Source organism: Balaenoptera musculus, chromosome 15 (assembly GCF_009873245.2).
Source record: "Balaenoptera musculus isolate JJ_BM4_2016_0621 chromosome 15, mBalMus1.pri.v3, whole genome shotgun sequence".
Lineage (NCBI taxonomy): Eukaryota > Metazoa > Chordata > Mammalia > Artiodactyla > Balaenopteridae > Balaenoptera > Balaenoptera musculus.
This window is the reverse complement of record NC_045799.1, coordinates 33804721-33876809: the sequence shown is the minus strand read 5'-3', so window position 1 is coordinate 33876809 and position 72089 is coordinate 33804721. Positions and strand designations below refer to the sequence as shown.

Here is a 72089-nt window from a genome sequence, read left to right as displayed (position 1 = left end):
AATTTTCTGTAAATCTAAAACTACTTTAAAAAATTAAGTTTATGAAAAAACAAACAAACAAACAAAAAACACAAAAAAGATTTGGGAGCCAGAAACACTCCAGGAACACTCATGAACATGGAGGATGTGGTGTTTGGACGAGAAGGCCCCTCAAGATTTTACGGGCTCAAAAAGCAAGGAATCATGATGGAGTGTGAAGCTAAGCTAAATCCCTCACATTTTCTTCAGCCCTCATCTCTGAATCTCCAGTTTACCCATTCTTTTGAGATGCTAAGAAGAACACATGTGAAGAATTTGCTAAGTAGTAAAAATATCTATAAACCTTCAAAATTATTATCTCCTTTCTGGGAAATGGCTTTCTTTGGTATGCAAATTAATATTATGGTCTCTCTTCCCAGAAAAATGCACATAGATGAAGAATTTTATGTATGATTTTGGAGTTTTGGGATGTCTCTAAGATTCATGAATCCCAGACACTGCAGCCAAAGAGAACCAGGTTAAGAAAACTATCTGAGGAGATCTGCAGCTGGGCTCCAGGGGTACCATGAATTCCCCACGTTAAAAGAAAAATTTTCATAGAATATTTAGTGATCTAGTAAGCTTTTTTCCAACAATTCATGAGTCGGGCAGCATCCAATCTAGAGATAGTAAGGCGCTCCAAAGAGCTGTACAAGGTAAGAGATTTTTATAGGAAGTGAGCAGGATAAAGGAAGTTATACTGGGCATTTGCTAGCTGGCCAAAGCAGGGCTACTTTTCTCATACGGAGTAAAGGGAAGTGTTGGAACCAGGTCAGGAGACTTGTGCTAAGCAGGCAAGTGCTGGCTGGTTGACCTGGGACTTTCTTTTCTGGGGAGTAGTGTATAGAAACGTAGGGAAGTTTTGGTTTGCTGACCCAAGCTTTAGCATGAGCAACTCCATCTCCATCCTAATCTGGTTACTTTAACATCCAAAATTGTGGACATTTTCCTGAGGAATTTTTCTTAACTTCCATCATGCTATCAATGGGGACGGTGACCCACTTGAAGTTAAGAACATCTGAGTTAGGGCTACTTGAAACACTAATTTTGCTCCCCTAGTCAGAGTCTGAATTTCTCAAGGAGAAGGACATGTCTTCATTATCTTTTTATTATGTTCGGTACACAGAGTGTTTAATATAGATTTATGCAATGAATAAGTCAATTAACCAATCAAAAGCCAAGCTGATTCAGTAGAATAGTTGTTGGCATAAAATAGAAGAAAAAGAAACATCAAGCAGAGAATAGAAATATACGCAGATAATCTTATTCATTTTATTTCCTGGATATTTCCAAATATTTCCCAGAGTAGGCACTTAAGTCATGTGAGGTATATTTTAAGCTTTATCAGCTTCATAATAAACATTTCCATCTGAAGAAGTATTATAAGCTTCTCAAATGTTAATGTGCGTACACTGCACCCAAGTATCTTTTTTAAATGTTGGTTCTGTTTGGGGTGAGGGCTCGAAATTTACATTTCAAACAAGCTCCCAGATGATGCTGATGTGAGCGGCTTGCAGATCACGCTTGGAGGAGCAAACACATGGTGAACCGAAGAAGTAGCTGTTAAGGGTTCTGTTCTCCCCCACCCATTCACTATCTTTGGGACCAGGATATAATGGCCACTTATGGATGGATTTAAGGTAGAGAAAAGGCCCATAACTGGGTAACTGAATAGAGTCACATGCAGAAATGCCAAGAATCTCCTCTACAATCCAGCTGAAAGCAAGATTGGATTGAATGTAAAGTGAGACACTGATTTTCCACTCTCCACCTATTTATACTGATATAGAATAAGCAAAGATATTTCACTTGTATTTGTATTTAGGTTTTCATTGACCAGAAACACAAAAATCAGTCATTTAAACATTTTATCGAACTGTTCAATCTGATCAGATTGTCAGAGAAGGTAAAAATTCTTACCCAAAAGGAGAATTTCAGGGCAGAATTTTTTCTACATAATTTAACAATGAGTTGCCCTTCTTTCTCTCTTTCCTTTTAGTCCTGGGCCATTTAGCCCCATCTTCTCACCCTAGAAAATTACTAGGTGAGGTCCTATTACCCTCAACTTTCTCTTTATGGTTTCTCAGCGCTCCTGAAATCCACTTACCGAGGAAAGGTGTTCATTTTCATCTTATGTACTTGTAACTCCCTACATAACTGTTCAAAGTTCTTGAAAGGGCAGATTTTAAGAGCTTTCATACTCTTGCTTCAAGTTCACGTGTTAATGGGTGTCAATAAAACCAGAGTTTCAGGGGTTTTCTTCTACTTGCAGGATCTTTTATTAAAAATAAATTCCAAAGGTTCTCCTTCCTCCTCGCCTATGGTGAATTACTTTTCTACTGTACTTTAAACTGACAACAGTTTATTTCAAGCAGAAGACAAATTTTAATTTCCCTGTTGACAATGTTAGCCCAGTGGCATTCTTACGTGTTGACCTGTTTTCTTCCAAAGGAGATTTGGAATAGGTCAAGTCTTCATGTTAGAGAAGGGAGATAGAGTGACAGAGCAGTAGACAAGAAAGAGACTAGAAAAGAGTCAGAAATTCTAAGATCTTGTCTCAGCCCTACCTCAGAGTAGTCACACACATATGGGTAGGAAGCTGCTACCCTTGTAAGTCTCTGTAAATGGTGGCAGCAGTTTGGAGTTAACATGAATTATGGATAAGACCTTGGTTCTAGCTCCTACTTCGGCCCATGAAACTTTGAGAGGATTTGTTTCTCTGTAACTTCAGCTTCTTCTTCTGTGCAAAGAGGGAATTGTATTAGTCATTGTCTACTGGTGATTACAGCTCAAAATGTTGCTTCTATTAGAATCTACCTGGGGGCAACTAGAGAAACTAGATCAGCAAGACCAACTTAATGCTCAATGGGTGCCACCATTGGGGCATGGGGAGCTTTAATTTTGCCAACTTCTTTTATCAATTATTTGATGACAGTGCGGCTAGTAAAATTTGCACTATGTGTTCCAATGTTTTTCCAACAGTTAAAGAAAATTAAAAACAAACAAACAAAACACTCTTGCATCTAGCTTAAACTGAGTTTTCATAAAGGTAGAGGTCAAAGATTGTTCAGAATTTATGCTGATGCTTTATCTCTGGCAGACCATGCCAGAGGTCTGTTGTTTTTCTCTGCAGCCAAGTGTAAATGCCTGGTAGCAGCACATCAAGAATGAAAAGTTACCATCTTGATGTAATTGTCTGACTTGGGTCCATTTTGTCTCAAAAAAAAGTATCTTTATTTATAAGATAAACTATAAGGTAAATTATAAGATAAACAGTAATAAAATGATGTTCATAGTTTTTCATGGTTTGGTTCAGTGCAAAAAAAAAAAATTTACTCAATTCCTGTAAGTCCATCAGAGGGACTCTGATCTATACTCTCTTTAATAAAGATTAGTTTGATATCCACACAAACTAAATAAGTATTTTATTTCCACAAAACCCTCTCAAATTCCAAATGATCAAATTTGCTTGTAAATTATAACCCAAGTTCATAGTTTGGTAAGTTGAAGGTGATTTAACAGATATTAAAAAAAAATAATAAGACTGGGCATAAATTTAAACTAAATGTAATTAAAACATATTATTTTGACAAGAAAACCTCTTATCAAAATAAAATAAGTCTGAAGATTGCGACTTTTTGTTCCAATGTCATGAACATATATATTTTTTCTTTTTGATTTTCTAATAGCCAAAACCACATATTGCTACACTGTAACTGTATTGAAGGAAGCTTTTCAACTAGTCTCTTTCTACAGTGTTTAATTTTATTTTCCTGTTACAGTATATTGGGCACAAGGGGGCACTGAAGGAGTGAACAATCCCATCTACCATAGCAACTGAGACACCTAAGTGTTTGTTCACCTTTCACTCTGCCACATTGTAGTAGTTACTTTCTTTCTTCTTTTCCTTTCTTTTTTAAAATAGCTGTAAGGAGTTTGTCCAGCTTCTCTGGTCATGTGAGGGAAAACCTAGACATGGACATTTTCCAGCCCATGGATAACACCATCTTGAATGGCCTTTTCTGAGAATATACATCTCGTGTCATCATGAAATAGCATCATGTTTCACCAAAATGCCAAACATTGTGGCAAGAGTCTACCAGTTACATCCTTCCTTCTTACTACTTTTTACTATTCTTGGAGGCAGCTACAAACTGCATTTCCCAGCTTCCCTAAAAGATCAGTGTGGATAATGAGATGGAAGAGGAAGTTGCTGTTGCTGCCGTTGTGTAGGACATCTGGGAGAGTTACCCAAAGGCGGCTGAACTGGTAGGAGTCTTTTTCCTCTTCCTTCTTCCTGCCTAGAGAGTCAATTCCATTGCTGGTGATGCAGCAGCCATGTTTCAATTCTAAAAAATGACAAAACAGAAAGAAAGAATACGCTTACGACCTTGGTAGGGCTATGGAATTTCCACTTCACCCCTGCACTGCTTCCTTCCAAATTGCATGTTATATGAAAGATAAAAAAAAAAAAAAAACTCTTATCTAGTTTAATTCCCTATGATTTGAGTCCCTACAGATTTTAAAATAAAAGTATATGAAAACTACAATTTCCAAATGATGCATCTTAAAAATATCATGGTTGGCAATGGAGATTCTTTAAGTATATATAGCAAAGGAATTGAACCAAAGGAAATATTTCACTGAGCTTCCATATAGTCCCATGAGAGGTAATACATGATTATGAAAAAGCATGAAAAAAGGCATCTTTTTAATTTAGCTGGACAAATATAAAATATCAACTCATAGTCCCTACAGAAAAGTTATACATTGATTACAATAAATTCCAATTCTCCTCTAAATTACTGCTGCTTCATCTATAAAAGCAACTGCCCCTGTTACTGGGGTCAGTGCAAAGCTTTGTTCATCTCCATTGTTCAGTAGAATGGGCAGGCAGTTGCACTTTAAAAAAATTTACCCTCTCAGCACCCTGGTCAGCGGTCTCACCCTGAACTGTCACCACTCCCAACACCCTTAGTTCTCACCCCACCCTCACCAACGACCTCGTCTCCAATCCTTCTGGTAAGAGAAGACTAGAGGAGCCAAATATTCAAAAGCATCTCCTTCTAGAGAAACATCCTGAGTTTCTGAGTCTATTTTGTCCATGAAAGATAGAACTGTTTATTTTTATGACTTTGGTTAATTGAAATTTTAAACTTCCCTACCATTTGTACTATTCTATGTTATCTCAGTAGGTGGAAAATTTAATCTAGAATTTTAAAAAATGAGTGTAAATATTTTAAAATGTAAATCTTTGAATTATCAAAGTTTGATGCTGTGCTTTTGGACAGTCCAGTCAAAGGACATTGTTATTACAAAGTATTAGTCATTGTTTTACCGAATAAAGGAGGAGGATGAAGCTCTAATTATTAGATGAGGTCCAAGAAAATGCCCGATTCTATAGGAAAATGACAGTGCTTAGGATTATAGGCCATAATATTTTTGATACAGAGTTTGCATCATTAAAAAAAATCCATGTTTAATCCAAAAATGCCTTGATATATTGAAAGGAAATGACATGGCTTATGGGAAATAAATCATATTCTACTGTGACTTCTTTCAATGGATAGTGGATTTATATATTATCAAACTCAGTTGAATCAAGGGAAAAAATCTTTTAAATTGCAGAGTAGACAAAAAGAATTGTTTTTTTTTAAAAATATTTTGGTTGGCTTTTTAAAAAAATTTTTATTCATTTATTTATTTATGTTTTGGCTGCATTGGGTCTTCATTGCTGTGTGTGGGCTTTCTCTAGTTGCGGCGAGCAGGGGCTACTCTTCGTTGTGGTACGTGGGCTTCTCATTGCAGTGGCCTCTCTTTTTGCAGAGCATGGGCTCTAGGCATGTGGGCTCAGTAGTTGTGGCTCTCAGGCTCTAGAGCGCAGGGTCAGTAGTTGTGGCGCATGGGCTTAGCTGCTCCACGGCATGTGGGATCTTCCCAGACCAGGGATCAAACCTGTGTCCCCTGCATTGGCAGGCGGATTCCCAACCACTGCGCCAGCAGGGAAGTCCCAAAGAATTGGTTTTTAATCAAAAGAGCAATTAAATACTGAACAGGCTATGATAAATAAAGTTATATAATTTCAGGTTGGGGGACCTCTTTTAAAGTCAAGGCACCAGCCATCAGTCATAAAAAATGCCCAAGCAGGAGGTGATTTCCTCACTAGAGATGCTTTCACCTGTGTTTGTTTAGTATTCTAGATCTGCAACTCAGATCTCAAACCTTGATATGAATAGTTTCAGCACTGTGGGGTTTTTTTAATGTCAAACCAGAAAATATACATGTATACATTATAAAGAGCAACATAAGTATTTTCACCATAAAAGTATTTTGTGCATCTGTTCCAACTAGCTTAAACCTATTTATTGAAGAAACTTATTAACATGAAGTTTCCCACCACCCCCTGACACTTTATTTTCGTGAAGAAACTGGAATAAAGGTATTTTCAGCTATTAGCACAAAAAGGCAGAGGGGAAATTCCATGTCATGAGCACTCCTTTTTTGGTTCCCAATACTGATTGCATTACACTCTGGCTTCTCAATGTATATCTGCAGACCAACGGCAGCAGCATGACTTGGACTTGGAAATACAGAATCTCAGGCCCCCACCTCAAACCTACTAAATCTACAGGATCCCCCAGGGGATTCATAGACTCAGTGAAGTTTGAGAAGTACTCCTTCAGGATGCACCAACACCTAATTGAATCACCACATTCTCCTAGAAGCTGGGTGATAATGCAGTGAGAATCTATCACCTCTCCAAGTATGGATGTTACAAAAATGCAAGTTAGTGCCAGAAGTATAAGTTTATACCTTATGCAAATTTAACTCAGGTGCTGACTTTAAAACCTCACTCTCTGTAAGATGAGACTCCCATTTATTTCTCTGAATCCTCATGAGCAAGCAATCAATTAACATAGAAGATGCTTAATATTAAAATAGAAAGAAGTAAACCAGCAGACAAGAAGAGCACATTAGCCTCATCCACCATTCCACTTTCACCGCTAGTGATGTGTTAAAACACAGATGGTTTGGCTGCAAGATTGTCTGTGTGAAGATTCTTCTTTAACCTCTTCTTTTGGTCTTAGTTGTCCTTTAAGTTTAGCTGTAGTAAAGATTATTGTGTATTAAACACACACATACACATATTCTTGAGGAATGATGTAAGAGATTTTCAATGGCCATTTTTACCATTCTCTATTTTTACTTTAAATACAAACTTGAGAACCTAATTCTATGTAAGCTGTTACCTACTTACATTTTTGGAGAATTATACAAATACCTATAGGTTTACCAGTGCTTTCTTATTACATGTCTTGTCCTAGGTTGAGTGTGTCACTGATAATTGTTTGCAAACATGGAAGCAATAATTAAGCTCCATGAGAGATGGCACTAATGCATTATAAACTAAACAGACGACTCAAGTATGGAAGGAAAATGAGTATGAATGTTTAAATAGGTCTTAACTGGGTTGGAGAGGAGGTGAGGATGTTGAGGAAGAAAGAATAAAAAAGAATGGGTGTGAGAAAGGAAATATCAATGGAATGTTGAGATTGCAAATGAAGCCCACAGAAGTCAGGAAATTCAAGAGTTAAGGTTCCCACTGCTCCCTTAATTCTGCCCCTGGTGTTGGGCAAATGCACTGTGTATGTATCTTTCATTACCAGATCCCATAACACTTAGCAACAGAGCCCGTTTAGGGTGGTGATGAAGAAGCATATGGCTCCTTATGAAATGAGCTTTAAATACATCGAAAAGTTAACAACTAGTATAACAAGGTACTTTTTCCTATAAAAGTTTAATGTTAATTATAAAATCAGATAACATTGTTATGGCGTGAAATATGAAATACACAAGGTAGCACTCCCCTGGGGCACAGTTGATGTGCACTGTGTTCACAATGGAATTTTCCCACCTTCAGAGGATAAGAGTGTAAATAATTCTTTCTCCCTGGAAAACTAATATGAAAATTAGCTAATGTAGCAAAATTTCAGAATCTCTGCTTTACATAGGAAGGATACACGTCTGAGGCTACAAACTATAGTTAAGATAACCATGTATTAATAAACTAATGCGGGGCAGGAGATGGGGACAATAACAAATAATTCCTACCCCCCACCAAAAAAAAAAAAAAAGAAAAAAATTTTGGCCAATTTTGGAAAGCTGTGTAAGGCATTATTTTCCTTTAGCTTTATCTTCCTAATGATGTTTATTCTTGATAAATGAATGCCTCTCCAAATGTACTCAAGGTTAAGAAGTATCCCAGGAGTGTGTCCACTTGGAGATTAAAAACAAAGCAGCATAGGTTAAAAAGGTGCATAAATCATTTATAAAATGCCCCTGAAGTTTCAGTAAACTGTGAGTGAACAGTGAAGAGTGAACTGTGTAGACACAGCAGTTTAGTGGTTATTAAGGAATTGCAGAAGCTTTTGAAGAGTAAATTAACCTTTCCAGGAGTGGCTGTATCATTTGTGGGACCCAGTGCAAAATAAAAATATGAGGTCCATGTTAAAAATATTATTAAGAACTTCAAACAGATAAACAACAAAGACCTATGGCACAGGGAACTATATTCAATATCTTGTAATAACCTATAATGGAAAAGAATCTGGAAAACTATATATATATATGTATAAATGAATCACTTTGCTGTAATCTGAAACTAATACATTGTAAGTCAACTATACTTCAATAAAAAATAAATAAAACATTTAAAAATTAAAGAAAAAAAATATTAAGAACTTCAAGATGGTGTCAGTAGAGCATTAAACCAAGTGCAAGCCCTTCTGAGCACAGGGCCCTGCGTGACTGCATAAGTTGCACACCCAGACCCTTTCTTTGATTAAATGAACACCTCTCCTCTGCCTTTCTTATAGCACCTATCACTTTCTATTATTCTTAGTCCTTTGAGTCTCATCCTTAATTCTCCCTCTGGTCTGGACATTCCTTGTGGGCAGGGACTCTGAAAAGAACACAGACTCTGGAATCAGACAAATCTGCCTTTACATTTCCAGCCTCCACCACTTTTTAGTTGCATGAACTTAACCACATTACTTAATTTCCCTGAAACTCAGTTTTCTCATCTGCAAAATGAAAGAGGAAAGGATTGCTGTGAGGATAAATTAATTTTACAGTGTTTGGCCCATAGTGAGTACTTAAGAATAGTGGTTGTTCATATTATTGCATTAGAAGGTTGCTGTGAGGATTACTGTGAGATAATAGAAAGAACTTCACAATATTCAACGCTATGGGGTTGGTTGAAAATCATATGGGAAGTTCATACAGTGGTGTGTCCAGAGCACTCTATCGATGGTACACCAATTAGCAACATCAGCAGTACCTGAGAGCTAGTTAGAAATGCAAATTCATGGACCCCAGCCCAGACCTCCTAAATCAGGAACTCTGGGGGGTGATGCATTGGGTGTGCCAAGCCTCCAGATGATTCCAATACGCTCTCAAGTTTGAGAACCACTGATCTGCTACATGAGTTGGGTCTGTGAGCTGACGAAGAAAGTCTTCTATGCTATATTTTTATTAAATTACAAAGCAAGGTGCAGAAGTGTTCCCAAACTGATTTCAAGCCCAGAGATTTTCCAAAATTGAAGCCCATTTCTCCACTCTGGAGACATTAATGATGGTATTGCTCTGGCCAGGGATGGAGGAACTAGTCTCACTCCTCAGACTTGTACCCATTTCGCCCCTGGGGAGAGGAGCTCTTAAAGATTTTCCTTTTTCCATTTTGACTTTCTATACTGTTAGAATTTTTTTAACCATTCATATACATACATGTGTGCATATATATGTATATATATGCATATATATAAATCTTGTCATGTGGTTTTTAAAAACTATTCCTCTTTATTTTTTAACAATTATTTTAAGTAAATAAGCACATGCATCCTAAATGTGAAAAAAGCATGGTTCTGATTAACTAGAATGAGACCAGAATAAAAGGTGTTTGAAAATCAGGCCAAGTAGTAAGGGCCGTTCCTCTAGAAGCAGAGAAATAGCCATAATCTGTGGACCTCTAACCAATGGAGCTGAGCAAACCCTTCTTGCCTGGGGAAATCCTGACAGCAGGGCCTCTAATTTCATGAAATAAGCCAAGTTGACCTCAAAAACCGTTGGCAAGGAAATTACACAGGAGCCAGGGTACTTCACACAATCTCTCTTTGGGTTTTCATTCTTTTAGGGTTGGTTTCCATGGAAATCTGCACCTGCCAGTTCCCTGGGGTCTCTAAGCCTGAGGACTGTGAGGAAACAGGGAGGAGAAAAGTGGAGACAGTGCAGATTTGATAGGCTTCTTTTACTTAGCATTTTCACTTACAGTGTTCTCAGGAGCCTAATTGTGAGGCTGTAGAGAAATTCCATTTGTAATATCCCCTTTATTTACCACTTTCGTGCTTTCTGGAACCTTGAAAACATAAGATAGCAAGGCTTCAGTGCATAGTTATTTTGTGTACAGATATGAAATTGGGTCAAAAGCCAGGAACAGTATTGTTTTCAGAATGTTTTGGTAATGATAAGAATCCTTTATATTTACAGAGAGAAATCCTTACCCAAAGACCCCAGAGCCCTTTAAATCTTTGAAATCTGCCTTGAGCCAGAGAATTAAGAGCACATATTTCTACAACTTTGAATCCAGAGTGTTAAAGTCACTAAGACAGGTGGTCACCAGCTGGGAAGCAGTGAGCACAGCCAGGTGACCTCTGAAAACCCCTTCTGAAGTAAGAATGTGTGACAAGTGTAGTTACAGACCAGAATTGTCTCTGCCGACCCATATGTGAAGCTCAGTCCTGATCGGCTACGTGGCTCTGTGCCCTCCCTCTCCCCCCATAAAAATTTAGGTTGAGAAAAGATTATGTGAAGTTCTGCTCCAACTGAGAGGGCACCAGTCAACTTTGACTGAGTTCTGTTAGTGGATTACTGAGGGGGCCATAGGAAGGTGATAGCAAATAAATAGAAGAAAGTACCTAAAGAAGTTTACAACTGTTTAGGAATACACAGTATATGATGCACCTAATATATTCAAAGGGCACTTGTGTTACTTTTAAGCAGCAAAATTAGCCTTGTTTCTGGGACACTATTTCAAAATTGACCAAGAGGCTCAAGGCCAAGTTGGTATTAAAAAATTGGAGGTATAATATCTATTTTTTGTATCTGGTTTGCTTGCTTGATGGTTGGTTGGTTTTACGTAGAATATCTTTTTTAACAGTTTTATTGAAGTATAACTTACATACCATAAACTGCTCATTTTAAGTAATTCAATGAATTTCAGTAAATTTATAGAGTTGTGCTACCATCACCACAATCCAGTGTCAGCATAATTCCATCACCCCGAAAAGATCCTTCAGGTCCATTTGCAGTCAGTGTGTACCCCAGACAACCAATGAACTGCTTTCTGTCACTATCGATTTTCCTTTACTGGGCATTTCATATAAAGGGAATCATACTATAAATATTGTCTTTTGGCTCTGGCTTCTTTCATTTAGCACAATATTTTTTTAATTGATCCATGCTGTAGCATGTATCAGTAGTTTTATTGCTGAAAAGTATTCCATTGTATGAATATACTGCATTTTGTTATCCATTCAATAGTTGATGGCACTTGGGTGGTTTCCACTTGGGGCTATTATGCATAAAGCTACTATAAACATTCACATAAAAGTCTTTGGGAGAACACAAGTTTTAATTTCTATTGAGTAAATACTTAGGAATAGAATTACTGGGTTGTATGACAAACTTATGTTTAACTTTTTAAGAAACTGTCAAAATGTTTTCCAAAGTGGCTGTACCAATTTACACTTTCATCAGCAATGTATGAGGGTTCCAGTTTTTCTACATCCTTAACAATATTTGCTATAGTCTGATTTTTTTTTTATTATAGACTTTCCAGGACTGTCTTATTGTGGCTTTGATTTGAATTTGCTAAATGACTAATGATGGTGAACATCTTTTCATGTGTTATCAGCTATTTGTATATCTTCTTGGTAAAATACCTAATCCAATAATTTGTTCAATTTTAAATTTGCTTGTTGTTCCTAGTATTGAACTGTAAGAATGCTTTCAATGTTATGGATGCAAATCCTTTATCAGATATATAGTTTGCAAATATTTTTATCCAGTTGTGATTTGTCTTTTCATTTTCTTAACTGTGTCTTTGAAGTGTAAAAGCTTTTCATTGAGATTTATGAAATTTTTTCTTTATGAATCTTGATTTTGGTGACATATCTAAGAACCCTTTGCCTATCCTAACATCAAAAAGATTTTCTTGAATGTTTTCTTCTGGAATTTTTATAGCTTTTTACATTTAGATGGTGTGGTACATTAATCTATTTCCAGGTATTAAACCAACTTTGCTTTCTTAGAAAAAATGCCAGTTGGTCATGGTGTATAATCCTTTATATATATTGCTGGATTTGGTTTTCTAATATTTTAGAACTTTTCATCTGTATTCTCAAGGGATATTGGTCTATAGATTTCTTGTAATGCCTTGTCTGGCTTTATTATCAGGGTAATAATGGCCTCATAGAATGAGGTGAAAAGCGTTCCTTCCCCTATTTTCTTGAAGAGTTTGTGAAGGGTTGGTAATGTTGGCTCTTTAAACATTTGATAGCATTCACCATAGAAGACATGTGAGCCTGGACTTTTCTACGTAGGAGAGTTTTAATAACCAATTCAATTTCTCTACTTGTCAGAGTGCTAGTCTGATTTTCTATTGCTTCTTGAGTCAGTTTTGGTAATTTCTGTCTTTCTAGGATTTTTCATTTCATCTAAGTTGTCCAATGTGTTATGTAAAATTCTTCCTAATATTTCCCCTTATAAGCCTTTTTTATTTCTTCAGGGTTAGTACTAATATCTTCTCTTTCATTCCTGATTTCGATAAGTAGTGCATCTTGTCTCTTTTTCTCTCAGTCAGCCTAGCTAAATAATTGTTAATTTTGTTGATTTTTCAACCTTTGGCTTCGTTAATATTCTCTATTGCTCTTCTGTTTTATGTTTTACTGATTTCTACTTCAGTCTTTATTGCTTCCATTATTCTGCTTGCCTTGTGTTTAGTTTGCTCTTCTTTTCATAGTTTCTTAAGGTAGAAGCCTCAGTTATTGATCTGAGATCTTTCTTCACTTCTAATATAGTTTTAAATTTCCCTCTAAGCACTTCTGTGGTCGCATCCCACAAAGTTTTGGTTTTCATTCTATTTAAAGTATTTTCTAATTTCCATGTGATTTCTTTCTTGACCCATATATTATTTGGAAGTGTGTTAATTTCCAGATTGGGGGTTTTCTAAATTTGTTTCTGTTGTTGATTTCTAATTTAATTATGTTATGGTCATAGAAAATAATTTGTATGATTTCAATTCTTATAAATTTAGTGAGTCTTATTTTATGGCATAACATATGGTCTTTCTTGGAAAATATTCCATGTGCTCTGTTGTTGGGTGGAGTATTCTACAGATTGTTAGTTGAAGTTGGTTGATATGCATTACATCTTCCTAATTAATTGGCCCTTTTACATTATAAAGAGTGAAATTTTGTCTCTAGCAACATTTTTAAAGTCTATTTTTTTCTGATATTAATAGAGCCATTCAAACTCTCTTAAGGTTATTGTCTGCATAAAATATCATTGTCATGCTTTTAATTTTAACCTATTTGGATCAAAAGTGTTTCTTTTATAGACAGTTGGAGCTTGAAGTTTTATCCAGTCTAATAATCTTTGTATTTGATTAGTTTTTAATCCATTCACATTTAATGTAGTTATTTTTATTTTTATTTTTTATTTATTTGTTTATTTATTTATTTTTGGCTGTGTTGGGTCTTTGTTTCTGTGCGAGGGCTTTTCTCTAGTTGAGGCAAGCAGGGGCCACTCTTCATCGCGTTGTGCGGGCCTCTCACTGTCGCGGCCTCTCTTGTTGCGGAGCACAGGCTCCAGATGCGCAGGCTCAGTAGTTGTGGCTCACAGGCCTAGTTGCTCCGTGGCATGTGGGATCTTCCCAGACCAGGGCTCGAACCCGTGTCCCCAGCATTGTCAGGCAGATTCTCAACCACTGCACCACCAGGGAAGCCCCTAATGTAGTTATTGATATGGTTTGATATATATCTTCCATTTTACTTTTTATTTTCTGTTTCATGTCTCTTTTGTTCCTCTGTTCCTGCATTACTACTTTCTTTTGTGGTAAATAGATATTTCTAGTGCATTATTTTAATTCCTTTGTTATTTTTTTTCTTAAATAGTTTGGGGTTTTTTAAGTGGTTGGTTTAAGACTTGCACTACAGATCTTAGCTTATTTCAACCTATTTCAAATTAATACTAACTTACGTTTTATAAAATATATACACTTAGTCCACTATAGCTCCATTTCTTCCTCCCTCCTTTTTGCTATTATTTTCATATATATTATATCTTTATGTTATAAGATTAGTAATGCAGTTTTATGAGTATTGTTTTATGCAATATTATATATTTTCAACCAGTTAAGAGGAGAAAAGAGAAGAAATTATATTTATACAATTTCATGTGTTTTCCTGTATATTTAATTTTGCAGTGTTTGTTATTTATTTCTTCACATGGGTTCTAGCTACCATCTAGTATAATATATCTAGTATAATTTCCTTTCAGCCTGAAGTAATTCCTTTAGTATTTGTTGTAAGATAAGTCTGATAGCAACAAATTCATTCATTCTTTATTTATCTGGTAATGTCTTTAATTTTGGAATGTCAGTTTTGAAGTATAATTGTAATGGATTTAGAATTCTTAGTTAACAGTCATACTCTTTCAGCATTTTGAAAACATCATCCCATTGTCTTCTTGTTTCCTTTGTTTTCAATGAGAAGTCTGCTGTTAATCATAGTGTTGTTCCCCTGTATGTGATGAGTCATTTTTCTCTTATTCTTTTCAAGATTTTCTTTGTCATTGGTTTATAACCACCATTTGACTATGACGCCTCCAGGTGTGACTCTCTTTGTGTTTATCTTCCTTGGAACTCATTGAGTTTGTTGGATCTGTGGACTAGTTTTTAATAAAATTTGGAAAATGGTAATTATTTCTTCAAAAAAATTTTTCTGACCTTTTCTCTCTCCTCTTTTTCTGAGACTCCCAATATACATATACTAGTATGATTGATAGCATCCCATAGGTCTCTGAGGTTATCCTCATTTTTCTTGATTTTTTTTCTTTCTTCTCCAGCTTAAATAATTTCTACTCATTCATCTTCAAATTTGCTGACTCTTTCTCCTACAATCTCAAATCTGTTATAGAGCCCCTATGGTGATTCTTCACTTCAGTTATTTTACTTTTCAAATGAAGACTCTCCACTTAATTATTTTGTATTTATTGAGATTTTATTAATCAAGACTTTATTGAGTCTCAATTTGATTAATCATTGTTATCATAGTGTTCTTTAATTCCTTGAAAGTTACTTTTAGTTGCTTGAATGTATATATAATAGCTGTTTTTAAGTCTTTGTTTAGCCCAACAACTGGACTCCTCAGAGATAATAGGTATTCACTTTTTTTCCTGAGCATGGGTCATAGTTTCCTATTTCTTTGTATGCCTTACAATTTTTTTTTTTTTTTTTGTCAAAAACTGAACACTTTGTTGAAAACTGGACATTTTATGTAACAGGATACAACAACTCAAGGTTTCTTATTTTTCTTTCCTGGGAGCTATTATTGTTGCTGCTGTTTTGTTTGTTTCTTTATTTGTTTAGTAATTTGCTTGAACTAATTCTGTGGAGTCTGCCTCCCCCATAGCATTTGACCACTAATGTCTTTGCTCAGATTTTTCTTCATTCTTGCTTTAATTGTTGAGTTTGGCTTCCTTTGATTTGCTCTTGTGTAAGCGTGGCTTAATGGTCAGCCAATGATTGGTCAGAGGTTGTACTCAAACACCTTGAGCCATTCTACCACTTGACAATAGAGCTATGTGTAGACTGGGAAATGTATTTAAAGTTCAGGTGGTTTACAAAACTGCCCTGACTTACTGTCTGTGTGTTCAAAACCTCACAATCAGCCAAAATATATAGCTAGGGACCTTTCCAACCTCTCCTGAGTACGTGTATAGCCAAACCATGCAGACAGCTTTCCAGATGACCAGAAATATCTTGGAGCTTATCAAGGTCCATCAAGCCTATATTATTCCCTGGCTCTCCCTGTAAAAAATTTCCCCCAAGCAAGATCACAGCTTCAGGCTAGTTGAATTATTGGCCTTCTTTGTTTGCCACCGAGATCACACTATTTTCAATAACACTTAGGGATGTGATTTTTTTTGCACTCTGTTCCAAATCAAGTCATTCCTTCCAGCAGTGAAGCTGCTGGTCTTCTTATCTTACCATGCCACAACAGAACTTCTGTACTAACTGAAATGGAAGCATCCCCAGGCTGAAATGCCATCAATTTTCACTGTTCTACCCCAAAGTTCTAAATTTGTTTTTATATCTTTGGTAGATTTATTTCAAGGGTTCTAAATAGTTGTTTTCACAATTTTGCCCTATTTTATCATTGCTTTCTGGGAAGGGGATTTGCCTTGCTTCTTACTTCTTCTGTCTGGAATCCCTGAACTCTAGAATAAAATTGTGTGTCTTTGGAATCCCAGCAAAGAGATTACTGATGGGAAGAAATCTAGAAAATATCACTTTATTACAAAATAAAATAAAAATCAACAACCTGGAGTTTGGACATTTTGATTGAATAGCATCAAAAAGGAATAGTCAAAAAATATTTTCATCTGGGAATTAAGATAACTGGGCTCTGGTTCTGATGCTGCTGTTCATGAGCTGCCAATCCTAGTGTACTGCTTCATCTAGCTGAGCCTCATATTTCTCAGCTGTCAAACAAAAGTCCCCATAAGAGTCTTTCTAGGTCTAATATTTGCACTTCAGATGAAAACAGCAAAAAATGGCTGAAAGATGCTTAAAAGACCACAGTAACAATGAAAGTAAACAATGAAAATCTGCTGCACTAAATAAAATACCCAGAGCCACTTCCTTGGTAAAGCCCACTGGTGACCATGGACTTGGCTCAGCACACACTCAGAGAATGTGAATGTGTCACTACAACTTTGACATGCTCATATAATCAAAACATACAATATCCTGCTCGATAATATAAGTAATAATTAGATAACCAAGGCCTAAGCACCCCAGATGACAAGTATAACATGCTGTTTGTTCATCTAAAGAAAAAACTTCAAATCTCTGCTCCCTGCTTAGTAACTGTGGGTGAGAATCCTTAACCATTCTAGGCCTCAAGTTTTTCATCTGAAAAATGAGTAGAAAATCATGTATCACTTTGACAGCTAAGAGGATTAAAACAGATATGGCATTTCAAGTTCACAGCACAGAGTGTGGCACATAAATTCTCCATAAACGGTAGTAGGTATAATTATTTCATATCTCCAGGAGTAGTACTGAACTGGCAGTGGAAGTGGCTGTGTGCATAAAGGTGGGAATCCACACCAGATCTCTCTCCCCTTTCCTAGATTGCTGTTGGGATAGGTCATGCTAGGAAAGCCCTCTGTAAAATAAATATCAGTACCTGCTATAAGCCTCACAAACCTATAATGTGGAATTGAGAAGGTGCAATGGGATGAGGTGGGAAATAGGAAAGATGACAAAGAAGGGACCATTGAACAGAAGGTCACAGAAGGCCGCTGATTTGCTTCTAGTGGTAGAAAAAACAAGGTGAGAACCCGTGAGGGTGACAAGAAGCAGGCAGGGAGCACAGAAGACTGATTCTGCCTAAGGCCACATCATGGATCTCATTTCAGGAACCCAAGGGCTTCTCCCTTCTCTCTTTCACAATAACCCCAAGCATCTATATATCTCTATGACTCACTGTTCTCTCTTCTTTATCAGCAAAACATGCAGTTTCACTCCTCCACCTTGCCTCCCAAGTTGGTCCTAAGCCCAGAGATTTCCCAAAACTGTGTCTCATTTATCCACTTTGGCAGGTGGCACTAAGGGTGCTCCCCAGGCTGACGTGTTGCTGGCCAAGTTTACCCACTCTGGTGTATACTGTTTGTTGATATGTGTGCCTTTCTACCAAGGCTCTAGGAAATAGCCTCTCCAAGTGAATCATGATGTTAAGGGATATATTGGCTCTTATAACTGACAAAGTCAGGGTGAGGATCAGGTGTGGTTCAATCAGGCCTCCTATGAGGTTCTTGCCTCTGCCCATCCTTACCTTCATCATCAGGCTGCAGCAGTTTCAAGAATCATACCTGCACAGCATCTCAGAGAGAGGGAGAAAAGGACTATTACTTCCTCTGGCTCTCTCACTAATGAAAAAACTCCCATTACCACATTTCCTTGAAAACATACCCATTTCTGAGCCAATTCCTTTGGTCAGAGGAATGCCATATGCTGATTGGCTATAACCTGGGTTTTTAAACTGACCCTTGGCAAACTTCTCAAAGTTACATGTCCACATGAACCCTGTGCGGATCTTGGTAAAATGCAGATTCTGAATCAAGAGATTTGGAGTGGAATCTGAGATTCTGCATTTCTAGCATCCCAGGAAACACTGAAGGCCTACATTCTGAGTACAGAGGAATAGTGGCTATGTGGACTAGATATAGAAGGGCTGTAAGCTTCCTGAAGATGGCAACTTTGTTTTTATTCACCATTGAATTCCCAGGGCCTATAACACTACCAAGTACATAATAGGTATCCTATAAATATTTGTTGAGTTTTGAAGAATTATCTTCCAAAAAACTGGGAAATTGATGGCTAGGCAGGTAACAGATCTTCCTAATCCATTAACCCTCTCCAAGCACAACTGTCAACCTTTGAGCTTTTCCAATATTATTTAAAACACCCAATATATTCTGAAAGCCCAGAATGAATAAGTGATACAACACTTGCACTTTGAAATTGGAAAGTTACAAAAGTCTCCTTTCCTTGAGAACTTTGGTAAGAACAGCTCAATAACCCCATTGAGACATCAATATTTAGACAGAGGGATCTATTTTCCAGGTGCACAAAATTTTACAATTAGAAGTATTATATACAAAGATTATTGAATGTTTGAGCCTCCAAGAAAATTGCTTTATTTTTTGCAAACTTTTTAAAAATTGAAGTATAGTTATTGTACAATATTATATGAGTTACAGGTATACACTATAGTGATCCACAGGTTTTAAAGGTTATACTCCATTTATAGTTATTATAAAATATTGGCTATATTGTACAATATATCCTTATGGCTTACTTTATACCTAATAGTTTGCACCTCTTAATCCCCTACCCCTATATTGCCCCTCCCCCTTTCCTTCTCCCCACTGGTAACCACTAGTTTGTTCTCCATATCTGTGAGTCTGCTTCTTTTGTGTTATATTCACTAGTTTGTTGTATTTTTTAGATTCCACATACAACTGATATCACACAATATTTGTCTTTCTCTGTTGGACTTATTTTACTTAGCATAATGCCCTCCAAGTCCATTCAGGTTGTTGCAAATGGTAAAATTTCATTCCTTTTTATGGCTGAGTAGTATTCCATTGTATATACATACCAAATCTTCTTTATTCATTCATCTGTTGGTAGACACTTAGGTTTCTTCCATATCCTGGCAGTCATAGATAACGCTATTATGAACATTGGAGTGCATGTATCTTTTCAAATTAGTGTTTTTGGGTTTTTTTGGCTATATATCCAGGAATGGAATTGCTGGGTCATATGGTAGTTCTATTTTTAGTTTTTGGAAAACCTCCATACTGTTCCACAGTGACTGCACCAATTTACCTTCCCACCAACAGTGTGCAAGGGTTCCCTTTTTTCCACATCCTTGCCAATATTTGTTATTTGTGTTCTTTTTGATGAAAGCCATTCTGACAGGTATGAGGGGATATCTCATTGTGGTTTTGATTTGCATTTCCCTAATGATTAGTGATGTTGAGCATCTTTTCATGTGCCTGTTGGCCATCTACATTTCTTCTTTGGAAAAATGTCTATTCAGTTATTTTGCCCATTTTTAAATCAGGTTGTTTGTCTTTTTGATGTTGAGTTGAATGAATTGTTTATATATGTTAGATATTAACCCCTTATTGATCACGTCATTTGCAAATATTTTCTCCCATTCAGTAGGTTGATGGTTTCCTTTGCTGTGCAAAAGCTTTTAAGTTTAATTAGGTCCCATTTGTTTATTTTTGTTTTTATTTCCTCTAGGAGGTGGGTCAAAAGGGATCTTGCTGTGATTTATGTCATGGAGTGTTCTGCCTATGTTTTCCTCTAAGAGTTTTATAGTATCCAGTCTTATCTTTTGGTCTTTAATCCATTTTGAGTTTATTTTTGTGCATGGTGTTAAAGAGTGTTCTAATTTCATTCTTTTACATGTAGCTGTCCAGTTTTCCCAGCACCACTTATTGAAGAGGCTGTCTTTTCTCCACTTTATATTCTTGCCTCCTTTGTCATAGATTAATTGATCATAAGTGTGTCAGTTTATTTCTGGGCTTTCTATTCTGTTCCATTGATCTATGTGTCTGTTTTCATGCCAGTACCATATTTTCTTGATTACTGTAGCTTTGTAGCATAGTCTGAAGTCAGGGAGCATGATTCGTCCAGCTCTGTTCTTCTTTCTCAAGATTGTTTTGGCTATTTGTTGTCTTTTGTGTTTCCATACAAATTTTAAAATTATTTGTTCTAGTTCTGTGAAAAATGCCATTGGTATTTTGATAGGGATTGCTTTGGGTAGTATGGTGAGTTTAACAATATTAATTCTTCCATTCTAAGAACATGGTATATCTTTCCGTCTGTTTGTGTCATCTTCAATTTCTTTCATCAGGATCTTGTAGTTTTCTGAGTACAGGTCTTTTATCTCCTTAGGTAGGTTTATTCCTAGGTATTGTATTCTTTTTGATGTGATGACAAATGGGGTTGTTTCCTCAATTTCTCCTTCTAATAGTTTGTTGTTAGTGTATAGAAATGCAACACATTTCTGTATATTAATGTTATATCCTGTAACTTTACAGAATTCATTGATGAGCTCTAGTAGTTTTCTGCCGGTGTCTTTAGGATTGTCTATGTATAGTATCATGTCATCTGCAAACAGTGACAGTTTTACTTCTTTCTAATTTGGATTCCTTTTATTTCTTTTTCTTCTCTAATTGCTATGGCTAGGACTTCCAAAACTATGTTGAATAAAAGTGGCGAGAGTGGGTATTCTTGTCTTGTTCCTGATCTTAGAGGACATGATTTCAGCTTTTCACCATTGAGTATGATGTTAGCTGTGGGTTTGTCATGCATTGCCTTTATTATGTTGAGGTATTTTCCTTCTATGCCCACTTTTCTGGAGAGTTTTTATCGTAAATGGATGTTGAATTTTGTCAAAATCTTCTGCATCTATTGAGATGATCATATGGTTTTTATTCTTCAATTTGTTAACGTGGTGTATCGTGTTGATTGATTTGCGGATATTGAAAAATCCTTATATCCCTGGGATAAATCCCACTTGATCATGGTGTATGATCCTTTCACTGTATTGTTGGATTTGGTTTGATAATATTTTGTTGAGAACTTTTTGCATCTATATTGATCAGTGATATTGGCCTGTAATTTTTTTTTTTATGATATCTTTGTCTGCTTTTGGTATCAGGGTGATTCTGGCCTCGTATAATGAGTTTGGAAATATTCCTCTGTAATTTTTTTGTAATAGTTTGAGAAGGATAGTAGAAGTGGCCTGCTATAGGAGATGTCCTATGTGTCCTAGCAGTGCACTCCCCTCTTGTCATCCAAGCTATATGCTCTAGGGGTTCCCCTAAGAGGGCTGGATGGCTCCTTCTATTGTATCAAGCTGACTATGGGCATGATCTGGTAGGCTTATTTGGACCATAGTCTGGTTGGTTGCCAGGCCGTGCCTTGTGTTGATGCTGCTGGCTGTTGGTTAGCAAGGCCTGGTCATGAATGGCTGATTGCAGAACCCCAGGGGACTCCAGGGCTAGTGCTGGCTCACTGGTGGGTTGAGTCAGGGTCCAGAAGACTCCAGGGCTGTTGCCCTCCCACTGGTGGGTGGAGGCAGGTCCTGGGGTTAGTAGCAGACTACTAGCAGGTAGAACTGGGTCTTGGAGTCTGGTTGCAAGGCCCAGGGTTCTTAGAGCTGGTGTCAGATCAATGGGGGTGGGAGGGTGGGGAGGACAGAGCCCAGCTCTTGACACAGTTGGGTATGGGGTCTTAGGTGTCCCAAAGCTTGTGTTGGCTGGCTAGTGGGCAGGGCTGGGGCCCAGTTGGTCCCAGGGTAAGCTCTGGCCTTCTGTGGGTGTGCTGGATCCGTAGGCTGTGGGATTGTGGTTTTCTTGCATCTGGTGTCTGCCCCCTGGTGGATGAGGTTGGTCTAGAGGCTAGTGCAGGCTTTCTGGAGGGCAGGGCCAGTGCCTGCCCCTGGTGGATGGGGCTGGGTCTTGGCCCTCTGGTGGGTAGGGGCATGTCTAGACGTGGTTGTGGGTTTAGGAAGTCTTTAGGCAACATGTCTGCTGATGGGTTGGGCTGTGTCCCTACCCAATTAGTTGTATGGCCTGAGGCATCCCAACACTGGTGCCTATAGGCTGTTGAGTAGGGCCAGGTCTTGGTGCTAATGAACTAGAGGGTGGATCCCACGATGGTGCATAACTGCACCAGTGTTCACACAGTAGAAACCTCCCAAATATGGTTGACACCAATGTCTACGTCACCAGGGTGAGTCTCAGCCACCTCCCCCAACCCCGTCCCTCTGGGAGACTCTCCAAGACCAGCAGGTAGGTCCGGGCCAGGCTCCTATCAAATTACTGTTTTTGTACTGGGTCCCAGTGGGCATGAGATTCTGTGTGCACACTTTAAGAGTGAAGTCTTTATTTCCCCCAGTCTTTTGGGACTCCCAAAATTAAACCCCACAGGTCTTCAAAGCCAAATGGGGGCTTGTCTTCCCAGTGCAGAACCCCTGGGCTGGGGAGCCCAACGTGGGGCTCTGAACTCTCTCTCCTGTGGGAGAACCTCTGTAATTAGTCTCCAGTTTGTATGTTGCCCACCTGTGGGTATGGGATTTGATTCTATCATGAGTCCGCCCCTCCTACCCATCTCGTTGTGGTTCCATCTTTATGTCTTTAGTTGTAGGTTCTGGTATGTTCTGGTCTTTTTCATCGATGGTCATCTGCAGATAGTTGTGATTTTGGTGGGCTCATGAGAGGAGGTGAGCTCAGGGTCTTTCCACTCTGCCCTCTTGACTATCCCTTTGCAAATTTTTAACATGCTTTCTCGTACAGGACAAGGGTAAGTGGCATGTAAAAATGACACAAACTATCCAAATTCATATTGAAATACAGAAATGAATGTTGAAATGAGATATTCTTTTGTTAACACAATATACTCTGATTCATTAGAAAATATAAGAGCAAGGGATTTAGATTTGAAAGGACTTCTAATACTTTCTAAGAAGTTATTCTGAAATATTTTTACATCTTTCTAAGTGTTTCTTTCTGATTGCAGCCCTCAGCAGTAGCTCTGCATTCTGTAGAAGGAGTGAAGCCACTTGGATAGATGCCTTCCTGAATTCCATGCATTCACCCAGATTGATGGCTCTTGAGAGAAAACATTATCTCCAAATGAAAAACTTCAAATGGAAGACTGTAAAACATAAAAACAGCCAACCAACCAACCACACAAACAAAACCCACTCAGACTTGTGACCCTCGGTACTTCCCAACTCTAATACCCTAAAGAAGCAACTTTTCTGAAGTTAGAGGGAATAACAGCCATCCTCACAGCAGTCAATGCCAATGTAAAGTCTTTGTGTACCCCCACCTGCTTGGTAGTAGATCTCAGATGACTGTCAGAGGCCCAGTGAGTTCCTGTGAAAGGGCTAATACCCAACCCCCATTTTCTTATACCCCTTCTCTTATCAGGGGGAAATGCATTTATTCCTTCTGGGGACTAATTTGTGGAGGTGACAATTAGCCTCATGGAAACAAATGCAAACTTGTAACTGAGACTTCTCAGTTGCCCCTAAACTCCAAGCCTGCCTCCTGACAAGTTCATAGGGTATAAGGTTTCTCTCTGGCCAGGAAGCTTATGAATGACTGTTTTATTTTTTCATGAGAGAAGGATATATAGGAATAAGAAAAGAGAAAGCAGGGGATAAATGTTATCATCCATTTTTCCCTTCCTCAAGCAGAAAATGGTCTGTGCTTCACACAAAGGAAGCATAGGGAACAAGACCTGTTGCTTTCCCTGGCAATGAAAGGGAAAAAAAGAGCATCATGCACCACCTGAAACAACTTTGAAAGCATCAATGAAGCCAGTTCTATAGCTGAGGGGCTGGAACACACCATGAACAACTTAGGAAAAAAAAAATCTCGGTAGCTAAAATGTCTACAAAAGCCTAGAAATTGCTGCCTTCAGAGAGATATTTTTCCCATCAAGTTCTGTGGGAAGACCAGGGGACAGAATTGAAGACAGACACAAATAATAAGTACCCCAGGTAGAACCCCAAATCTCTGGGTGAAACCAGAACTGTTATAACTCTTGACTATTCTTGGAAGCAAAGAGAATTTTCCATAGGAATGACTATACATATTCTTCCCTGCCAACCACCCTCTGCTGTGCCCCTATATTCTTTTTAAGAACTTATGCATTTTCGGACTTCCCTGGCGGTCCAGGGGTTAAGAGTCCGTGCTTCCACTGCAGGAGGCAGGGGTTCAATCCCTGGTCAGGGAACTAAGATCCTGCATGCCGTGTGGCACAGCCAAATAAAATAAAATAAAGTAAAATGACTTATGCATTTTTGCTCTTCCTGCAATGTATGCCAATCTGAACCCATAAGAACTGGATGAACCAAAATGGCCACAAAATGATCAAGGAGATAGTCCACTTCACTGTTCTTAAAAGGTCCTTCCCATCTCTTATCCCCTCTTGATTTTAGACTCAGGAAGTTTTGAAGAATGGTGGTAGCAATCAAAACTAAAATAGGGAAAGAGGGCTTCTGAAAGCTCTAATAGGAAATATATTAGAATTAGGGAATTTTGCTTAGGAAAGGTAATTCTCTGAGCTCATCATTGCCTTTGCTGTGTTGGAAACCTTTCAAGAACTCTAGATAATGGGTTTTAAGAGAGTAGTCCAAAATCGTTTTTGAAATACTAAGCAATCTAGAGAACTTACAGGACCAAAAGTGTTCAGACGAAAGTATTACAAACTTTCATCACTGCAAAGTAGTGATTTTCCCCATCCTTCCCATTTCTATGCAAATCTTTAATCAAGGAAGTAGTAGTGATTACTAAATGTCTCTTAAGCTTCAGGATACAGTGTGAATAATCAAAGTCACTCATTTACAAGACGAGACATAAATGAGTAACTATGAAGATCATATAATCAATCTGTGGAAATTAACAACATTTTAAAGTTCAGTTGAATCCCCCTGAAAAGTCCTACCTTTGTAATTCTAAACAGTTGCTGCTTCCAAGCCAAAAAGTAATCCTTTAGTCTTCTCTTTGGTAACTATTCCTTCCTACCTCACCCCCACCACACCTATTCCCAGTGTTTTTCTTTCTAACAAACAAAAAAAGAAAAAGGAAACGCAAAAAAATAACTGTTTAAAATTCCAAGGTTTTACTTCAAGCCAAGGCCACGTTTCTAACAAACTTTGATCAGGTAAATTACCTCTAAGTGTCTCAATTTTTCCCTCTAGAAAATTGAAATAATGTATCACCTTTGATCTGCAAATTTGTAAGGGCATCTAGAGATTGAATGAAACCTACCTGCTGGGATTTCTGTTTCCAGGAAGATGGAGGAGCCATCCTTCTACTTAGTCCTCCTGCTAAGTTCAACTAAAAACAACTAAACTAAAAACAAATATATGAAGATCCTAGATTTAGGAGAAGATGGCGGAAGAGTAGGACGCGGAGATCACCTTCCTCCCCACAGATACATCAGAAATACATCTACACGTGGAACTGCTCCTATAGAACACCCACTGAACGCTGGCAGAAGACGTCAGACCTCCCAAAAGGCAAGAAACTCCACACGTACCTGGGTAGGGGAAAAGAAAAAAGAAACAACAGACACAAAAGAATAGGGATGGGACCTGCACCAGTGGGAGGGAGCTGTGAAGGAGGAAAGATTTCCACACACTAGGAAGCCCCTTCGTGGGTGGAGACTGCGGGTGGCAGAGGGGTGAAGCTTCGGAGCCACGGAGGAGAGCGCAGCAACAGGGGTGCGGAGGGCAAAGCAGAGAGATTCCCACATAGAGGATCGGTGCCGACCAGCACTCACCAGCCCGAGAGGCTTGTCTGCTCACCCGCCGGGGCGGGCGGGGGCTGGGAGGCTCGGGCTTCGGAGGTCAGATCCCAGGGAGAAGACTGGGGTTGGCGGCGTGAACACAGCCTGAAGGAGTTAGCGCACCACAGCTAGCCGGGAGGGAGTCCGGGAAAAGGTCTGGAGCTGCCGAAGAGGCAAGAGACTTTTTCGCACCTTTTTGTTTCCTGGTGCGCGAGGAAAGGGGATTCAGAGCGCCGCCTAAACGAGCTCCAGAGATGGGCGTGAGCCGCAGCTATCAGCGCGGACCCCGGAGATGGGCATGAGACGCTAAGGCTGCTGCTGCTGCCACCAAAAAGCCTATGTGCGAGCACAGGTCACTATCCACACCGCCCCTTCCAGGAGCTGGTGCAGCCCGCCACGGTCAGGCTCCCGTGATCCAGGGACAACTTCCCCTGGAGAACGCACGGCACGCCTCAGGCTGCTGCAACGTCACGCCGGCCTCTGACGCTGCAGGCTCGCCCCGCATCCGTACCCCTCCCTCACCCCCGGCCTGAGTGAGCCAGAGCCCCCGAAGCAGCTGCTCCTTTAACCCCATCCTGTGTGAGCAAGAACAGACGCCCTCAGGCGACCTACACGCAGAGGCGGGTCCAAATCCAAAGCTGAAACCCAGGAGCTGTGCGGAAAAAAGAAGAGAAAAGGAAATCTCTCCCAGCAGCCTCAGAAGCAGTAGATTAAAGCTCCACAAACAACTTGATGTACCTGCATCTGTGGAATACCTGAATAGACAACGAATCATCCCAAATTGAGGAGGTGGACTTTGGGAGCAAGATATATTATTTTTCCCCCTTTTCCTCTTTTTGTGAGTGTGTATGGGTATGCTTCTGTGTGAGATTTTGTCTGTATAGCTTTGCTTTCACCATTTGTCCTAGGGTTCTGTCCATCCGTTTTTGTTTGTTTTTTTTTTTACTTAAAAATTTTTTTTTCTCTTTTTTCTTAATAATTATTTTTTATTTTAATAACTTTATTTTATTTTATCTTACTTTATTTTATTTTATCCTCTTTCTTTTTTTCTTTCTATTTTTTCTCACTTTTATTCTGAGCCATGTGGATGAAAGACTCTTGGTGCTCCAGCCAGGCATCAGGGCTGTGCCTCTGAGGTGGGAGAGCCAACTTCAGAACACTGATCCACAAGAGACCTCCCAGCTCCACGTAATACCAAATGGCAAAAATCTCCCAGAGATCTCCATCTCAACACCAAGACCCAGCTTCACTCAATGACCAGCAAGCTATAGCGCTGGACACTCTATGCCAAACAACTAGCAAGACAGGAACACAGCCACATCCATTAGCAGAGAGGCTGCTTAAAATCATAATAAGGCCACAGACACCCCAAAACACACCACCAGACGTGGACCTGCCCACCAGAAAGACAAGATCCAGCCTCATCCACCAGAACACAGGCACTAGTCCCCTCCACCAGGAAGCCTACACAACCCACTGAACCAACCTTAGCCACTGGGGACAGATTCCAAAAACAACAGGAATTATGAACCTGCAGCCTGGGAAAAGTAGACCCCAAACACAGTAAGATAAGCAAAATAAGAAGACAGGAAAACACACAGCAGATGAAGGAGCAAGGTAAAAACACACCAGACCTAACAAATGAAGAGGAAATAAGCAGCCTACCTGAAAAAGAATTCAGAATAATGATAGTAAAGATGATCCAAAATCTTGGAAATAGAATAGACAAAATGCAAGAAACATTTAACAAGGACCTAGAAGAACTAAAGAGGAACCAAGCAATGATGAAAAACACAATAAATGAAATTAAAAATACTCTAGAAGGGATCAATAGCAGAATAACTGAGGCAGAAGAACAGATAGGTGACCTGGAAGGTAAAATAGTGGAAATAACTACTGCAGAGCAGAATAAAGAAAAAAGAATGAAAAGAACTGAGGACAGTCTCAGAGACCTCTGGGACAACATTAAACACACCAACATTCGAATTCTAGGGGTCCAAGAAGAAGAAGAGAAAAAGAAAGGGACTGAGAAAATATTTGAAGAGGTTATAGTTGAAAACTTCCTTAATATGGGAAAGGAAATAGTTAATCAAGTCCTGGAAGCACAGAGAGTCCCATACAGGATAAATCCAAGGAGAAACATGCCAAGACACATATTAATCAAACTATCAAAAATTAAATACAAAGAAAACATATTAAAAGCAGCAAGGGAAAAAAAACAAATACCACACAAGGGAATCCCCATAAGGTTAACAGTTGATCTTTCAGCAGAAACTCTGCAAGCCAGAAGAGAGTGGCAGGACATATTTAAAGTGATGAAAGGGAAAAACCTACAACCAAGATTACTCTACCCAGCAAGGATCTCATTCAGATTTGATGGAGAAATTAAAACCTTTACAGACAAGCAAAAGCTGAGATAGTTCAGCACCACCAAACCAGCTTTACAACAAATGCTAAAGGAACTTCTCTAGGCAAGAAACACAAGAGAAGGAAAACACCTGCAATAACAAACCCAAAACATTTAAGAAAATGGGAATAGGAACATACATATTGATAATTACCTTAAATGTAAATGGATTAAATGCTCCCACAAAAAGACACAGACTGCCTGAATGGATACAAAAACAAGACCCACATATATGCTGTCTACAAGAGACCCACTTCAGACCTAGGGACACATACAGACTGAAAGTGAGGGGACAGAAAAAGATATTCCATGCAAATGGAAATCAAAAGAAAGCTGGAGTAGCAATTCTCATATCAGACAAAATGGACTTTAAAATAAAGAATATTATAAGAGACAAAGAAGGACACTACATAATGATCAAGGGATTGATCCAAGAAGAAGATATAACAACTGTAAATACTTATGCACCCAACATAGGAGCACCTCAATACATAAGGCAAATACTAACAGCCATAAAAGGGGAAATCGACAGTAAGCACAATCATAGTAGGGGACTTTAACACCCCACTTTCAGCAATGGACAGATCATCCAAAATGAAAATAAATAAGGAAACACAACCTTAACTGATACATTAAACAGATGGGACTTAATTGATATTTATAGGACATTCCACCCAAAAACAACAGAATACACATTTTCTCAAGTGCTCATGGAACATTCTCCAGGATAGATCATATCTTGGGTCACAAATCAAGCTTTGGTAAATTTAAGAAAATTGAAATCGATCAAGTTCTTTTCCGACCAAATGCTATGAGACTAGATATCAATTACAGGAAAAGATCTGTAAAAAATACAAACACATGGAGGCTAGCTAACACAATACACTACTTAATAACGAAGTGATCACTGAGGAAATCAAAGGGGAAATCAAAAATACCTAGAAAAAAATGACAATGGAGACACGACGACCCAAACCTATGGGATGCAGCAAAAGCAGTGCTAAGAGGGAAGTTTATAGCAATACAAGCCTACCTCAAGAACAGGAAACATCTCAAATAACAACCTAACCTTGCACCTAAAGTAATTAGAGAAAGAAGAAAAAAAGCCCAAGTTAGCAGAAGGAAAGAAATCATAAAGATCAGATCAGAAATAAATGAAAAAGAAATGAAGGAAACAATAGCAAAGATCAATAAACTAAAAGCTGGTTCTTTGAGAGGTAAACAAAATTGATAACCATTAGCCAGACTCATCAAGAAAAAAAGGGAGAAGACTCAAATCAATAGAATTAGAAAATGAAAAAGGAGAAGTAACAACTGACACTGCAGAAATACAAACGTTCATGAGAGATTACTACAAGCAACTCTATGCCAATAAAATGGACAACCTGGAAGGAATGGACAAATTCTTAGAAATGCACACCTGCTGAGACTGAACCAGGAAGAAATGGAAATATGAACAGACCAATCACAAGCGCTGAAATTGAAACTGTGATTAAAAATCTTACAACAAAACAAAAGCCCAGGACCAGATGGCTTCACAGGCGAATTCTATCAAGCATTTAGAGAAGAGCTACACCTATCCTTCTCAAACTCTTCCAAAATATTGCAGAGGGAGGAACACTCCCCAACTCATTCTACGAGGCCACCATCACCTGATACCAAAACAAGACAGGATGTCACAAAGAAAGAAAACTACAGGCCAATATCACTGATAAACATAGATGCAAAATCCTCAACAAAATACTAGCAAACAGAATCCAACAGCACATTAAAAGGATCATACACCATGATCAAGTGGGGTTTATTCCAGGAATGCAAGGATTCTTCATATATTGCAAATCAATCAATGTGATACACCATATTAACAAACTGAAGGAGAAAAACTATGTGATCATCTCAATAGATGCAGAGAAAGCTTTCAGCAAAATTCAACACCCATTTATGATAAAAGCCCTGCAGAAAGTAGGCATAGAGGGAACTTTCCTCAACATAATAAAGGCCATATATGACAAACCCACAGCCAACATCATTCTCAATGGTGAAAAACTGAAACCATTTCCACTAAGATCAGGAACAAGACAAGGTTGCCCACTCTCACCACTATTATTCAACATAGTTTTGGAAGTGTTAGCCACAGCAATCAGAGAAGAAAAAGAAATAAAAGGAATCCAAATAGGAAAAGAAGAAGTAAAGCTGTCACTGTTTGCAGATGACATGATACTATACATAGAGAATCCTAAATATGCTACCAGAAAACTACTAGAGCTAATCAATGAATTTGGTAAAGTATCAGGATACAAAATTAATGCACAGAAATCTCTTGCATTCCTATACACTAATGATGAAAAATCTGAAAGTGAAATTAAGAAAACACTCACATTTACCATTGCAACAAAAAGAATAAGATATCTAGGAATAAACCCTACCTAAGGAGACAAAAGACCTGTATGCAGAAAATTATAAGACACTGATGAAAGAAATTAAAGATGATACAAATAGATGGAGAGATATACCATGTTCTTGGATTGGAAGAATCAACATTGTAAAAAATGAGTCTACTACCCAAAGCAATCTACAGAGTCAATGCAATCCCTGTCAAACTACCACTGGCTTTTTTCACAGAACTAGAACAAAAAATTTCACAATTTGTATGGAAACACAAAAGACCCCAAATAGCCAAAGCAATCTTGATAACGAAAAATGGAGCTGGAGGAATCAGGCTCCCGGACTTCAGACTATACTACAAAGCTACAGTAATCAAGACAGAATGGTACTGGCACGAAAACAGAAACATAGATCAATGGAACAGGATAGAAAGCCCAGAGATAAACCCACGCACATATGGTCACCTTATCTTTGATAAAGGAGGCAAGCATATACAGTGGAGAAAAGACAGCCTCTTCAATAAGTGGTGCTGGAAAAACTGGACAGGTACATGTAAAAGTATGAAATTAGAACACTCCCTAACACCATACACAAAAATAAACTCAAAATGGATTAAAGACCTAAATGTAAGGCCAGAAACTATAAAACTCTTAGAGGAAAACATAGGCAGAACACTTTATGACATAAATCACAGCAAGATCCTTTTTGACCCACTTCCTAGAGAAATGGAAATAAAAGCAAAAATAAACAAATGGGACCTAATGAAACTTAAAAGCTTTTGCACAGCAAAGGAAACCATAAACAAGACCAAAATACAATCCTCAGAATGGGAGAAAATATTTGCAAATGAAGCAACTGACAAAGGGTTAATCTCCAAGATTTACAAGCAGCTCATGCAGCTCAATAACAAAAAAACAAACAACCCAATCCAAAAATGGGCAGAAGACCTAAATAGGCATTTCTCCAAAGAAGATATACAGATTGCCAACAAACACATGAAAGAATGCTCAACATCATTAATCATTAGAGAAATGCAAATCAAAACTACAATGAGATACCATCTCACACCGGTCAGAATGGCCACCATCAAATAATCTACAAACAATATATGTTGGAGAGGGTGTGGAGAAAAGGGAACACTCTTGCACTGTTGGTGGGAATGTAAATTGATACAACCACTATGGAGAACAGTATGGAAGTTCCTTAAAAAACTACAAATAGAACTACCATACGACCCAGCAATCCCACTACTGGGCATATACCCTGAAAAAAAACCATAATTCAAAAGAGTCATGTACCACAATGTTCATTGCAGCTCTATTTACAATAGCCAGGACATGGAAGCAACCTAAATGTCCATTATCAGATGAATGGATAAAGAAGATGTGGCACATATATACAATGGAATATTACTCAGCCATAAAAAGAAACGAAATGGAGTTACTTGTAGTGAGGTGGATGGAGTTAGAGTCTGTCATACAGACTGAAATAAGTCAGAAAGAGAAAAACAAATACAGTATGCTAACACATATATATGGAATCTAAGGGGAAACAAAAAAAGGTCATGAAGAACCTAGTGGCAAGACAGGAATAAAGACACAGACCTACTAGAGAATGGACTTGAGGATATGGGGAGGGGGAAGGGTAAGATGTGACAAAGTGAGAGAGTGGCATGGACATTTATACACTACCAAACGTAAATAGATAGCTAGTGGGAAGCAACCACATAGCACAGGGAGATCAGCTCTGTGCTTTGTGACCACCTAGAGGGGTGGGATTGGGAGGGTGGGAGGGCGGGAGATGCAAGAGGGAAGAGATATGGGAACATATGTATATGTATAACTGATTCACTTTGTTATAAAGCAGAAACTAACACACCATTGTAAAGCAATTATACTCCAATAAAGATGTTTAAATAAAAATAGAATATCCTAAAGGTGATAAGAAGAAGACAGGCCATCTAGAGGCCTTGGGACCTGAAGACTGTAGGTGGTAAGTTCCTGAGGTTACTCGGCACTTCATGTATTCCAGCCTGAATATTGGAGAAGTGGCACCCTACCAACACCATAGATGAAAAAAAAAAAAAACCCAAAGGAAAGCCTGCTCTCTCTGGCCAAAGGATAAGGAATGGGGTAGTCTAGAAAGGTAAAAAACTTTTAGATAACAACCAGTCTACTCCAGCCAAGCAACACAGAAAAAAACTGCAGCCCAACCCCTACCTCCACCAGCGAAGGCCAAGTGGAGAGCCTAGACATCCACCCTTGGCAGGTTGAAATCAGGGCCTCCAATCCTCTCTCCCCCAGGGTTTGTCAGAGGAGGCCTAATGGAGAGGCAGGATTTTCACCAACATTAAGTGGTAACAAGAACACCCCAACCCACAGCATTAGTGGAAGCCATACGGGGACCCTGAAATCCCACCCCAACCAGCAGCAACAAAGAGCCCCTCACCCCCTGGGTGTCAGTGGAGGCAGAGGGGACAACCTGGACTCCCACCTTACCCAGCAGTAAGGTGGTGGCACCCCCCACCTTCACCCACCAGAGCACTGTCAGAGGAGGGCTGCTACAACACGAGATTTGAATAAGATCTAGAATCTTATAACACACCGAAACTGTCTGGGTTTCAATTTTTAAAAACTCACTTTTTATACCAAGAACCAGGAGGAGCTCAAACTGAATGAGAAAATACAGTCATCAGATGCTGCCCCAAGATGATACAGATGTTAGAATTCTCTGACAAGGATTTTAAAACAGCCATCATAAAGCTGCCCAATGAACATTATAAACATACCTGAAATAAATGATTAATAGAAAATTTCAGCAAAGAAATAGAAGACATGAGAGAAAACCAAGTGGAAAATTTAGAACTAAAAAACGAAAATAACTGATATTAAAAAGCTCAGTGGATGGGCTCAACATAAGAAGAAACAAGGCAGAGGAAAGAATCAATGAACTTGAATAGAACAATAGAAATTATCCAATCCAAACAGAGAGGAAATAGACTGGAAGAAATGAACAGTCTCAGGGGTATGTGGAACTATAACAAAAGACCCTGTCATTGAAGTCCTAGAAGAAAAGGAGAAAGAAGATGAGGCTGAAAAACGTACCCAAACAAATAATGGCAAAAAAATTTCCTAAATCTGGCAAAAAAAGGGAGGTTGGTGGGGTCCAGTAGATTCAAGAAGCTGAGTGAAACTCAAACAGAAAAAAAGCCAAAGAAATCCATTCCAAGACACATCATAGTCAAACTTCTGACAACTAAAGACAAAATCTTGAAAGTAGCTGGAGAGAAATGAGGTATCCCTTAGAGGAGAAAAACAATTCAAATGGCAGTATATTTCTCACCAGAAGCTATGGAAGCCAGAAGGAAGGGGCAGAAGATTTTTTTAAGTGCTGAAGGAAAAAGAACTGCCAACTCTGAATCTTATACCCAGTGAAAATATCCTTTAAGAATGAAGGGGAAACTTTAGACATTCTTAGATGAAGAAAAACTAAGAATTTATTGCCAGCAGATCTACTTTGAAAGAATAGCTAAAGAAGAGTCCTGGCTGCTCACACGGTGTGGGACAAGTGCTGGCCTGGCTGCCCTGCTCTGTGGTGGACTTGCAGCCATTGCCAAGGCCAACAGGGAGCTCCCCTCCTCCTTCCCCATGGGCAGCAGCAGCTCCAGGGTGAGGGTTCATCCAGACCCCTCCCCAGCCAGCACTGTAAACAGAAGGGAAATGATAAAAGGACTCTTGAACATCAGTAAGGAAGAAAGTCCACAGAAAGAGGAAATATATGGGTTAAGCACAAGACTTTCCTTCTCCTTGATTTTTCTGAATTATGTTCAATATTTAAAGTAGCAATTGTAACATTGTCTAATGTGATTGTCAATGACTGTAGAGGAAATATTTGAAACATCTGTATTACAAATGGGGATGAGTAAAGTGACATTCAGGGAGGTAAGATTTCTTCACCTTAGTTAAGAATGGAAAAAGATATATGATGCAGTATATTTTATGCCTATGATATACATGTGAAGCAAAAATTGATAGATCTGAAAGGAAAAATCAACAAATCCACAACTATAGTTGAATATCTCAACTCCCGTCTCTCAACACTTGATAGAATAACTAGACAGAAAGTCAAAGACAGAGAAGAATTCAACACCACCATCAACCAACAAGGTTTAAGATCTAAAGACATTCACAGAACACTCCACACAATGACAGCAGAATTCACATTTTCAAGTACTCACATAGCATATACCAAGATAGACCAAATCTTGGCAATAGAACAAATGCTAACATATTTAAAATATTTGAAATCAAATACAGTATGTTCTATGACCATAATGCAATCAAACTAGAAATCAATAGCAGAAAGGCAAAGTGAAAATATTCAAACACTTGGAAACTAAAAAACATACTTCTAAATAATCCACGGGTCAACGAGGAAGTCTCATTGAAAACAGTAGAATGAAAATTAAAATAAAACATATCAAAATTTGTGAGACACAGATAAAGAAATGTTGAGAGGGAAATTTGTAGCACCAGATGCTTACATGAAGAACGAAAAAAAGTCTCAAATCAATAAACTAAGCTCTCACCTCAAGAGCATAGACAACAAAGAGCAAAAATAAACCCAAATAGGAAGAAGGAAGGAAATAACAAAGAACAGAAATTAATAAAAATTGAAAACAGGAAAAAAATAGAGAATCAATGAACAAAAAATTTGGTTCTTTGAAAAGATCAATAAACTCTATAAAGTAAGTCTGACAGAAAATAAAAGAGAGAAGACACAATTAAAAATATCTGGGATGAAACAGAAGATATCATGGCAAACCCTGCAGACTTCAAAAGGATAATAAAGGAATATTACAAGCAACTCTACACATAAAGTTGACAATTTAAATGGACCAATTCCTTGAGAAGTACAAACTAACATAAATCACTCAATATGCAATAGATAATTTGAGTAGCCCTATAATTATTTTAAAAATTGAAATTGAATTCATAATTAAAAACTTCTCCAAAAAAGAAATCTTCAACCCAGATGGTTTCACTGAAGAATTCTACCAAATGGTCAAAGGAGAATTAATGCCGATTTTATACAATCTCTTCCAGAAAATTCAAGAAGAGAGAACACTTCCTAATTCATTCTATGAAGCCAGTATTACCTTATAACAAAACCAGACAAAAAAATAGTACCAAAAAGAGAAAAAGGCAGACCAATATTCCTCATGAATATGGATGTACACATCCTTAATAATATATTAGCAGACAGAATTCAGCAATGTATAAAAAGTATTATACCATGACCAAGTAGGGATTATTCCAACGAGGCGAGGCTGGTTGAAATTTTGAAAATCAATCAGTGTAATCTACCACATTAACAGAGGAAAGGAGAAAAATCATGTGATCTCAGCAATTGAAGCATAAAATGCATCTCTTCTGCATGTTAAAAACTCTCAAAACACAGGAATAGAGAAGGGTTTCTTCAACTTGATAAAGAAACATCTTTTAAAAAATACCTACAGTAACATTCCATATAGTGGTGAAAGGAATTCAAGATAAGAGAAACATGAAGATGAGACAGGCTGCCTGACAGTTGGTCAATGTTAGAGAGAAGATGTGCTGGGGAAGAGGAGCCAGCGGGACCCAGGAGGAGAAGGGTCTGCAAAATGCCCCCTTGCCTTTGTTTTTTTAATTGAAGCATTAGTCCATCTTCCGTTTCAGAGGGGGCAAAGTGTATTCCACCTGGTGAATGTTTTAAGTTCCTAAAAAGTAAATAACTGTTTCAGCCTTTGAAATTTCACATGAAATTATCAGTGAGTCATGAGAAAAATGCTAACGTCAAAATTAAAATCAAATGAATCATGGCTTCTCCCTGCAAAGCAGAAGCACTTTGGTCTGTGCTTATACTCTGCTGACGGGCAATTGGCTGCCAGCTCCCTCCCACCTCACCCCACCCCCACCTGCCTGACTGGCGGCCCTTCCCCCTAGCGTCCCATAGGCTGGGTTATGGAGAGGAGCAGAGCAATTCCTCCCCCACCATGAGCATTTTCCACGAGGAAAGGCTGTGGCGTTACGCCTTTCCCCAAACTCAGTCCTACAACCCTGGAAAAAAAGGAAATCACGATAGGATTGTGTTCCCTGTCCAAGCTGGCATCTCAGAAGAGACCTTCAGCAGAGTTACACTTCGGTTCAGCAAACTCCCAGATTGGTGACAACATAGGACCAATTCCCTCTCCTTTTGTATCAGATCAGGTTAGCTTTTCTAGCTCCTCTTTCCCAAATGCATTTCCTCATCTCCCAGACTGTCCTGGTACCCAGAGGAAGGGGGAAAGAGAGAGAGAGAGAGAAAGAGAGACAGAGGGAGAGCTGAATGTAAAATAGAAGTATAGGAAAATTCTAATTGGTTTTTTGAAGATTAGGTAAGTGATGGGGACAAAATAAATATATCAATTTCCACTCCTGCTAAACAAGGACCACCGCTTGACTTACCTCATCACTGGACAGCCTGTGATGCCCTTCGGGACCCAGAAGTCAAACCCCCACAGATCCACTTGGCAGGAGCTTTGAGAGAGTTGTGTTTTGGCAACAGCTGCTATGGAGGGAGGCTCCTATTTTTACACCACTGGGGCTGAAACACCACCATCTCCCTGAACTTCCTAGAAATGGTACATAATATGTGGTTCTAGGAAGGGGGGATCCTTGAGACACTGTGCCCCCCATGTTATGAGAATGCACCTGTATTTTGGGAGTATCTGGCAACTCCCTCTCTTCTCCTTCATGCCACATCCTTAACAGTATCTTAGCGAACTCATGAGTACACCAAGGTACAAAGGACCATCCTGGCCTCAACCTGACCCAGTCAGTGAAAGTGATATTCAGGTATAAAAGGTGCTCACAAAAGAGAAAGAGGATCTAGAGTTCACTTAGATGTTATTCCCCAACAAGGCAGAAATATATTTTCCTTTGGGTTGCTATTGTTGGTAAGAGGATTCTAGAATTCTTAGTCTTCAGCTCTTTTTCAGGTAACAAAACTGAAACTCTTTTTCAGTTTCTCCACAGTTCAATAAAAAGGGAGGTATCAAAAGTCACCTCTGTGCCTTCTCTACACAGGTAAAATACTCTGTAGCATCACCAAGGAAGGAGTTATTGTGCGATGGTGGTATTTAAAAATCACCCCTCTGCTCATAAAAGCTGCATTGATCTCACTCACATATGTATTTCTTTTCACCACAAACAACGCTTAACTTCTCCAGTTCTCCCCATTTTCTTTTATTCAGCCAAGTGATCTTCAGGTAGTTAAACACACAGCAAATCCTTTGAGATTAGAAAATATTGGAATTTTCTCCTGGGCCTATTTTCTTATTTTTGTTTAGCTCACCCTTTGATTGTCATGAGGTTTGCAGTCTGATTCATTTCAGGGCCTTGACGTTGAAGCATCATTATTGTCGTGCCTCCTAATATTGACAAGACAAATGTGCTAGTGAGGACAGTAGGTTTACTGGTGAAGCCAAGTGACTGAGCAATGTTTAAGTAAGTCAGTAGTAAGATTTCTTTAGAGGAGAACATTTTATCAAATCGGTATGTACAGGCCAGACAGGCTTCAGAAGGTCCTAATTTCCAAGACAGTCTACAACGAACAAACTTCGGGGATCCCTGTTTGATTCCCATGCCAGGAAATCCTGCCTGTAAATGATTCAGTAAAGCTAGTAAAGTTTTCCATGGATTTGACTGAATTACAGCACAGGGAACCCTGTGAAGAGGAGAGGCAGAGAGACAGCATCTCAGAGGATGGAGGAGGGAAAAGGGTAGACCTGAAGTGAGCAAAGCACAAGCACGTCAGCTACAAATTGTGTACACATGCAAGATGAACTTGTGAACACACGTCCAACTTGGCAGATGTTTAAAGATTGGATATTTATAATGTGCTCCTGAAACATCTTACTGAAATGATGATGATTTAAGTGACTTTGATTTAGAATTAGACTTTTAAGAATTTTTGAAAACATTTCCAATGTTATCTACCAAAAACCAAATGCAGCTTCATGGAGATAGGATTCTCCATAAACTGACGTCTTGTGTTTCTGAATGTTGCCTCAAAAAGCAATCTTTTCTCTACCTCTTTGCCTTGCAACAATTGAAGCAGCTGGGGGCTGGAGCTCACTTTATTAGTGATTTAAAACACACCCTTGGAAACTAAGCTGGCTCTTTTTTTGTCCATCCAGGTGGGAAGCATGTTCCAGCAAATGGGAACAACACTTAAGAAAGTTCTCAAACAGCTAATGCTTTAAGAGCTCAACTTCAACAAATCTTCTACCAGCCATCTCGGCAACAAAAGACCAGGGTAACCTGGTAAGAGAACTAAGCCTTCCATATAAAGACAAAGATAAAACAGCACAGCAGCCGAGATTCGACATCTTTAAAAATGCCTTTTCAATCTTTAACTTTTGTCTGGTTGGTTGTCTAGCAACCAAGTGCCGAAAAGATACTCCACCCAAAACAAAGTGAAACAATGCAGACACTTATTTAGGAGTGTGTGTGTATTAAGGTTCTCAGGGTGCAAAGATAGAAACTTGCTTTCAGACAATTAAGACAGAAAAAGTCCTGATTGTAGATGGCAGGAAAGGAAGTTGGGAGTGAGGAAAAAGCAACTCGAAAATGCGTAATGTGGGATGAGGGTATAGTTTCCACACACCGGGCTAAAGCAAGGTTTACACTCTTAAGTAATAAAAACAAACCATTAAGCTCGGCCCAGCACTGTCAGGAAGTATAAAACAGTTCTTGAAACTTTGCAGTGACTATACAAAGCTTTTCATAAACTCTGTTTCCTGATCTTCATTAAATGTTCACATCAAGTTGCCATGGGGCAATTAGCTTGCCTCCTGAAATCAATAAAGAATCAACAATTTGGAAATAGTTGTACAGTAAAATAGTTCAATAATTATTCTCTCATCGTGTTGTGGCCAAGCAGTTCCAGTGTAAATGCAGACCAGATGAGAGCCTGCCCCTCACGAGGGGAGCTTTCAGCAATGGGCGGCTTGCAGAGAGAGCTGCTCACCGGCACGCACTGCAGCGAGAATGCAGTCCTGGCACTGCTCGGAGTGTGGCCCAGAAGGCAGGGCAAACACGGGCTGGAAGTGGCGTTCAAGTCAATATCTGGCACACTGCTTACGCACCTCAGAGGGACTCAGTCCAAAGTGTGGAGACCTAAACGAAATGATAGATCCAATGGATACAAAATTAGGCACCCTACACTCAGCATTTGGACCCCAGACAGGAACAAACCAAGATTTTTTTCCCCTGGGGTATACATATCTGCAAGAGAAAACATAGGTATATATATATATATCTGTGTGTGTGTATATCTATATCGATATATGTATACATTACATATGTATATAAAGAGTGTATTTGAGATTAGAATTCATTCATTTCAGCATTTCTTCAACAAATATTCAAATCTGAGTTGCTTGTAAGAAACCTTCAAAGTGCTCCCTTAGAAAGTAAAATGAGGCTACTAAACAGATGACCGTCCTAAGATGTTTTGCTACAAAAGAGGGGCCAAGACAAAGTTCTTTCTTTGCTGACCCCCTTTGCAGACGGAAATCAATTCCTTTAACTTTTTCTAGTCAGAGCCCATTCACTTCAGCACCTTCTTCGAAGCCAACCGTGGCATCACAAATTCCAATATCCATTAAATCAAATGTCAAATACTAGCTTGGGAAGCTTTTTATCACCCTCTAGGCTCAATGGTGCTGTAGAGTGAACTGTCTTAGAACTTGAAAAAAAAATAAAGCATCATTTTTAGTATAAACAAATGCTTCAAATGTATGACATCTATTTGCTGCCTTCAAAGGGAAAACTTTTAACTCAGACGCTTGGCACTAAGATCACACGGGATCAACTCAGTGGACTGACTTAAGTGTTAAAACTTTTTAAAAGTACGTTAAGGGCTTGCACCTGCTCCCCCATCCACATAGATGTACTGACACGTATTTGACTAAACTGACTACATACATGCCCAAGCAAGCAAGCTGAGCAGATTTTACAAGATAAGCAACCAAGTGTTTTCATGTCTGAGGGTGGCTAGAACACAAAATTGCCAGTCATCTTGTGGGGGAAAAGAATGCCTTTGAAAAAAATATGTAGGGCATCATTTCAGATAAAATGTATCCAAATGCCATCCTGTATACAGGTTTTGTTGTTTTGTTTTGTTTTTCCTTTTAGTGCTACTTCTTAGCAAGGGGTCTAAACTTAGTCCCGCTTTCTGCTGTTGTGATTGAGAATTCTTAGAGCCTTGCTACTCAATGTGTAAGACCTTAAGCCGGTGGGTAAAGGCAGCTACACCTGGGAATGTGTTGGAAATGCAGAATCTCAGGCCCCACCCCAGACTCATGGCAACAGAACCTATGTTATAACATGATCCCAAGGGGTCTGTATACACATCAAGGCTGCATTCTTCTGGAGCTAGTATTGGTGATTCGCATGCACAATAAAATCTAAAAAGTTTTATTTAGAGCATTGGTCCCCCAAGTTAGGTAGAAGTTCACTTTGAAGTTTGCAGGGCAGGGAAACAGTGAGAAAACTCTGCCCTGGAGAATACCATAAGGCTGTAATTTATGTCAGTGGGGTGGAGGCAAGAGGAAAAGCAATTTACCTGAGCGAAGCAGACCTGCATTAATCCCATCTCACCCTACCTGCCCCCTGCAAAAAATAAAGCAGAAAAGGAATAGAATAGTGCCAGGGCAGTCCTACTTCTTTGTGATTGCCCATCCATGTCACACTTATTTCTACACTTAAATTGTTCTTTACTGCAAGGCTGGGTTCTTTTTGCCTTATAACAGATTGGGCGGCTGTGGCATCTAACACTCTGTGAATCAATATCTTAACATTAATATGACTCTAGAATAGAAATACACTATTTTAAAAAGTGCTGTGAATTGCACAAATGATTTTTCCACCTCCAATAAAAAACCGAGGAAAAAAATATGGAACACTTAGATTATCCAGTAATGATGTAGCCTGCTACCTAGACCAGACTGATAGATCATCTCTCCACTCTTGTCCTCTTGAGGTACAATTTAAAGCAGCAAATGGAGTAGAAATTATGAAAAAATGGAAGCACAGAGAAATATGTAAACGACTCATCTTCTTCTTCCCCAATTTTGAAGGCAAAAAATGAACAGAGAAATCTGGACCTGCCATACAGGTTAAAACCGTGCCAGGGAGGTGCACACAGCCCAGACAAGCACAAAACGAGATGACACAACTTAATCAATTTTGAAAGGTGATCTCCCCAAATTCAGAAACTTACTACATTTTTTGAAAAGCCAACTCTAAAAAGATTCAAAGTTTCCTATGGAATAGTGACTGAAAACTGAAGACATTCAGTGTCATGGGGTTAGTTATGACACTTTTTTTCTCAGAATGAGGAATGTGAGACAAAATGTCTGTAGGAATGTAGAATATATGTAAGAATATTATGTTTCTCAAATGAGCTGCCAAGAGGGTCAGAGTCCTCAACTATTAAAAAATCTCTGAAACTAAACTGAAAATGCCATCATCTATATATATGTAATACTAATCACATATATCTTCATATGTATATTTATACATATTACATATGTCTATATATATTTACACATATATTTATATGTATTTACACATATATTTGTATGTAGATTTACACATATATTTGTGTATATATTTATATATATTACACATATATATGTCTATATATTTACACATATATATTATGCAAGAACCATTTGAGAACCATTTGAGAAAAGAACATTTGAGAACCATTTTAACCAAGAAAATCAGACCCAATGAAGCAGAGAAATAAAAAGGGACGGAACTGCCAAATGTATGGAAATTCTTGTGCTGTACTTTTACACTCTTACCTGGAGTATTTGGAGATGAGAAAACATGGATTATTATTTTTTTAAGATGTTACGACTGTGCAGCCTGCCCCTCACATCCATGGCAAGAGAGGGTGAAGAATGCCAAGGGACAAAGACGATCCCGCCCTCCACAGGGGTGTCTAACACCAATGATACATAAGAGCAATAGAATAGGGATAAAAAGAGACTAAAAGATTTTAACAGTGGAAGGAATAAAAGATAACTTGTACTAATTTTTTAGAAAAATATGATCTATGTAATCTCAAAACTAGGGTTAAACCTATCACACCCAAAATATAACCCAAAATGTAACAGGGTCATTGCAAGTTAATTCCTGGGAAGAATCTGATGATAACAGTCTGTTCCTTTACTAACACACTTTTTTTCGGCCAAATCAAGGCAGGGCTAGGAAAGGAAATTAGAACTAGGCCTCACCAATCACAGCACGATCAGAGGTGACACAAAGTCCTAGATATTGACCTTAAAATACTTCCAGTAAAATTGTGGGGTTGTGGGTCCCCTGGCCATACAAGCATACCTACCAAACCCTTCCTTGGGTCTGATTTCAACCCAGAGCACAGAAGCCCTGCCACTGGTATGTGTTCATTCTGAGCGGCCTAATTTGACTTCATTCTGCTTGGGCTTCAGTCCAACTGGCAGATGCCCTTGTAGAAGCTTGATCTCAGACACTTTCCCTTTCTAATTTTTTGGCACCATTGCCTCTATTGCATGGGATATCATCTCTGAAACTTTATCTTGGGTTCCCCAGGTTTTGCTTGATTTTTGTTGCTTTGGTTTTCTCTTAAATCTTCCTGCCCCAAAGAGGTTCATGTGAAATACTAAATCATTGATTAATTCCTAGGAATTAGCCAATGACTTGCCTGCAAATTTCCAACCATTCCTTGCCTTCTCCCTACCTCCCTCCAAAATGAGTAGCCTCAGAAGCAAAAATGCAAACACAAGGTAATCTTTGTGAACGCTGTACAAATGCACCATTTTCTCTTACAGGTTGGCCTTTATAGAATGAAATGCCAGAGCTTTGATATTTATTATCTGAAATAGGTTTAACATTTGGAGAAATGTGTTCAAACACATAACCTTGGAAAGAAAAGCAAGCTGATGGAACAGAGAACAGGGGTAGGCAGAAAACAATTTTGCTGTGGAGGGGCAAAGTTAGAAAATTGAGTCCTTTGAGCGTAAAGAGCTCTCAGGTGAGGTAAAAGTAAAATACAAATCAATTTTCAACTCTTCATGAGGGCCACTAGATATCAATTTTAAATATACATTACCACAATATCAATAATGAAGAAATCTTATGTTTTATTTAATACTTTGGCCAGACCAGCCCCTTTGAAGGGATCACTAGTTTAGGAAAGAAGAACAACAAACCATCATTCACTTTCCTGCAGGTTCATCGTTTTCTTAATTATTTCTATTGGTCCTGCTTTATTCTTTCTGAAGACTAAGGGGTGGGGGCTTTCTATATTAGATCAGCAATGTCTGGTTCTTATCCAAATATTCCACCTAATAAGGACGTAAGTTCTCATGGACTGGACAACCACTCTGCAACATTCCTGAGAATTGAATAATATAATAATCTTGAAAGTCAGCAGAGTGGATTATCCACTTTTTTTTTTTTTTTTTTTTTCTGGACATGAACTTGTGACCTTAACAGTAGCACTGCAAAAAAAGAGCAAATGTGCTAAGCACTTTGCCAGAGTAACCTTCCATGTAGACTTTTCATCTTAAATACACACGACTGAAAACAACTACAATTTTTGGAAAATTATGTACAAACCCAATACTTCTTTTGATTACATATAAATACAAATTAGCTATTTTTCCTAAAAAGTGGTTATAATAGTAAATAAATACAAAATAAATCTGACCATTATACTTCATGTGCTGGGGTTGAACCCATATAAAATGTACAACTAAATACATTTTAAAATCTTTAAGGAATAATTCTCTGATTAAAATATTTGTTTTCCCAACTTCTTTTCGTAGATATAAATATATTTTCAAAATAGCTGTGTTTTTTTTTCTCCATTCCATTCCATAAATAAAGTCTTCATTGGGAAATATTAAAGTGTCAACTTGATTTTTTTTTTTTTTTGCTTTTTTCTAAAATATATATATATATATTTATTTTATTTTATTTTGCTGTGCTAACGACACCCACAACCCTCGACAACCATGTCCTGATAGTTCTTTAATACCACCTTTTCATTCTCGTCAAGGTACAACATGGAGATGGCACTGAGTTCTGTTGGGACACAGCACGCCTTGGGAATCTTAGAGTTAACTGAGTTGACCAGCGTCTGGACGATGGCGTGGTTCGTGGAGTTCAGGTGATCGGCCAGGGGGAAAGGGCACTCCCCGTGGCAGTAAAAGGCATGATACCCCGGGGGGGCGACGATCCAGTCATTCCACCCCACGTCACTGAAGTCCACGTACAAAGGGTGTCTCTTACAACTGGACTTGAGGCGTTTCCGCTGTTTGTGTTTCGCCTGACGCTTTTCTCTTTTGTGGAGAGGGTGTCCTTTCCCATCGTGGCCAAAAGTGACCAGCAAGGGCCTTCTCTGTGACCAGCTGTGCTCGTCTTGGTGCAAAGACCTGCTAATCCGCACGTGCCTCTTGGAGACCCCGTGGCTGTCCTCTGGGTGGGCCACCTCCACCACAAACCCGTGGTTGGCGAGCCCCTGCGCTGTCCACCTCATCACGGCAGGGGTGACATCAAAGCTCTCCCACCTGCTGGCATTCTGAGTCACCAACCTGGTGTCCAGAAGTCTGGTCACGGGGAACTCGGAGTTGGCTGTGGCAGGTTTTATAATTTCATAAATATTAATTCGGTGATGGAAACTGCTATTGTTTTCCAAAGTTTCCTGCATCTGTTCCCGAAAGACCTGAAGTTCTGCTGAGGTGATAAACTCCTCAGTGGGGATAGAAGTTAAATTAAAGAAGAATCTACGGGTTGTTTTTCCACTCATTTCTGGCAATTCTTCCAAAGATTCTAATTTAATATAAAAAAGTGGAAAAAAAGAAAAATCATTCAGTAAGGCAAGTATGACAATTTGATTGTATATAAGGATTTATATACATCACTTCAGGGTTTGATTTAACATATGTAAAAATCTGCAGGCAGAAAGTTAAAATTTCCCCTTTAGATAAAGAAATGATCCTCCCTTTTCTATACATTTATGTCAATATGCACACCATGAAACAAAATTTCACAATTCACTGTTACGTGTTTAATCTAATACGTGAATACTGCTTCCAGGTGGCTATAATAATGGGGGAAATGGTGAAGCATTTCTTTGGAATTCACAGACTTTAGGGCAAAAAAAAGTCAGCACTATAGTTAGTAGAGGTCTAATGAGTGAGGATTTGAGGAAATTATTGCATTTCTTAAAAAGAAAAAGGCTTTAATGTCAATCCCTTAAGCAGTATTCTAAAACATTACTCTGCAATTTAGATGACTTACAAATCTCAATATACAGATTTCAGTTTCCTAATTAAAGACTCTGAAACTCAACATCAACGATGACATTTTGCAAAGTACACCCTACTATTTTACTCAAAAGTCCAGAGACAAAGGCATTTACAGGGATCTACTTCTTTGGAAACGTAAGGGTGGTACTAGGACACTGTAGTAATTAAGGCTGGATGATTTCAAGAGAAATAACTTCCCAACTTTGTCTGTTCTCTCACCTCTTTATGACCTCAAAAATCAAAATCTCATTTCAGATGCTTTTGGGAAAAAAATAATTCTCTTCTGTTTATAATTCCTTTATCTTAAAAAAAAATAAACCATATTAAAAATATACACCTACCCAATAATAGGCTACAGGATACAGATAACCCTCCCCCCACTTTGTAAAAATCTACAGAAATGCCATTATGACATTCATGATGTAAGGGATAATCTAATTACAGAATAATCATTTTATATCTATTATCATTATTTTAAAATAGCCATTTAAGTGGGCTATTCATAAAAGTTTTTCCTTATTTAAAATTCCAGAATTTCAATTTTAAGGAGTACTGCTTGTCGAGCAAACAATAAAATATAACATAGCACCTTGAATGTATAGTCTGCAAATCATCAAAGGTACACATTATTATTAAATTGATAGTAAACAGCACTAGAATTTGGGATATTTGGGTTTACTTTCTTCTAGCTTTACCACATCCTGTTATTTCACTGTCAACAAATTTTACCTGCTTCATTCAGGATCCAACCTGAGTGCTAACAAAATCTATTTGGCCATGTCATCACCATAAGAGGAAACCATGTTTTCATGAATTTTCTGGTTGTATTTCTCCTGAACCAAACAGCTATTCATTGTTCACAAAATTTAGACACCTTAGCAAAGGATAATCACTTCAGATCGCTCACTCAAAGGTTCTACCTGTGTAAACCTTCATCATCAAAGCAACAGTCATCACTGCAAGCTAAGGTCAACAGGGGTGGTTTATACCAAATTATGGAGGAATGCTTTAATGAGACGTTTCTCAAACTTCAACCTGTGTGCAAAACACCTATAGGACACCTTAACTCTTCAAATGCAGATTCTGATTCAGTGGGTGAGTCTGGGGTAGGGCCTGAGATGCAGCATTTCTAGCAGCTCCCAGGTGAGGTAATGCTGGAAGCTGGTGAACTGCCCTTCGAGGCTAAAGGTTTTAAAGAATGTTTTTCACATGCAAGTATAAATTGCCAGGAACATATTTTAAAGTGCCTTTTTGTTAAATAATATAGAAATGAATAGACGAACCATTAGCGTTGGCCAAGGAGTAAGACTTGAAGCCAGGGGTGAGCAGCCAGACTCAGAACAGAAAGATCTAAAGCTCCTCTCCTTGGACAGGGAGACCATCAGGCCAAGAAGGGAGTTCCCCACGGTCCCCTCAAGCCTGCTAACCCGCACCCGTACGGATACCTTTGGAGAGCCGCTCTAAACCCCACTGCTGGCTAATGGTACTTCGGGCCAGGCACTATTTTTAAAATAACCCTCCCACCAATCAACCAGAGCTCTCCTCTGTGGCTCCGACAAGTATCAAGGGTTGTGTTTAGCCCCTTCTTTCCTTTCCTCTCTGCAATTCAGGAGCCCTCTGATGTTTCCCCTGAAGGCATTCTTTCAGCACAGAAGCCACCAGCTACCAGAGAAAAGAAGAGTGACCTAAAAATCAGCACATCCTTCAGACACAAAGCCAAGGCCTGGACCCGGGCAACTGACTTCGCTGATCCCAGCACACCTAAAAGCGCTCTCTCTTCTTTTAAGGAGAGGAAGGAACGGCACATTATCCAGGGCCTTTGGGGAACAGCTGTATTAACAAAGGTGCCCAGAGAAATCATACATACACACACACACACACACACACACACACACACACACACCCAGGAGGAGGATGAAGGAACAATCTCCCAGGTAAGCACGAGAGACAAGTAAAGAGGATGGTTATAAAAGGGGCATTAAATAGAACAATAACCCTCCAAAAGACTAATATGAGACTGAATTATATAAAACTGCCATCATTCAACTGGATTTAACCTATAAAAAAACAGTTTCATGTGCTTCAAAATCTCATTGGAGGTAAGTGGCCAAAAGGATAATCACTTAGCAAAGGAAAAAATTACACTATTAAACATTAACAAGTAATGTGAAGATCCCTCTCCAACTTTGCAGTTTCATCTCAGTCAGCCTAATCCCTGAAGGACCACTATCCCTCCTTAATACAAAGGCCTCCATGACAAGACCCCTGACTGCAGACTCTGGTCACAGAGATAAGTCAGAAGGTCACAGGAACCCCCAAACCCAGGAAAACAACTGACCAAGGTTAGGGCACCTACTACCCTCTCCTTTGATCTTCAAGGGAACATGAATTTTTTCTAGAAGGTAGAAAAAAATCTGAACCTTTTGAAATGAAGTAAAGAATCTGCAAATCACCACATCAAGCCTAGGGATTCTGAAAATATGGAGCATTTACCTAAGTAGGTAATGTATGCTTTTCTAGAGGTATATACAATTATTAATTCTCTGTAAATAAATAACCCTTATTGAATAAGCTGCACTTGCCAAGGGATCTGAGGATTCCAGCCTGTCTTAGACATGGGTTCTTGAACCTCTAAGTTCTTATCCAAATAGATGGAGCTATGGCTGCAAAAATGTGGGAAAGTAAAGAAAAATAAGGCAACAATGACATTTGACCTCTCCTCCAAAAAGTGAAGTTCTAACTTAATCATCTACGCTGTCAATTATTCATCTACATTCGAAAAGATGAGATTGAATTCCCTCAGCTAGCCTAGGTCCACTTTGGCCTCCTCTTCCCTAGACCAGCAGAGAATAGGACATAAAGAAACAAGTCATCACGATAATGACAGCAAGTGTGCTGAATGGTTGTTTGTGCCAGGTCTGGCACTAAGAACTTTATATGAATTACCTTATGACAAATCAGTTAGAGAGGAACTGTTACTAGCTCCATCTTGTAAATGAAATAGTTGGAGCTCAGAGAGGTTATGTGACTTTCCTAAGGTCACAGAGCTAGTAAACTAAGAACATAGCTATGAACTTGAGTCTACTGTAGCTCCCAAGTTTCTGGCCACTAGACGGCACCATCTAACATAGGGGAGGAGTCAAAAACGCAAGCAAAAGTCAAAACCATTAGAGGCAGATTTATATTTAACACAATGATAACCGTAGGGCAAGTTCTGTCCCAGTTAAAGGGATAGAAATGGTGGAAGAAGCAGACAGAACAGAAAAGTAAAGCAGAAAAGTAAAGTGGCAGGGGCCACTGGGACATACAGATCTTGTGTGGAACCACTGATATTTTGTGACTGCCTGTTTGTCCTACAGTATGATGAGGACAAGTTTTGCTGAGCTTTAGCAAAAAGTGAGTTGTCATTACATTTTGAGAATTTTGCAACACTCTTTAGACAAAAAAATGTCCATTAAGAAAACAACAATAAAAACCTGGGAAAGTTCTAGCAAATCAGTAAGGTTGAAAATCACTGCCCTGAAATAAAATGAAAGTAGTGGAGAATAATAAATAAAATTTTCCAAAATATAAAATAATGGTTAGAGAATTGATGTATCAAGGAGAAAAAAAACGATAAAATACAAAAGGTTAAAATGAATCAGTTAAAAAAACAAAGACAACAAAGGAGATGGCAGCTAAAAGAAAGAGCATGGTCGTGGTCACCAACCCTGATTTGGCCTCTACCCACTCTCTTAGCTCCATCACCTTTGGAATGATCCAGGGCCCTCTTATTGTTGCTTATTTGGTGAAATACACAGAGGGGCAAATCTTAAAAAAAGACAAAATAGCTCCATGAGGAGGGATCAAGGGGGAACAGAGAGGAACCAGTAAAAAAGAGGCAGAATGGAAAACATAAGTGCAAGAACTATCTCTGGGCACCAAAGCCTCAATCTCTATGAGCATTTCCAAATAGAACGCCTGTTCTACCTAAAGGGGGCCTTTCACAATCACAATGAAATACCTGGGGACACTGGGGAAGCACCCCAAGTGAGCACTGGTTTGGGGAGGTGTATGTGTCCAAATCCTTTGGTTGCACTGGGAATCTGTGATACCAGTGCTCCATCACAGAGCAGTGGTTGTTTCTTGAACTTTCTTTTTAAATGGATATTTTCAAGAAAATTACATTTGTGGGAACAGGGTTAATCTCTATTTCAAAGCTTCAGTCATAGAGGCAAATAATTCAGTTATTTTGGGCAAAAAGAGAACTGTGTCCTTCAGAGTCTGGAGAGCGAGCATGTGGTCCTTCCATATTCCAATCTGACAGGAAAGAATGAAGATTTTTTGCAAGGCCAATAAAGTCAACCAATTTCAATGTGTTTTTAACTACAACCAAAACACAAAACACTGTTTCCAGTTGAAGAAGTGATTTTTCTATCCTCAGTGGCAGTTCCGAAGCACTTTTTAACAACTCTGAAAAAAGAAAATTTTTCCAGCGCTTGGGCTCTCCCGAATAAAAGCCACTGGAGAAAGGACTAGACAAAGCTTAATAGGAGAAATGACAACTGATAATTTCTGTGTCAGATCACCTATGATGTGGACCCATTATCTTCACACATCGGTTGAAAGAATGCCATCATGATACTTCTTGTCTTGTATTCCGCCAAATTACCCAGATCCCACCCGCAAATAAAACCAACAGGTAATTCTCGTAATCAGGTCCTTTGGTCCTTTACCAAATAAACGTCCACAAAGGCTCTAGGAACCAAATTCTGCTCTTAAACCTGCAGCCTTAATCACATGGTTTATTAAAAGATTTTTTAGTGTCATGCATGGATGTTTTATAAACAAGAATGTTTACAAAAACCAAATTCTGGTTTACGTAAAAATGAAACGGTCTTCAAAAAAGGGTAATTTGTAGCTTAATGATTATATGCTAGTCTTAAGAAGAAAAGAAATGGGTTTGTTGAAACTTGGGGCAAACATTACATAGCTTTTTTTTATTATCTAACTGCATAAAGATCTGAAGTTATTGCAAGTTGATTTTAAGCAAGTTGGTAACTTCTGCACTATTTGGTGCATAACATTTACACGTTTAAAGACATAAATTCTGACTTATAAACTCAAGCACGCTATTTAAGTTAAAATCATACACTCCAATAAGTTCTAGCCTGTTTAGTTTTGGTCGAGCCACTTCCAGAGGAAGGAGAAATATGCAGACTTCACTGATGGAATCCTCATGCAACTGAACGTTTTTAGGTGTCAAATGCCTTAAATGATCTATCTTCCTTTAAAGTTCTAAGAGACATACACAGTGCCTTCTTGGCCTTAAAAATAAAGTTCAGAATGGTTTCCATGCTATATCTCCAGGAGAGGTGGCTGAAATAGCAATTCTTATTACTTTTCTATCCAGAAAAACAATTCTAATCAGCAGCAGCTGGGAATGATGAGCTGGATCTATAATCTCCCCAAGGTGGTGATGACAGAATGTACAGGAACAAGAACATTTCTGCATGACAACAGACAACTTCTGCTTTCAGTGGATGAATCCTGAAGGAGTAAAATGGGATCTTATTTCCTTTCAAATATGATTTCTGCTAGCAGAGAGCACCTCACTTAGAAATGTGCTGAAAAATGAATTGATTTTTCAATTCATGTCCCCTTCATTATGTATAGCTGCCTTGATGAAGTCCCTTTTGTTATGTGACCGGCCTTTAGGACCCCTTCCCACTATCGACTGCTGTTCTCACAAGTATAAGTTCTCCTTCACACTGGCAGAAAATGCCTGGCTGTGACACTACTGATTTGTTTATATCAGAGGGTAGATTTCCACTTGAAATTGACCACCTCAGCAAGGCAAGGCAAGAAAACTGGAACAATATCCCAGTTCCCTGATATCCTACAAGTGGCTGCTCTGTGATATACAACTTTGGACCATTCTCTAGAACTTGAACGAACCTGGGCTCGTTTAGAATGTGTTAAGCCAAAGGAACATTTAAAAGTGTAGAAAAAGAATTGAAGTGGAAAATATTTTTGACCAATTGCCCTAAGAACTTGGGTACAACAGATCTCACTAGCTGCTCTAAGACATTTCAAATCCACTAAATGCCTTTCTGATGAAACAAGCATAAATATCCTACCTTAGAAAAACCACATCCAGTATCATTAAAGAAAAAAACCCCCACATTTCAATGCACATGAAGGAAAACAGGCAGTTGCTGCAAAAGCTTTTATCTGAAGGCTAGCCTTGTCTCTACTCCGGAGTTCATCTCAGATTTAAGCACAGGACAAGAAAGTCATTGTGGAAACAATAAGATTGATTGTGGAATTGATCTCCCACGAGGATTAGATAGGGATTTGAAATATTCCAAACCAGGTCCAGATCTACTGTAAATTAGAAAGACATTGGAGCCCTGGGCTTTGATTTTTCAATACTATCTCTGAAAATTCTGCCCTTGGCTCTGTCATGCTTGAAACCCCGGCTTAAGCAAGAGAAGCAGATTTATAGAGCAAAGGCTTCCAAACAGACCTAAAGAGATCCCAATCTGCCCCCCTCCTTCTCATTCTTCTCCTATGGAATTCTTGCACGTTTAGCTGACTAGGGGCAAGCCTTTTGCCCTCATCTTCCCCATCACTTGATTTCTCTCCAGTTCCTGGAGGAGGAGTCGCTCTTCTGGCTGCAAGCCAGGAAAAGGGTGCAGATTTACCAAAGGGGAATCCCTGGCTCTCCCGCCACACAGGCAGTGAGTGAATGCCAGGTTCGTAAAGGTTCTTACAGAGGCAAACATGGAAACGTCTGCAGCGCCCCGGCCAAGCTGCCCTTCCAGGGACGCCTGCTGTCTGCCCACTGTGGGGCGCTTGGCTGGACGACTCCCCGCCCCCGTCTCCGCCCCCGCGCCCCGGCTCCAAGCCTCACCTTCGTGGTGGAAGCTGCGCACGGTGTTGGCGAGGCTGGCTGCCCTCTCCAGCCGGTGGTCCGGGGCGGGCGCGCCAGGCTGGCCCGAGTGCCGGCGGTACAGGTCCAGCATGTAGGGGGGCACCACGGCACCCCTGCTGGGGGTGGGTCTCTGCTTCAGGCCGAACATGCTAAGCAGCCGCAACTCGAACTCACTCAGGACGTCGTCCGAGGGCTGGGACGAAGACCGGCCAGCAGACACCGCGAACTTCCTCCGGCCCAGCTCGGGAATGAGGCCGGCCGCAACGCCCAGGAGGACCTGGGGAAGCAGCAACGCTAGAAGACAGCGGGTCCCGGCCACCATGGTCGACCTGAGGACAGGGCCGACGTGAGTCACGGAGGTCTCCGCCCAGCCCTCCCCCCTTCCGCCCCCGCGGTCCCGGCTCCCGCTCGGTCCCCTTGCTTCCTCCTCCAGGGTGCCCACCCCGCTGACAACACTCGCGGAGACACTTCAGAGGAGCTGAAGCTCAAACGTTTGGGAGAACGGAAGACCTTTAGTTCCTGAGCCAGATGGATTTCCCCCTCCCATTCCATTCTCAATCCGTCTGACAAGATTTGCCCCCACCCCACCCCGCGTCAGTGACTGTCACCTTTTCTTTCTGTGACACGCTGACAGCCTGTGCAGGGAACCTGGGGAAACCACCGTTTTGTCTCACACCCCTCCGTCCCCTAAACTAACCCAATCACACAGCGCTCGCTTGCATATAAACACTCGCAAATGGTGCATGTGACTTCCTTAGAGGCACTGTATAGAACTTCCTGATACACACACACGGTCTATAACTTCCAGAGCCAGTAAACTCAAGGGCACAACTTCCGAAGTCACTTGCAACCTGTGGCCCACGTCTCTAACCTTAGAGGTGTCAGGGCAGGCCACTCCATCCCCGAACCCCCTCCCCCCCAATGCAGTCAAAATACGCAGGTATCTTCATAGGATTACGTAGATGGCTAATATCTATTAATTCCCGTGTCAGCACAAGGTGGCACGAAAGAACTGCCCCCTCGCATTCCTGGAAACAAACAGGGAGAATCCCAACTTCTAATATTTTCCCAAATGGGACGCAGCTCTGAGTACAGAGAGCAGGTCTCCCGGAGAAACTTGAAAAAGTCAGAAGGGATCGCCACGGCAAGGCGTATAGGTTGGCAGCTAACGGGTGAAATCCAGGGGCCACCCTCTCCAAGGGATTTCTTTGACTTAAAAAAAAAAAATCATCTAAGTGTTAACAGCCCTAATAAAATGCCGAAAAGAAGGGAGGGAGGAGGGGCGGAAGAGTGCGAGCCGGGAGTGCAAAGCCGACGGTCGCCCGGCGGCGGTAGGATGGGGGCATCCCCGCAGGAGCTTGGCTGCACGTGGACCTGCTCTGTTTACGTCCGGCCCAACCTGGCCCCGGGAGGGGCTCATCCGCCGGGGCCCCGCGCCCACCCACAGCCCCAGCCTCGGCCCCGGGCCACGTTGTCTACCTTTAGGAGACCGCAGACCGTCTAAGAAGCACGCGGGGACACGTCCATTGAAAGAGCCTCCACATGGAAAAAGCTCTGGCTGAAGGACCTGGCGCAGGGACCGGGTTCCCTTCCTTCGCCTCCTCCTTCTCCTCCCGGGTGCCGGCCGGGCAGTCTCTCTCCGAACGCAGGGAACAGCGTCTCGGGTCGGGCCCAGCGGTGGAGTGGAGGGGCGGCGGGGTTCGCAGGCGGCGAGGCTGGGTCCGCTGGGGCAGAGGCACCGGCGCGAAGTGGGGAGCGCAAGTTACTCTCCCTGCAAGTTCAAGAAGTCTCCAGCCAAGTGCTGACACACAACAACAGCGAGCAGGGGGAGGAGTGCGGAGCAGGGAAGGGAAGGGAGAAAGTAAAAGCTGGTGCTGTCGTCGTCCTTAGGAACCAGAGCCCGCGGGACGCGTGGCCCCGCGGGGGGCTGGCTCCGGGACTCTGGGGGCGGGGGTCGGGCGCTCGGCGCTAGCTCCGCCGGGGCCCATGGCTCGGGCCAGACATCCTGGGAGACGCCGGGTCCGGGGAAGGGCGCAGCGGCGATCTCGGTGCCGGGCGAGTTGCCCCCCCGCATCACTCTGCCTTCCTCCAGCGCACCCCCATTAGCGCTAGCCAGTTGAAACCACCGCGGCTCCGGCGCTCCGGCGTCCTCGGGCTCATTCTCCAGCGAGTCGAGCCGAGTCTCGGGCCGCCGAAGCGGGTGGCCGCGCTCTCCCCTCGCTCTCCTCGCCCCCGGGCCAAGCCGCTGTGCCCTTTGTGGCCAGCCTGGGGTCCGATCACACCTCGGCCGGCATGTCCCAGGCCCCCGAGCTCCGGCGGGAGGTGATCGGCATCGCGGCGCTCGGGCTCGGCTCCCGGCTCCCCGGCGCTCTGCACGCCGGTCTTCGGCTCCGGCGCGGCCCGGGCAGCCGAGGCCACGGCGCAGCGGCGCGCACGGCCGGGTGCTCCAACCCGCGCAGGGTCTGCGGGCGCGGGTGCCTCGGAGCCCGCAGTAATCCGCGAGGCGCTCGCCCCGAGGTTCGTTCGGGTGGGCGGCGGAGCCTGTGGCAGCCGATGTCCGGCGGCGGCTGCCAATCCCCGGCCGGGTGTGGGAAGCGGAGCGGCGGGCGCAGCGCGAGCCGGGCGCAGCGCGGCGCGGCGGGGCGAGGACTCCGGCGGCGACTGCGGCGGCGGCGGCGCCGTGGCGCGGCGCTCGCGGCTTTTAAAGGGGACGCCGCCTGCCGTCTCCCTCCCGGCCCAGGCCGAACACCTCCCCCTCGGTGGCGCGGCTCGCCGGGGATCCCCGAGCGGGCGGGAGCAGCGCGCAGGGGTGTGGACGGCGCGCCGGGGCAGCCGCGGCGGGGTGGGGCCGAGGGCGGGGACTCGCGGCCGCAGAGGGGGCGCTCGCGCCTCCAGCCCCTACCCTCAGAGGGGAGATCCGTCGGAGCGGCGGCCCCTGGCTAGGACTCCGGGAGCGAAATCCCGGACGAATGCTGGGTCGGGCCTTATTGCCCCTCCCGGCCCGTTATTCAACTTTCAGTTTGAAGATGTTCAATAATAGTCGATTAAAAGAAGAACTCAACCAAGTTACAAGGCATCTTGGCATAGGCTTGGGGTACACACTTCTGTGTTTCCCCGGGGTGGGAGGAGAATTAAAAGAAAACTAGAGATTGGATATTGGGTGTTACTTAAACTTTAACACAGAGAGATATATTTACTTACATATGTAAATGTATTTATATAAATGTGCACTATTACTCCAATAAGTATATATGTAATACACAAATATACACGTGTATGTCTCTAAATATATCCATATATGTAAATATGTGCTAACGAAAGCGCACATTTCTGTAAATATATGTCTGTGAAATGGATGTCCTGCTATACGTGACATGCGCATAATGGACTGTGTGTGTGTGTGAGAGAGAGAAGAGAGGATGAGAGGGATTTTATTTCTTCTTATGGTAGCAATCACTTCATGCCTTGTGATATTTATCTTGCCCAGCTCAGAGGCAACTCAGAGGAAGGTAAAATAACGCACAGTGTGAGCCAAGCAGACAGGACAATTCTGGTCTGAGACCTTAGAACCTTCTGCCCCACCCACTTACACCAGGCCCCAGCAGCTGATCTGTGACATGTGGTCAAGTGACTTGTCTTCCTCAGCTGAGAGAGTCCCCAAATTTGCTGCACCACAAATTTCAAGGCTAAGGCTTTCAATCCTTTCCAGGATTCCAGGATCCCCCATGCACAGCTCAACAAGTTTACCCAAGGGGAGAAAATTTTTGGAAAAGGCCAGATGGGCAAAATCAAGTTCGCTTGCACAGAACCTTCAGCCTGCAGAGCAGAAAGAGAAAAGCCTGAAGCAGGAACTCATAACAATCTATTATCCATGTGTATTATTTTTTCAGTTGGAAAGCTAAAATAATTCTAGGTTCCGCTCACGTAAATCGGATTAGCAACTCACAGAGGGGAATTAGGCACTCGCTGTTTCTGCAAGTATAAAGGTCAAATAAGGTATTTATGAGGAAGCCTGCCTACTAGGAAAATAAATGGGGAGGAGGAGGGACAAAATATTCAGGAACATGGTACTATTTTTCCCTGAAAATGCACTATGGAAGCTGTTTGCCACTCTGAATCATTGGAGACCAAACAAGTTGGCAAGAGAAGATATTCTCTTCACAGACACTTTAAGTCAGAAAGTGTTTATTGTGCTTCTGAAACAATTTCCTTCCCTATCAAGTTTAACTGAGGAGTTAACAATAGTTTCTGTCATCAGTGAGATTTAAAAAACAAAACAAAACTTATATGAAACCTAAATCAGTGTGTAGCTTTTAAAGAGGAGGAGAAAGCTGACAGCTATTGAATGTGCCTCAAGTAAGGATGAAAAATAAATCTTTGGTGTTGACATCAAGGATGTCTCACAGCTGCAGGCCTTCATAATTTGGGAGCCTTGTCAGTCTGTGAAATAATCTTTGATCATCAAGAATCGGAGGGAAAATTGGCACTTCTGGGCACTCTATCCCATTTCAGTGTTGCCCATCACAGAACCTCTTGTGTGTGATATGTGACTACCCAGGGTCTGCTGAATGCCCTGCCCACGCACAACTTCCTAAATGTTGGCCCTATTTCTCTTAAGATCCAGGCTCTCTGGCTGTTTTTTAGAGATGGCTGCCCTCTTGTGGTCGAAATGAGTTTGAACTCTTGGGAGAAAGAAGTCAATAAATAAAGAAGTAAATATGTAAGTAAATAAATAATCTCCAAAGACTGATTTGGGGTGCGAAGTACAGCATGATCGAACCTACCCATTTTCTAGGCATTAGGAATAGTTTGAAACAATAAATCTAAATGGAGATGACCTCTTTTTATTCTCTTTGTGTACACCACCTTCCCACCTGCAGCTCAGAATGCAGGGTTATTACTTTGAGGTGACAGTGTCTATTTCCCTTGAAAATATCACTTGCTGCTAGCCATGCATGGTCCATGCTACCTTCTTCAAAGGTTTATTGCAAGTTTTTCAGCCCATAAGGTAAGAGTCTTTCTTTCTGGGTGTATCAAATTTAGTGTATGTGCTAGATGTGGGGAGTGGTGAGAGTTGGGGTCAGGTGTCATTTGGGGAAGGTGATGGTAGTTGCAAATTCAACTTCCTCAGAGGGGACACACAAGTTATGTAAAAAAGCAAAGCCTACCAGGTTAGGATTCTACATAAAGGAGGTTGCTGCTATTCCCTTCCAGTCACTTATTGCCAGTTTTTCAAGAGATACCAGAAATCGCATTTGATTGAATGTGGACATGACCTGGGATGAAATTAAGTGCTTGAACAGTCATACTTTGGCAACTTTTCCTTTAGCAGTTCAGCCCAGATGATGTTTAATTTTATTGCATCCTGCAGCTATTAGCATTCACCATTGTTCTTTCAGACCTACCATTATGCAAATTAACATTAAAATAATGACTCTCACATATTGTAAAGGTCACAGAAGGCATGAAATGATCCATTTACCTTGTAATTGTTATTCCACTGAAACCTGCATCAACTCCTCAGGGAAACCTCTAGGCTTGGTAGCATACCTGTCACCTTGTAACTAGTGTGACAATTAACAGCAATTCCACTTCACCTGGATGAGGTTCTTTCACAGGAACCAGGAGCCACAGCAAAGAGCAGCATCTGGTAAATCAAACTTTTACCTATGTGATGTATAATTAGATGTGGTGGAAGGATGGGTGGGGTAAAGCGACTTATTTGCCAACTAGTAGGCCTAGTATTCTGAGTCTGGGTTATTCCTTTCAGGCAAATACTGACTACTCCTTAAAAATTAAGAGACAATAAATTTTATGCATTTAACTAGATTGTATTGTATTGTAGGATACACATAGTAGGTGCTCTATACACACGTTGCTTACGGCCCAAGACATAGTTGGCTGACTTACATTCTAATTCTGGTTTGGCTATGGATGGCTGAATTTAAAATGGCCATCTCTTGGCCTCATCTGTTAATCGAGGTAAATAGATATGTTCTACCTGCCTCAGATGGCATGATAAAGGTCAAATGCTTAGCATGTGTGGACTTGGAGAAGTAAAAAATGCCATACAAACACAAGGTTTTGATTGCTATTACTCTATGTATCTTTAAATGTATTTCTTGGCCTTCTGCCTGAAATATTATGGCCTGATTTTGAGATAGACTTCGTATGCTTTTCTTCTTTTTCTTTTCTAACAGCTTTTATCATGTTGCCTAGCAGTGGGTATTTCATCAGAAAGTTTACCACTGAGGTTGATTAAGCCAATAACAAATTCTGATAGTCTCAGCTCCCTCATGAATAATATGTAGAGATTAACTGCTTATCTCCTCACAGAGCTGTAGTGAAAAATAAGTGAGAAGACATGTGTCAAGACAACAAAATTTGCCCAATTTGAATTACTACACACATGCAAATTAACGTCAGTGGTTCTTGGACGATTCATTTTGTTTCATGTTATTTTCTTTTGTACTTGGTAGACAGCAAATATCAATGTTAAATGAGCACACACTTCTGAAAAATAATTATAAGCTTCCTAATATGTTGTTTTAGATATCCATTAAATATTATTTTATTATAGTCATATCAATATATTTGCATATCTTGTCAATGATATTAAAATCTGTGTTAATTATATTGTGAAGAGTCAATGATAATATTTCTCTTTACATATCCAGTCTGAAAATATTCTTGAGCAGCTATTATGGCCATGGCACTGTCCACTTCGGGCCCAGGAAATACAAAGATATAAAATCTCTGCCCATAATGCATTTAGAATTCAGCAGAAGAGATGGTGTTGCAGGAAGGGGGACCCCTTCCAGGGCCCGAGAGTGGGATCTTGTCTAACACTCAGAAATGAATTGTCTGAGGAGACACTCATGCTGACAAAGCAAGAGACTTTATTGGGAAGGGGCACCTGGTGGGCAGAGAGCAGCAGGGGAAGTGAAACCAGGAGGACTGCTCTGCCATGTGGTTTGCAGTCTCAGGTTTTATGGTGATGAGATTAGTTTCTGAGTTGTCTCTTGTCAGTTGTTCTGACTCTGGGTCCTTCCTGGTGGTGCACGCATGGCCCAGCCAACATGGATTCCAGCGAGGATGATAATGAGAAATATTATCTTTGACTCTTCATAATATAATTAACACAGGAGGTTGGTAAAACATATGGACTTGCATCTCCTTTTGACCTTTCCTGAATTCTTCCAGTTTGTGGTGGCTTATTAGTTCCCTATTCCTTACCAGGACCTCCTATTGTAAAATATCTCATGAAAATGGTTACTGTGGTGCCTGGCCAGGGTGAGCAGTTTCAGTCAGTGTTTCCCCTAAGAATGGGACATGTTTGCAGGTAAATGAATATAAGACATATGAAGTAAGAACTTTAAGAGAAGTGAGAAACAATTTCTATAGGTTTAATGGAGAGCAATCTCATTTCTGAAATGTGGACTCACTAAATTCATAGATGTGAGAGAACTTTAGAGAAAAATTCAGGGTGTATAAAATTTCAGTAGGATCAGTAGGTGTCTTTATGAATGAAAGCATTAGCAGCAGCAGAATTTCCACCAACACCTTTAGTTACTGAGTTTCATGTACTAGATGCTTTCCACTTATTTTTTTCATTTAATCATCACAAGACCCTTGCTCAGTGGGTATTATTACGCCCATCTTACAGATGAAGAAACTACCTAGAGAGGTTAAGACAGTTTCCCAAGGTCACACAGGTAGCAAGGAGCACAGTCAGTAGTTTGTTCTAGAACTCATGTTTTTGTTTGTTTGGATTTTCTTCCCCCATCATGCCAAGAGTCTCTAGATTCTAGACAGTAGAAGCAACCCAAAGGCAAGACATCAGGTGGGAAAATGTCGGATTGTGTTCTGCGGAGCATGGCTGGTAGCTCAGATTTGGAGGTGGGTTTGGATAGGATACTAGGAGGTAAGTTTATTCTTTAGGTAAGATCCCAGCAGGAAAGTAATAGTAATAACATTCTTTAAAAAAGAATTTAACAAAGTTTAGCAAAGGGACATTTACCCAAGGTGTGGGAAGAGTTGAGGAAAAATAACCAGGGATATTGAAGTACTCTGGCCCTACATTAGGAATCCAAACCAGAGGCTTTACCAACCTTAAGTCTACAGGGGCACAGGAGGGACAGTTACTAGCTCCCTGAGATGGCTGCAGCTAAAGAGAAGCCATTGGCAGAAGTTGGGGGCAGTGGGGAGCTCTGGTAGGGTGTCAGCTGGCAAGGAGCTGTCAGGGAGAATAAGTATCTCAAGATCTCTTTCCTCCTACTCTCTGAACAATCTTGATATATTCCATTGACCTAATTTGCCCAGAAGGACAAGGGTATTAGTTAGCTATTGCTGTGTAACAGGTTACCACAGACTTAGTGGCTTCATGCCCATTTCTTATCTCATGTGGGTCAGCAATCCAGGAGCAACTTAGCTGGTTCTCTACCAAGGATCTCACAAGGCTACAGTCAAGATGGTGGCCAGGAATGCAGCCTCATTTAAGGCTCAGAGTACTCATTTAAGCTTATAGGGTTGTTGGCAGAATTCATGACCTTGCAGCAGCAGAACTCACTCATGATCATCAATGCCAGCAGGAGAAATCTCTGACTACTAGGCTGTCTTCTAAAAGGGATCAACGTGTACACACTGCTATATTTAAAATGGCTAACCAACAAGGACCTGCTGTATAGCACAGGGAACTCTGCTCAATGTTATGTGGCAGCCTGGATGGAAGGGGAGTTTGGAGGAGAATGGATACATGTATATGTATGGCTGAGTCCCTTTGCTGTGCACCTGAAACTATCACAACATTGTTAATCGGCTGTACTCCAATATAAAATAAAAAGTTAAAAAAATAAAATAAAAGACTTACCTGATTATACTAGGCCTACCCAGCATAATCTCCCCATTGATTAGCTCAAATTAAATTGATTAGGGACCTTAATTACGTCTGCAAAAATCCCATCACTCATTGCCATATAACATAACCTAATAAGGGGAGTAATATCCCTCCATTATATCTGTAGATCCAGATCATACTCAAGGGGAGGGGATCCTGTAGAGGCTGGGAATGTCAGTCCATGCAGCCATAGAGATCAGCCTCTCAGGCATAGAACAAGGTGAAGAGTGGATCTGGGTACAGATATTTAGTATATTTTGAAACATAAGCAAACTTCAGGACCTCAAGACTCTTGAGTGCTAGTCTAAGGAGTTTGAACTCTATCCCATGTAAATGGATCACTGTGAAGTGATTTTACCAGAGGAGTGCTCTGGTTGGAGATGCATGTTAGGAAAACCAATGTCATATTTGGTGGAGTATAGTGGTAGGAGTAGAGAGTACAGAGACTGGAGATGAAGGAACTGGATAGTAGCTTCTGTAATTATACACTCAGGCGGTAATGGGGGCCTGAAGTCCACGTGAAGAACAAGACAATGTCGTTGGGTAGGGGAAGAATCAACAATATCTATAGGGTTTGGAACCCAGGTGACAAAAACCTAGTGGTGCCCTTAACAGAGCGGAGTGTGTGCAGAAGCCAGATGGGAGATGCAGGGGTGGTTCTTTTTGGAATTACCTATGAGGCTCTGGTCAAATATCCTCGTAGAAGTCTAGAGCAGGTGGGCCTGTAGTTCAGGAAAAGGATTAGGTGCATTGCAGATTTCTGAGCTAAGGCTTAACCATTTGGAGAGGAAAAGATTGCCAAGGAAGGGCATAGATGTTGAAGGAAAAGTTTCAGAGAAGTGAAAAACAGACAATGGTAATTTGTCTTAGAATTCATCAGAGAGGAGCTTTCAGAAGAGGAATCATGTCCACAGTCCTAATGCTTGTGAGGTCTGGGGGACAACTGAGAGACTGAGAATTAACAAGAGCTCCTTGGCGATGTTTCTAGATGACAGATATAAAAGAAGAGTGAAGTGGGGAGGGGGCTGCATGGAACTGAGGTAGGAGTACTGAGGAGGTTGAGTAAATGAGTGAAAGAGAAGGAATTATCAGTATGTGAAAAGTATCTCCAAATAGTTCATGAAATAGTAGAAGTTCTCTGGGAGCCTTACCAAAATCAATAACAAGTTTGTATAATTGGCTTTGTTGGAGAAGTTTTGTGTGGTCATTTGCTTTTTATAAGAAGGAATCTCCTAGCGTAATAGTATATTTTAACATTGTAATTAATACCTAGAGCTTCTTCGTCTACTTAAAACTTTATTTGCGTATTTCTGCACCTTTCACAGTTTCTGGGAGTACAGGAAGCCTGAGAAGCCTGGCACAGTTATCACTGAACTGTCAGTCATGTTCATCTCTCCACAGTGTTCTCATGGGCTCGACCGCAAATCCTTTTCATTTGGTTACCTAGGAGTTCAGTAAGAGAATTTTGCAAAGGCAAAAGGGGTTTGAGGGCTGTGACTTTAGAATTATGATAAAATTCATTTTGCTATGAATAGTAGCAATCCAAGAGAATCACTCTGACTGGTGACTCTTAAGGGATATTCTCATCCTGGGCATATTTCACAAATTGTCTTAATTAGACACAAAAGATTTTGCTTCCTGCCCTAACTACTGTAGAACTTGTTTGCTGAGCAAATAATGTGGGGTGTATGTGGCTAAGAGATTTTGAGAAATCATATCATATTTCATCCTCTCATATTTACAATGACCACTCAGTGTCACCAAAGACCAGATGCAGCCCACATGTCAATGCCCTGACCACACCAGTACACACCTGATTGCCAATTTCCCCCATTTGGTGGAGTTTGCTTTGCCCACATGTGCTGCTGGCCAGATGTGCCAGGGAGTTAATACCTCCCAGGAACAGCCCTCAATCAATGACCAATGGGACTTAGTGAGTGAGTACCTACCTCCCTCACATCTCTGGGAGGGATAACTCTGGGGTGCATGGTGATCTGAACTCCCACAGCCCCTGTCACCCCCAGTGTAAGTGGCTTGATAATGCATCCTTTACTGGCCTTCCCTTTCCCTCCTCACTTCCCCATTTCCCTAATTGTGTTTTCTCCACCTCGCTGTAACCTACCTGTACTAAAACCCTTGTCTTAGTGTCAGCTTCTAGAGGAACTTCAAATAAACCCTGGGTATTCTACTGACCTAAGATAGCACCTCAAATTCAGATTGCACTATTCCAAGAATGAAATAAAATGGTTAGCTTTAGCAACCTACCTCCTGCATTTTGTTCAATGACTTTTACTTTTACTCATTCAGTGACTTTTACTTTTCCAGACTGCTAAGTTTCTCTGGCTACAAAGATGAATACAGTGAATTATGCAAATTGATCAAATAGAAGCTTACACAAGGTCCAGAATGTTAACTAATAATAGAGTTACCACCTACCCTTGTAGGTCAGAGGTTTGCTGGGAGGACATAATACTTGAGTTGAATCATGAAAACTGAGCAGGTGTTGAGCAGATAGGAAAGGGGGAAGGGAATTCCAGACAGGAGGAACAGTAGGGGTAAAGGCAGGAAAGCATAAAACATCAAGATGCATTAAAGAAATGGTTGACAATTTACTGTGGCTGGACAGAAGAGGAGAGAGGGGTGCCAGCACTTTGCTGGGCAAAGGAATTTGGACTTTTCCCCATAGAATCTACTTTGAGAAAAAGCTTTTTGGTAGAAGGGAGCATGATGCCTTGGAGTAGCGCCAGACTGAAGGTGCTATTTTTTCTTCTGAACAAATTAAAAGGCTGCTATAATTATTTAAGCAGGAGATGGGGCGTCCTTGAACTCAGCAGATGCATGGGGTGAATGAGAAGGTTATAGGAGATTGAAAAGATAAGATCTGATGGCACTTAACTGCCCACGAGGAATGAAAAAGGAGATGTAGAAAGTGTAGGAAGGGCTCAACTTACAAATATATAGAGATTGAGAAAATTCTTGAAAAAACTCATGTGGCTTCCAGAATCCAAAATTTCAATTTTAAACTATCAATGATTGTGTCCTTAAGATTCAACTATCAGTGATTGTGTTCTTAAGATTATTCCCTCAAGGTCATTCATGCCAGTAAGTATATATCCAGCAGTAAACTAAGTCTACTTACAGTCTGAAACTAGTAAATTTAAGTTACTAGTGTGCCATTTTGTGTGTGAACAATTAATAAAAGACCAATTGGCATTCATGAAGTAGCTAAAAGATGGGCAATATTTGGTCTAATCCAGGGTAGAAAAGTTGTAAGACAATTAAGGAAATCAACCATCATTACATTCCATGCCTTGAAAATTAATGTTAACAGTAGTCCTCCTCCTTTTCTAACAATTAATTTTTGCTAACTCAGCAAATTACTGTTTAAGCATCTTATTAGGCAAGTAAACAGAAAATGCATACAGAAAAGATGGGGACTTAGGTGACTTAGTTATTTTAATATGCAGATGAATGGACCTATCATATGTAATGTTTCAAAAGTGAAATCAAAATGCAATTTTACATTTTACTTATTTATACATTACATATAATTATAAGAAAATGTCTCTGAGCACAATTTAATCTATTTTTGAAAATTTTAAGTTTGCTTAGTTTTCTATAATGAAAACCTCAGTACCATAATATTTGATAATGACCAAGTATTATCCTTGTACCAGCTGTTAATCTAAAAATAATATATAGAAATTACATCATATTTGTCTTAATCATTTGAGACACTATGGAGTGGGTGTTTCAAAGAAAGAAGAATAAAAGGGAGGTAGGAAGAAAGGAAGGAAGGGAGGGAGGGAAGGAAGGAGGGAGGGAGGGGGTAAGAAATTAGTTCTACCTGCTATTCGTTCATTTGTCATGAAAGTAGTATAAAGGAATAAAGGTCTCTGGTTGTTTGAGTGTTCTTGTTATTTGAATTCAGGGTAAATTTAAGTTTGCTTGACTTTAGCTAAAGAGTTAATACAGTGTCCCGAAGTGCCAAACATAGAATCAGACAGAACCAGAACTATTTGGCCATTTTCAGTATAAGTGTATTTACTATAATTTATTTCATTTATGTATACTGAGTGATTTTCATTATGGCACTACCAAGAGATGTCTGAATTACATCCCCATATGTCCTCCTTCATTTTCAACACTCAACAAATGAAGCACTTTTAGATAGGAAGAAACTTTCAGATCAGCTGACTCTTGCTTCATGTCCTATGTCAGTAATTAAAAATCAAAACTGGATGCTTTTCCCATTTTGTCAATTTGGCTTCTACCTTCAGTTAAGCCACAATGGAAGTTGAATGTTACCAGCTCCTCAGTTATCTTTCTCTTTTTGAAATAACTTGAGTAAGGTGAACGGATCTTAAAAATGAATGACTAATTAATTCTTTCATGAAATCCTGCTTTAATGAACACTTTCAGAAGTGTATTCTAACTTGCTTTTCTTTTTCTGCTTCATACTGTTTTCAGAGCTCTGTGGTCTCTCCTCCAAGTCCACATACTAGGAAAGCCTCCAGGGATATCTGTTTTTAATGGAGTTTAAAGATTTCACTTTGGAGAAGGAGAACTAGGGGAAGAAGCCATTGTCTTGCCATATAGACCAGCTTACCACCAGGGGAGAAAGAGAATACCAAGGGCCAATGATAGCCTTGTTTAACCCCCAGATCACTCCTCACACTATAAACTGAAAGCATTGCTCCCGGTTTACAAAATACCTGAATACTTTACAGAATTCACTTTCTTTTTAACATAAGAGAAGTTTATATACTATTAAAAATTGAATAATGATGATGCCACATTTTATTTTAAATAATATTTTAAAGCATTTTTAATAGAGAAAAGCAGAGAAAAAAATTTATGATGACTCATGATTCTGTTACCCAGATAACTCCTGTTAACTTAAAAAATGATCCACATGTATATAAAAAAATTAAACATTACCAAAATGCATAAACTGAAAATAAAGGTCTCCCTCCTCCTTTTCTACTCCAAAATGACTTTTCCTAAAGGTAACCAGGGTTAATGGATGCATATGTAATCTTATGGAAATCAAGACATTACACATATACATACACATTTGCATGTATGCATGTATGTGTATTTGTGTGAAAACATTTTGCACAAAGGACTGATATCCTACACACTGATACCCACATCTTTTGATTTTTAAAATACATATATCATGGAGATATATGTATATATATAAGACAGACCACACAGATCTGTCTTACTATAAAGGTAGTATTATTGCCATGATTTCTTTAATCTCCCCTTCCTGATATTTTAGATATTTTCAGGTTTTGTTTTGTTTTGTTTGCTCTTATAAGAATGGTTTATAAGAAATTCATGTAAAAGTTGGCAAGTATATTCAGAGGGTACATTTCTAACAATAAATTTTCTGGGTCAGAATATGTTTATTAAAAAAAAAAATTGAAAGAGTGTAGCTGAACTGTCCTTCAAAAAAGTATATACTGATTTATTCTACCATCAACAGAATCCTCGTCAATCTTGTATGTCATCAAATGTTGGTAAAATGATTAGGTACAAACACTATATTACAATTTGTATTTCTTATTATGCATGGTTGAAAGTCTTACCTTATGCTACTGGCTATTATATTTCAATGTTTGGTCACATTCTTTACCTATTTTTCTAGATTGCTTGTCTCTTTCTCATTGACTTAAGCAAGCAAACAGAAAAATATTATAATACTATTATCACACTTAAATTTTTAAATTAATTTTTACATGTTCTTTACATATTAAAGAAATTAGTCTTTTGTCAGAAATGTGTTATAAATATTTATTCCGTCTGTTGATGGCTTATGATTTTATGATGCATTTTTTCTGTAGAGAAATTTCAAATATTTTTGTAATTAAATGAATTAAACTTTAATTTTGTGACTTTTGTGTTGTATGTCTTACTTCAAAAGGACTTTTCATACTGCAAGATCATAGATTCACCAATGCTTTCTTATAATATTTTAATGGATTTCAATATTTATCTTTAAATCTTTGACTCATCTGGAATTTTTTTTGACTTCTCAGTTTCCCATAACATTTATTGTTATCCATCTATTGTTACTGGTTTGAAATGACATCTTTATCATGTAATTTCTCATTTATATTTAAGAATCTTTCATTGATCTGTTCACCCTCTTCTTTTTTTCTTATCTAATTGCATGGCCTAGTCTTTTCCTACTAAATTGTGAAGGAGCAGGGATCTTATATGCCTTGTTTGCAGTTAAATCCATACCACTTAGAACAGTTGCTGACACATAGTAGGTTTTCAAAAATACTAGTTGAACACATGAATAATAAAAAGCTCTATTTCTTCGTTCATCAACTTTAGATATAATCTTTTGATTGTCCATATAAAAATGGGAGATTAGTACACAGACACATCTCCTTAGCTTTGCCTTTCATCTCCGGATTTCCTGTTGCTCTATTATTATTTTTTAAATTTCAATATTTAGAATATGGACTTTCTGAAATCATATTTCCCACGTTGATTTAATTTTTGTTCTATGTGTAAATAGGTTCAGTGCACCCACCTGTAGTCTGATCAGGGCTTCTCCTAAGGTAGATTTTATTAAAAAGAGCTCATGGGTTTCATGAGATTTATTTTATTCTTGTTTAATGAATTAACTAACACTTACATAGTACTTTCTATCTGCCTGGCAGTGTTCTATGTGCTTTGTAGATATTAAGTAACTTAATCACAAAAAGGTATTGTTCTTGAACTTTTGCATATAATTTAATTGACCTTAAATTTATATACCCTCTTGGCTTGGTTTAGGATTTTTGTATCAACTCCTCCAACCCAAATAACTTGAAGACAACAGATATTGCTGTAAAGAAGTCTGAAGCCAGCTTGACTTTTACCCTTATACTTTACTTGCTTTTTCTATCTGTATTCCTGAAGAAAATCATCTTGATCCTTGACGTTCAAATTTTAGCTGACGTGCCTGTGTTTGTCATTATTTATTAGTTTATCTTAGAACACACTACATAACCCCTTTAATAAATTTGTTAATTTAAATCATTTTCATTTAGGTGACATTTTCTCCTGTGTATGTCTTAATCCCCTTCTCTCTTCCATCTGTTAGGATTACTTGTCAGGTTCTTTTTTTAAAAAAAAATTTAAACTTTTTAAATTAAAGTATAATTGAGGTATAATTGAGGTTAGTTTCAGGTATACCACATAACGATTCAATATTTGTATATATCGCAAAATGATCACCACAATAAGTCTAGTTAACATCTGTTACTTACACAGTTACAATTTTTTTTCCTTATGATGAGAACTTCTAAGATCTACTGTCTTGGTAACTTTCAAATTTGTAATACAGTACTATAACTATGGTCACCTTGCTGTACATTACATCCCCATGACTTCTTTTTTTTTTTTTTTAATAAATAAAGTAAATTTATTTTAAAAAAAAGAGCCCCTGCTCTTCACACGGAATAAAGCCAATATTTTATAATAACTATAAGTGGAATATAACCTTTAAAAAGTGTGAATCACTATGTTGTACACCTGAAATATATAATATTGTACATCAACTGTACTTAAAAAAAAAAACAAAAAACCAAACAACCCCTGATCTGGAACGTTACAGGTCATCTTGGGCAAGAGAAGCCAGTGTAGCCAACCAGACACTGGCTTTTTTTTGTTGTTGTTTGTTTTTGTTTTGTTTTGGCCACACCGAGTGGCTTACAGGATCTTAGTTCCTGTACCAGGGATCGAACAGGAGTCCTAACCATTGGACCACCAGGGAATTCCCAAGGCACTGGTTCTTAAAAGCATTTGCCTAACAGTGACTCATCAGTTTTGCTCCTCTTCCATTGGGCAGAGCCGGTCACACGTCCAAGCCTGCAGTGAAGGGACCATGCAGCATAATTCTTCTGGGAAGGACAGTGAATATTTGAACAATAAACAATTTACCTTGGGGTACGTCTCTGACATAGCAGTTTTTCTAAATTGTTATTGCTCCGTTTTCTTTCATGATTCAGACTGTAATTTTATATCTTCCTGGATGATCACCATTTTATTGAGTCTTCTAAATTGATTGGGGTAAAGTCCTACTTAATAATCATGATTGAGTTTGTCTATTTGTTGTCCCCTTTCTCCTTTCCAATGTCTATTAAAATGGTTCTCAACCAGGTACAATTTTATCCCCCTTCCCCCAGGACATTTGGTAATATCTGAAGACATTTTTGACTCTCAGAACTGGGGAGGAAGGTGCTACTGGCATCTAGTGGAAAGGGTCAGGGATGCTGCTAAACATCTTACGTGCACAGGACAGGGCACAGCAAAGAATTACTTGGCCCCAAATGGTTGTAGTGGCGAGATTCAAAACCCTGGCCTATTGGTATCTTTTCTTTGAGCAAACATCCCTTTTTAACAGCCATTTTTTGTTTTTATTGATCAAGTGCTGTTCATCTTCATTTCTTCTAGTTTCTTGAGTTGCATATGGTTCGCTTGCTTTCAGCCTTTTGTTTAAAATGAACTGAAGTTCACATACATTCTTCTGAAAAGTGACTAGGCTATGGGCTTTGATACATGGAGCTCCCCCTGTTTATCTCTTGGGAGTTTGTAATTGGATTTTTTTTTTTTTTTGAGAGTAAAGTTACTAAGGTTCTTTATTAATACTTCTGAGATATGTTGTGAGGAACCTTCCCAGGAATCTTCTTCACTGGGCATCTGAGAAGACAGGATCCAGGTTGGGTTCAGCTTCTGTGATGAGTCTATCGGAAGTCTAGTCACAGCTTGACTCCTCCTGGATCTTTGGGTTCCCCAGAAGGTGATGCTCAAGATCCTCAACCCATGACTTCTTTATGAGAAGTTTTCTTCACATTTTCCATGGATTGCCTTCACACCCTCTGAGTGCACATCACTACAAATTTGAGATAGATGTCCACTCACAGTCTTTCTTCCATCTGTTTGAGCTTGGGTAGAAGTTAAGTGTCCATTTGGGAGGTGGGGGGATGCCAGAGTTTCTCGTTTCTTTCTGATTCTGACTGTTACATTTCAAAGGTGTTCCTTTAGGTAGTGTGCCTTTTCCTTTTATTGATCCCTATTGGTATATTTCTTTCCTTCTTTTTTTTTTTCTAATTCTTTTCCTTTTTTTTAACTTATTATTTTTCTGTTTCACTCTGCCATTTTACTTTAGACTCTGCATATCAACTATTTATTTACCATGTGCTATGTCATGTGTTTTAATTTGCTTGATTTAAAAGCAGATGCCACTGTGTAAGAATAGCCTTAAAATCCCACGAAGTTCATTGACAATAAATAACTTCCCCATGGCCACCAGATGATTATGTTGAAGGTAGGACTTATCCTACTTTTTCAGTTTTGGTGGCTAGAGAAAGCATGTCGATAAATTGGTAAGAATATCAGAAGCAGACAATAGCATAAATGATAGCCATATTTATTGAGCATGTACAATGTGCCAGATACCCGACTGGGCACTGAGCATGAATGAACTCATTTGCTCCTCACAGTAGCACCATAAAATATGCACTTTAATTATCCTTTTTTATAGAGGGAAAATAAAAGGTACAGCATGGTAAAGTAATTTTTCCAAAGCTACCCAGCTCCAAGTAGTAGAAATAGTACTCAAATCTTGGGGGTCCAGTCCCAGAAGTGGTGATTTTAACCCTTACTTTATACTGCCAAGTCACATGAGGCTTTCTGTATTGCACATGTGACCCTAAAAAAAGTTTGGTTGTCCTAAGAAGACTGTGTTAGCTTTCTAATTAAGTCAACTCCATCCATTCATTTAGATACTCCATGTACAATACTCCTGGTGACTGGGTTTACAAAGTTCTTATTGAATTG

At 39.7% G+C, this 72089-nt stretch overlaps 1 protein-coding gene across 1 annotated transcript; it reads right to left on the bottom strand.

Moving 5' to 3' along the window:
- Positions 1 to 43972: 43972 nt before the first annotated feature.
- Positions 43973 to 55832, bottom strand: BMP2 (bone morphogenetic protein 2). Its single transcript, XM_036827144.1, has 3 exons — positions 54827 to 55832; positions 53327 to 53676; positions 43973 to 45952 (listed from the first exon to the last, which is right to left on the bottom strand). Exons 2-3 carry the CDS (start codon positions 53667 to 53669, stop codon positions 45108 to 45110), a joined length of 1188 nt encoding a protein of 395 aa, XP_036683039.1. The 5' UTR covers positions 53670 to 53676; positions 54827 to 55832; the 3' UTR covers positions 43973 to 45107.
- Positions 55833 to 72089: the final 16257 nt, after the last annotated feature.

What these genes read in the sequence shown, in the direction of transcription:
- BMP2 (XM_036827144.1), bottom strand. Translation starts at nt 53,669, where the DNA reads ATGGTGGCCGGGACCCGCTGTCTTCTAGCGTTGCTGCTTCCCCAGGTC. An exon ending in GCGCAGCTTCCACCACGAAG is followed by an intron (nt 45,953 to 53,326) that starts GTGAGGCTTGGA and finishes ATATTAAATTAG; the next exon opens with AATCTTTGGAAGAATTGCCA.